The sequence below is a fragment of the Magnolia sinica genome, chromosome 2 (assembly GCF_029962835.1).
Source record: "Magnolia sinica isolate HGM2019 chromosome 2, MsV1, whole genome shotgun sequence".
Taxonomy (NCBI): domain Eukaryota; kingdom Viridiplantae; phylum Streptophyta; class Magnoliopsida; order Magnoliales; family Magnoliaceae; genus Magnolia; species Magnolia sinica.
In genome coordinates, this window is record NC_080574.1 from 22,249,180 (window position 1) to 22,316,830 (window position 67,651).

General features: G+C 39.9%; 3 protein-coding genes and 3 long non-coding RNA genes across 8 annotated transcripts; 2 read left to right on the forward strand and 4 right to left on the reverse strand.

The window, feature by feature from the left end:
• Positions 1-5,303: 5,303 nt before the first annotated feature.
• On the reverse strand, positions 5,304-14,067 carry LOC131236620 (probable L-ascorbate peroxidase 6, chloroplastic/mitochondrial). 2 transcript variants are annotated; one of them, XM_058233926.1, is made up of 12 exons: positions 13,786-14,067; positions 13,555-13,704; positions 11,643-11,763; positions 11,471-11,571; positions 11,293-11,380; positions 10,152-10,219; positions 9,974-10,060; positions 8,845-8,919; positions 6,736-6,813; positions 6,535-6,639; positions 5,990-6,058; positions 5,304-5,693 (listed from the first exon to the last, which is right to left on the reverse strand). In XM_058233926.1, exons 1-12 carry the CDS (start codon positions 14,050-14,052, stop codon positions 5,541-5,543), a joined length of 1,362 nt encoding a protein of 453 aa, XP_058089909.1. In that variant the 5' UTR covers positions 14,053-14,067; the 3' UTR covers positions 5,304-5,540. The 2 variants fall into 2 exon arrangements, with proteins under 2 accessions (XP_058089909.1, XP_058089910.1); XM_058233927.1 differs by having other exon boundaries at positions 5,466-5,854.
• A 1,631-nt stretch (positions 14,068-15,698) lies between these two features.
• On the forward strand, positions 15,699-37,194 carry LOC131236622 (F-box/WD-40 repeat-containing protein At3g52030). 2 transcript variants are annotated; one of them, XM_058233931.1, is made up of 9 exons: positions 15,699-16,000; positions 22,689-22,889; positions 23,167-23,221; positions 23,826-23,924; positions 30,744-30,847; positions 31,212-31,301; positions 32,837-33,003; positions 35,819-35,903; positions 36,598-37,194. In XM_058233931.1, the coding sequence occupies exons 1-9, from the start codon at positions 15,849-15,851 to the stop codon at positions 36,962-36,964; spliced, it is 1,320 nt and encodes a 439-aa protein (XP_058089914.1). In that variant the 5' UTR covers positions 15,699-15,848; the 3' UTR covers positions 36,965-37,194. The 2 variants fall into 2 exon arrangements, with proteins under 2 accessions (XP_058089914.1, XP_058089913.1); XM_058233930.1 differs by having other exon boundaries at positions 15,755-16,000; positions 32,837-32,976.
• LOC131236628 (uncharacterized) lies at positions 23,931-28,244 on the forward strand. Its single transcript, XR_009166812.1, has 2 exons — positions 23,931-26,452; positions 26,500-28,244. It is a non-coding gene; the product is annotated as an uncharacterized LOC131236628 (long non-coding RNA).
• A 1,514-nt stretch (positions 37,195-38,708) lies between the features above and the next one.
• On the reverse strand, positions 38,709-43,786 carry LOC131224303 (aldehyde dehydrogenase family 3 member H1-like). Its single transcript, XM_058219828.1, has 10 exons — positions 42,984-43,786; positions 42,744-42,840; positions 40,520-40,726; positions 40,176-40,295; positions 39,976-40,076; positions 39,724-39,896; positions 39,549-39,639; positions 39,208-39,455; positions 39,080-39,114; positions 38,709-38,985 (listed from the first exon to the last, which is right to left on the reverse strand). Exons 1-10 carry the CDS (start codon positions 43,068-43,070, stop codon positions 38,834-38,836), a joined length of 1,311 nt encoding a protein of 436 aa, XP_058075811.1. The 5' UTR covers positions 43,071-43,786; the 3' UTR covers positions 38,709-38,833.
• A 15,642-nt stretch (positions 43,787-59,428) lies between these two features.
• On the reverse strand, positions 59,429-60,403 carry LOC131236627 (uncharacterized). Its single transcript, XR_009166811.1, has 2 exons — positions 59,871-60,403; positions 59,429-59,756 (listed from the first exon to the last, which is right to left on the reverse strand). It is a non-coding gene; the product is annotated as an uncharacterized LOC131236627 (long non-coding RNA).
• Positions 60,404-60,877: 474 nt separating this feature from the next.
• Positions 60,878-63,841, reverse strand: LOC131236626 (uncharacterized). The gene is made up of 3 exons (XR_009166810.1): positions 63,491-63,841; positions 61,600-63,266; positions 60,878-61,026 (listed from the first exon to the last, which is right to left on the reverse strand). It is a non-coding gene; the product is annotated as an uncharacterized LOC131236626 (long non-coding RNA).
• Between the last annotated feature and the right edge of the window lie 3,810 nt (positions 63,842-67,651).

Sequence of the window (67,651 nt, forward strand, 5' to 3'; positions counted from 1 at the left end):
TGGTCTGTGAGCCCCACAATGATGTATGTGTTTCATCCATTCCGTTCATCCATTTTTAAAGTTCATTTTAATGCTTGTTCCAAAAATTGAGAGGGATATAAATCTCAAGTGGACCACACCACAAGAAGATAATATTGATTGGACATTGACAATTAAAATTCTCCTAAGGCCCAACGAACTGTTTATTTCACATCTAATCTGTTGATTAGGTCATACAGGCCTAGATGAAGGGAAAAACCAAAAATCAGCTTCATTCAAAACTTTTATGGCCCCCTAATGGTTTCTAATGGTTGACGCTCATTCAACACTGTTTCCTGTAATGTAGTACACTTGCTATTTGGATATACCTCATTTTTGGTCTCATACAATAAAGTGATTTGGAAAAATATATGGCCGGCATGGATGAAAAGCATACATCATGGTGGGGCCCACAGACTACCGACCATCCGCCGTTGGCTGGTGGCAGGGGGAGTGCCCAATTCGTTTCCGTGAAAAGGAGGGGTATTTTTGTCCTAGAGTTCGGTCTTCGTACGTGGAGGTCTAAGTACGTATTGTAAGTTTGTATTGCTTCAAAAAGCTGCTGGATAAAAGATGGGGTCTACAGTAGTAAATTTCTCGTTTCATGAGCGTGTGTTTTCGGAAATGATACGGTAGACCTGTCTATATCGTACTGTAATAGAGCGTCCATTGACCGTAGACATGGAAGGTTTGAAGGTGGATCAGGACCATAAACCTTGTGCGTCCTTTCATGGATAGCTCATTTTTCAAAGATCCATCTACAAAATACCAGTCATATTTCTATATAATTTTTCCACGTAAAAATCAACCGTTAAATATTTTTAACTTTGCAACTCTATTTAAAATTCTGTATCAATCAACGATTAGAAGCATCCGCATATGGTACATTGTTGAAAAATAGGCCATCCGTTATAGGCGCTAGTTGTTTTACCGTCCTGATCCACCACTCACACGAACCTACGACGTGGGAGCGTCTATCGTATTCTGATAGAGATGATTCTACCATATCAATTCACGTGTTTTGCTACCACGATTTTCTTTCCACGTGCGCCCGACGGAGGAAGAAGTTGCCAGCTGCACTCCTCGTCCATCACAACCGCTCATCAGACGGACCCCACCTTTTCGATACACATCCGAAAATTAGCCTGACTAGAAGCTTCTGTCGCACACTCGTGTTCCCCACTTTCCACGTGTGAGACCACTGGACTTTCACACGGCGTTTCTGGGAGCAACAGCCTTCCTTACCGATCAAAACGCGGGAGACGGTACCGATTAAGGATTGCACAGGGCTCCAAATGCTGCAACCTAACTATTACAATGACGTGGCAGAGGGAAGGTTGATGGGACCCTCCACCTACAGGATCCTAATCGTGTGAATCAGATCTCAAAAATCACTTATCTTAACCTTCTGATTGGAAGCCATGAAATGGGCGGTGTAGAAAAAACAAGGCCTAACAGTTGATATTCGATGGCTAGGACTGGTTGGCGTGGTCACTAATAGTACCGGCCCATCCATGATTGGCACAAGAGATGAAAGAACGGTCCAGATCTAACTTTCGCTCTGCCACAGGGATAGGTTGTACGGGAGTTGTATTCAATCGAGGTACTACTTTGGTTATAGAAGAGGAGGAAATGGCACCGTCCACACGGAAACGGATTGGCTTCTCCCCCTGACACCAGCCCCGTGGCTGGTGGTCGGTGTTCTTTGGACCCCATCATGATGTATGTGTTTCATCCATTCCGTTCATCCATTTTTACAGATCATTTTAGGGCTTTATACCAAAAATGAGAGGGATCTAAATCTCAAGTGGACCACACCACATAAAAACAATAGAGATTAGATATCCACCATTAAAATCCTCCTAAGGCCTACTGTATTGTTTATTTCACATCCAATCTGTTGATTAGGTCATACAGGCCCAGATGAAGGGAAAACCAAAAATCAGCTTGATCCAAAACTTTTATGGCCCCAAAATGTTTTTAATGGTCGACACTCATTCAACACTGTTTCCTGCAATGTGGTCCACTTGAGATTGGCATAGAGCTCATTTTTTGTCTCATACCGTAAAATGATCTGTAGAAATAAATGGACGGCATGGATGAAACATATACATCATGGTGGGCCCCACATAGACCGACCATCAGCCATAGGCTGGTGTCAGGGGGAGTAGCCAATCCGTTTCCCGTCCACACGGGCTCTTTACTCTCTTTATTCTCTTTCGCGAGTGGAAACTAGGTGGCGGTGAGGCCCACCGCCATCAACATCTGTTTCCGTTGAAATAATACAGTAGAGCATGTCGAACCATAATAGGGTCGAGTACAAATTACTTCACGATTTTTAGGTTGCGTCTACCAACCACGGGGCAACATGATTCATGGTCCAAACTGCCCATCTGGTGGGGCTCACCATGAACGGGTCTGGTGTTCTACAGCTCAAGCGTGCCTCTATCTGCACGTGTGGGATTCTACACTAGTGCCAGCTTGACTCGTGTGCCAGAGTTGTGCGTATGGTTAGAACACATGGACCCCAGACTCTGCATGCCTGCTGCCACGTGGGCCATGGTCCGCAGGTCCGGTAACTTTTCCCACTCAGATTATCGGGTATCAAAATCTTCCCAGACAAGAAGATCCCAGCCGACTCCACCTTTACCTTGGACTATTCGCGTGCTTTTTTCAACTGTCTACTTATAGGCCGCAATAGAGAGGTTGGTATTGCAATGCGGAGGATATTGTTATGGCGTCGCACCCACCAAGCAGTGAGCTGGATTACCAAACCATGGGTTTTGGTGCCGCCCTTACCGTGGGCCCAACCTTGATGTATGTATTTTGTACCCATGTTGTCCATTCATTTTTTTGGATTATTTTTGGACGTGAAACCAAAAATGAAGTAGATCCTGTTCTCAGGTGGACCATACCATAGGAAACAGTAGTGATTGTCCAATGGCGGCCACAAGTTTTGTATCAATCTAATTAATATATATATATATATATATATATATATATATATATATATATCAGTTCTTCTTTTTTCTTTTTTCTTTTTTAAAAATTCATCAAATAAACATTACGCTAGACCCTAGGAAGTTTTCAATGTAAGGTGTTCAATCACCACTGTTTTTTATAATATGGTTTACTTGAATTTTGGATTGCTTTATCTTTGAAATCATGCACTAAAATGATATAGCAAAACAGATGGACAGAGTGGATATAGAATACATATATCAAGGTAGGCCCTGCAGGAAGGGCCGCACCATCTTGGTGAGACCAATGGTCGCACCTAATCCGCTTACCGCACCAGCCTACTGCAAAAGGCCACGAGGCTCATTGCAGTTGACGCAGGGTCAAATTCAGAATATTTCGCTGTTTCACCAAAAATTCCATATACGGCCCTATCTTTGGTGCTAAGCAAGCATCTATCTATTATCAAAATATTCTCAAAGCTACTCTCTCTCTCTGCCGACTTCAGAATCGACTCAGAGAGTAACGAGTCAACTTGAGTGGCGGAGTATTTCAACCATGATGCTAGGGTACTCAACCACACTGTACGCTAATCACAGCCACACATGCCAGCATGGCACCAGGTGTACGATGTAGGCCATCCATCATAGGGCCCCAAGTTCCATGACCAAAAAAAACACAAAGACAAAGCACGTCTGCTCATGAGATCGGCCAGTCACCAATAAAATGACTGATAAAAGAACTAATTGGACGACCCACATTCCTCGTTAAAATATTGGATGCCGATTACTGACTGCAAGTAGCGACTCGCTACTGGACGGTGCTGTGGGTCCACCATGATGAATGTGTTATATCCACGCCGTCTATCCATTTTGCCAGCTCATTTTAAGAAATGAGGTAGATCCAAATTTCAGGAAACGGTGAACAAGCACCATTAGAAACTTCTTGGGGCCACAAAAGTTTTGGATCAAGCTGATATTTATGTTTTCTCTTCATCAAGTCCATACGACATAATGAACAGGTTTGACGGCAAGAAAACCTTACAGTGGGCCTACGAAGATTTTAATGGTGGGCGTTCAATCACCAATGCTTTCCTGTGGTTTGGTCTACTTGAGATTTGGGTCTGCCTAGTTTTTGGGCTTAGCCTAAAATAATGATCCAAAATGGATGGAATGCCTGTATAAAACACAAATCATGGTGGGGCCCACAAGCACCCTGCAATAGCAACGTAGCTACTGGCCGTCTTAGTATGCAATCAGCGGATTGTGTGGTGCACACCCGGGTGGGGTTGACGTGGCAAAGTTCCATGAGCTCCACCATGATGTGTGTGTTATATCCACATCATCCATCTATTTTATCATATCATGAGCCCAAAAATGAGCCAGATCCAAAACTCAAGCATACCACACTATAGAAAGCAGTGAGGATTGAACGCCTACCATTAAAAACTTCTCACGGGCCACAAATTTTGAATTTGATGTTTGTGTTTTCCCTTCAACCAAGTCTTTGTGACCTTATGAACAGGTTGGATGACAAATAAACAACAAGGTGCACCCTAGGAAGGCTTCAATGGTGGGCACCATTATCCCTACTGCTTTGTGTTGTAAACTTGAGCTTTGAATCTGCCTCATTTTTGGGCTCAAGCCCTAAAATGATCTCGCAAAATGGATGGGCACTGTGGACATGACACATACATCATGGAGAGGCCCACAAAACTTTGCCATGTCAACACACCACGAGGTAGGTGGTGCCAAAACGCAATCCGCATCCAAAAATATTGGGAGTTTTCTGTCTAGCCTGCATACCCCCAAAAAGACATGCATAGCAGTTGAAGATAAACCAAATTATTCACAGTTCTCATGAAAATAAATAAATAAATAGTAATAATAATAAAACACAGGTTAAGCTTCTTGGGGTGGCCCACCCTGGTACATACAAAACTGTAGGCATCAAGCTTGGCCACCCGACACCAATCATGGCGCATCTCTGAAGTTTCTTATGAATTCAGTGTTCCATCACATCAACATGAGAACCTTGTCCAGCTCTTTGGGGTGGCCTTGGCAGCTCACCCTATCATTCCCCCATCTGACTGTTTGGATATGAGGAATCTAAGGTATGGACATGGATAACTATAATGCTATAATGATTACAATTTTCCAGCATTGTTCCCCATTGATTCCCAAAAGAGTGGTGTTTGGTCTATTTGGATAGAAAGCAGGATTCCAGTTGTCTAATACGGACACTTCGTATCTTACATCAGCTGTAGATAAGTCTAGTAACTACAATGTACGATCCACAGTTTCCTTTACAATCCAAACAAACATCAATGTCAAATCAAGGGAAAACGTATTATTTTCATATGGATTCCTCATATCCAAACAGGCCTTAAAACCAAAGCTTACCGTTCTGCATCAGAACAGCAGATTCAAAATGTACCCCTTCTCATTGATTTAATTGAGAAGACCTGGCTTCGTACAACAAACAAACACTAAAATCAAGGACTCAGAAAGGTAATCGAGCCTCATAGATTAATCAAAGGGAACACAAACCACCACACAAAAGCATTAGTTCCCTAGTATAGATGTCAAAAGTGCCAAAACAGCAATCGCAATCATGATATTGAGGAAGTAATTGGACTTGAGAGGCTTATCTGGGCTGCCGCCGATCGCTTCGTACTCTGCCCGCATCTTCTGCTTCATGGCATCCGACAGCTCTCTCTGCATTCAAAGACAACACTCATTTTATTTTCCCTTTATTCCTTCTCCTTGGAGTATGACTTGCATGTTTTAGGTGTTCACAGTGTGTTGGAAAAGCTTCATCTTGTGTGTTATTAAAAGAACACAGCAGAACAAAACACGATTCTTGTTTCTTAAACAGCCTGCAAACCATGACAGTAAAAGAAAGGGGGACAAAAACAATCCATTAAACACAAATAGATCTTCTTCACAAGGGTGTCTTGCATGAAATATTTCACAAGCATAATAACAGTACTACAAGTGTCTAAGCTTACTACCTTGGTTTCTCCAGATGAGTACTTCGATGCCACAAACTTCTCTGGCATGGCATTGTCTATTGAGAGACCCTGATAAAAGGGGGGCAAAAGGTCCCAGCAGATGGATTTTATTTGAAGTTATCGATTGAAAGACTGCTGCATTAGTAATTCAGATTCAAACAAGAGAAATGTTATGGCCACTAGTGAGAGTAGGATTAGAATCGTGCTTGCCCCACACATACTTATGTGGCATGTCTGTACAAGATCTGGGTAGTTCATCAGGCAGGCCCCATCATGTAGATGCTGGGTCCCAAAAATCAGGCCATTCCTCTTATCAGGTCAGTCACGTGCATGAACAATGGATGGTTTAAAAATTGGCCAATTGTCCGTATTCAACATATGAATGTGTTCCACCTCATGATCATACTAGCATGATTTCATGCCAAGACACCGAGTGGGGCGCACCCAATAAACAGACAGATCGTACACACGTGTAACCTGGGAGAGCAGGATTTAAAATCCTACTTTTGCAAGTAGCAATAACGGAGCTCGTTCAGTAAACAAACCTCGGGAGGATCAAACTTGGCACCCAAGTTGCTTAATTTGGCATGAGCTTCAGCATAGTCTGCAAAAAATGCATCCTGATCTTCTGTGTATTTCTCAGCATAAACCTGCAACCATGTGATTGTATTGTGGAGGTAAAACAAAAGATGTAACCCTTTGCCTAGCCTTCCTGCCTGGAAAATATTGCCATCCTTTGTGTTTACCTTGAAAGATGGATCCTCAAATAGAACAGCATCAGACGGCAAAACCAGCAGATCCTCATCCCTCCTCTCTTTGATATCCTGATTGAAACAGAATTAGGTCTGTTGGATGTACTATCAAATCAAGGTTGGTGGGAATTTTGAGATATTGGGTAGGTCTGGTTTTCGTATCTGTGCAGACAATGGAATCTGCTTCAACTGGTTTCCATTTCCCTCTTTTCCCAGCCAAAATCACAAGTGAGACATGTATGGTGAGGTCTAAACATATCTAATTTGCGATTTGGCACCAACCATCGTATTGGCATTGTGACATAGGATGTGAATGAGAAAAGAAAAGATGAGGAGAATGGATGTTTGCACACACTACAATTCAAAGTTTTTTTTATTTTTAGCAAGGTTCTCTCTCTGTACAGAGAATGTTCTCCCTAAACTCGCACTTTTGCTATTATTCCTATGTCATTGCCATTAAAGGCATCTATAGAGATGCAAGCATTAATGAGAAAGAAGCACAGTGGCAATTTCTCAGCATTTTTACATTTTTTTTCTCGGATATAACCAGGAAAATCTCGCTGAAAATAATTTGATTTAAAATTATTTATTATTAATTAATTAATATGATTTAAATTATATATGTATATATGCATTGAATAATTTAAATTTTGAATAAATATCGTGATAAAATTGAAAACTGCCAAGACTGAAAATCTTTTGTTATTAACATGGTAATGTTGAAAATCTATTTTATTTATCATGAAAATATCATGCTATTTTCAAAATCTCAGAGATGTTTGTCACAATGAAAAGAAGAAAAGAGACGAAGAATGGATTTTTGCACACATCACAGAATTCAAAGGGTTTCTTTTTTTTAAATGTCTACAAAAGAACGTTTTCTCCCTAAATTTGCAATCTGTTTATTCCAATCTCATTCCAATTCAACATCTACGCACAAAAACACGAACCCCTAAATCTCTTCCTTCCTTTTGTTCTCTTATGCTTATCTCTTTCTAGTCCTCATATTAACTTATCTTACTAAAGATCCCCCAAGATATTAATATATGACAACTGACAACAGCTCCCAAGATATTAATATATCTTATTAAAGATACCCAGAGATGTCAATATATCCTATTAAAGATAGCCAAGGCACAAATCCCCAAAATACAAAACTACTAACTTCATGACACACAAGACCACATATATTTGGAACCTATTACCAAAGGTAACCAAAAAGACCTAATTGGATTCCTGGCAAAAAAGCCTCAAAACATTTAATAAAGACTCCAAAGAATCAAGCCAAAACTGTACAAAGCATCCTTATTTCTTCTAACCTCTAAGAAAATACAATATGTGGGGCCCACTGGGTGGCTGGTAGGACCCTTAAATCGGGCTTTTGGGGCCCACATCTAAGGCTGTACACGAACCGAGTTGGCTTGGTTAGCTCGCTCGACTCGACTCGAAGAAGCTCGATTCAACTCAGTTCAAAACTGAGTTCGAGCTGAGTCGAGCTGATTTTTTGAACTCGAAAAAATTTCGAATTGAGTTCGAGCTTGCCCGAGCTCAACTCGACTCGGATCGAACCCAACTCGAATCGAACTCGGATCGAACCAGTTCGATGACTCGGTTACTTTGATATTGATGTTGCTCACCAAGTGTTTGATGAAATGACTCAACGAAGTGTGGCTAGTGGCAAGGTATGTATATGAAACATACCCTTTTTTTTCTTGATTTTTATGTTGCTTAGAAGGTGTTTGATGAAATACCTCTAAAACCACTGCTGCTGTTTTACAGACAGTGAGATTTTGAAGGTGCAGTCCATGTGTTTGTGAAAAAGCTGCACAGGAGAACTTGGCTCGAACTAGCCCGAGCTGGCCAGTCAGGCTCAAGGACCAAGCCAAGCCGAGCCGAGTTCGAGTTGGGTTCAGCAAGTGGCCAAGCGGAGTCGAGTTGTGCCCAGCTCGACTCGGTTCGACTTGTGTACACCTCTACCCACATCTTCATCATACAATTCTTGCAATCATTACCACTTGCACTACATTGAGAACGGTGAACTTCCAAATGTAGCCATAAAATCATCATACAATTAAATTTAAAAAGACTAGTGAAGCTTCTTACTTTGAAATAAGAATTGTCGAACTTCAACCATTGCACGGTCCATGACTGTCCTCCTGGTGCCCCAGGTCCGTCTTTCTGTGAAGCAACAGACAGTGAGAGTTATGTAACATCCATAATAGATTGAAAGAATCACTGCATTGATTAGAGAGCCTACATCAAATAATCCAAGAATCACTGCATTGATTAGAGAGCCAATTGTACACACAGAGTCGGAGATTTCAACCTCTTATAGATTGGCCACTAAGCTTTCAACAAAAATCAAGTGTCTATACCAATGAAAAGGATGATCAAATATACACAGAGAGTTGAAGATCTTGCCGATTTCCACAGGAGTTCCGGCCACTTCATTTTATTCAATTGTCTGCTGCTTGAAAGGAGCCGATAGTAGAACTTTTTGGAGCACAGGCTCATGTTTCCACTTGGTCAAAGAGATGACTAAAAAATAGCCCATACATTTCAAGTGCTGGCTCAAATTTGTTTTAGAAGCTTTGGATGGGTGACTTTATGAGGGGTTGGAAATCAGGACTCTTGTAAGGAATGTCTCTGAGGTGACAGCGGAAAGATGGAAGCCTCACCGGTCAGATTTTCTAAGCCTAATTGAAAAATATTCTAGGCCTAGAAGGGAATTAGGGCTCTTTCCAGATAACAGAGGGAATGTGAAGTTGGAGTATGTGGAGCTGTTGGGTGTGAGAGATTACAATTCAGAGGTTTGAGCTCTCCTAGAGGAGTCGGCTGCCAGCCTGTTATTAGTTGAAGGTGATTCACTCAATACTGTTTGTACCAAATTTGTTTAGAACCCAATCCTATGGAGTTTTGCTGATACTTGAAAGGAAATTTGATGCACTACACAAGTGCTGCAATCAGCTGCAGTTGACTGCATCATTTGTGCAATGCATCAAAATACATGACAGGAAGGAGATTATAAATGTATTTGATTAGAAATATATTTTTCCTTTAATTTGAAGAATTTCCTATGGGTGTATATGTCAGTCCTGTGTACTGATCAAAGTGCCAAGGCCAATATAGTACAAATTTTCCTGATAACTCATAGATTATTTCTGTAGCGATTCCTTTCAAATAAGTAGCATTCCACATGTAGAAAAATCCCAAAATATTATTGACCACATACAGTATACTTTGTCTCTGGCTTGCCCCAACCACTACGTTCTGGTCTAGACCTTCCCAGTGTATGTGCACCAGATAATGCAACTATCTCCTGCAAATATAACCAATGCAGTTAATTACAAAAGGTTAACAAGAATGAAGTATGAAATCTACGATTCAAATACAGAGATGGTGAGAGTAACCTTGTCATTAAGGCCCATCCTGTAGAAGACATCACGAAGATGTGTAGCAGGTGAAGGGGGACCAGCATCTAACATGGACAAAGAACTAATATTTTATTTACTGAAATATCCAGAAGGAGAGAAGAAGAAAATGTTGGTGAGGGCCAAATAATGAAAATATCGTTTTGTGAAATGAGAAATCCAGGAATAGCAAGGTTCATACAAAGCACAATAAGTTGAAAAATCCAATAAGTAACTTGAGAATATTCAGCTTCAAGATATAAGAATCTATCCTACCGCATATCTTCATGACAGTCAACACCAGGTTGTTGAGAAACATATAATGCAGTATTAGAACCACTAACATGTATTGGTATCACAGTTATCAACACCAGTTTGATTGGTTTTGAAAATACATTGAAGCATATCAAATTATCAAAAAAAAGAAAAAGAAAAGGGATTCATGTAGCTGACCTCAATTAGTTGGGATAAGGCTTTGCAGACAATGATGATAAATCGGATAAAACACAAGCAATTCAGATTCAGGACTGATCAGTAGATAGGTTGAGTGGCAATCTTGCCAGGTATGAAAATGAATATAGCGACCATCAAAGAAAAGACTAAACTCATGAGTTAGGAGTGACATGTATGGTGACAGTAATGGACTACCAGATGCCTAACATTCTAGTCCCATGGATCACATGAATTCTGTTAATGAAAATAGATCCTCACTGTTCGTCAATTTGGAAAACAACATGGGGTCATCACGAAAACAGCTTGCAGTGCAAAGCTGCAAGCTGAAGGATCAAAGGGGGAAAAATGCTGTGTATTACAAGAAATGCATTATGAGTTCCAAGTTCTTTTTCAAAAAATAATAAGCAGAGGAGCAATACAAACGTATTAGAGACATAGGACCTCTTTAAGAGGTGAAATGGGACGTCAAGGTACTCAAACAAACCACCAAATGTTAGTATCAGGTGATAGCAAGAGATGCCAATTGCAAAACAGTTTGACACTGTATAGCAACGTTTCAGTTCAAGATATGAATACAAAACGACAAAGTCATCAAGCAACAGAAAATATGTTATCTTGTTCAAATATGCATGCTGCAATGCATGAATGACATATACATCCATCATCCAATCGGGAATGATTATCTAACCAGGAAGCTTTCCCTCAACAGGGCACTGTTCAGGTCCAGAGACATCCACTCTTCCGTATTTCATAGGAAGTTTGGGGCCTCCAGCATCCTGAAAAATTGTATAGTAGAAAGTCAGTCATCCTTTTCAATCATAAAATCTGTTCAGAGTAATAATCGCAAGTATCCAACAGAGAAAGACCTCCACAGCTGTAGCACTTGCCAACTGGAACAAGTCCGCGTACGTCACGTTCGAATATTTGTCCTTAATAGGTTGAAGAAGTTTTAACGCATTCACAAGACCTGAAACACAAAATTATTAGGCAAGCATAACACTGACCCAAGTAACATTGTGTAGACTGGACCTCCATTACCAGCATTGGCAGCATGCTTCAGCTCTATTTCAAATCTTAGACTGCCATTGGCTCCACCCCTTTGTGGCCATTCCTCAATGTTCTTGTCATAGGTACCAGCATCATGCCATCCTAGACGAACCTAGAGGCATACAAAAACCATTTTAAATGAATAATCTTTAAATTATGCTCACTATCTCCGTTTAGAATTCCCACTGTCTCATTTAAATTAAAAAGTTTAAACAAAAAAAATAAAATAAAATTCATTATCTTTTTTTCTAAAGAAGTAAAAACAAGTTTTTTTTTTTCCAAAGGATAAAAGATACATCAAGTAGTGGACTGGGGAACAAGTTCTCAATTACAAGAGCAGGGAGACCATCACTCCTCTGACTAAAAACATCTGATAACAACTTCACCTCTCTGCCAACGTGGGCAAACTAAATGTTTAGCCTCGAGGTAAGGGAGTGAGTTTTGTTGAATACAAATGAAAGCCTCCAAGGCTGGGATTCATCCTTGCTTGTCCCTCCACAACAATCAGACTTCAGTGTCAACAACCATAATTAGCCTCATCCTTGCTTGTCCCTCCACAACAACCAGACTTCAGTGTCAACAACCATAATTACTCTCTCTCTCTCTCTCTCTCTCTCTCTCTCTCTCTCTCTCTCTCTCTTTTCTTTTCCTTTTTTAAATGAGTCTAGATCATCGACTTACCTAAACAATATCATGTAAGTATGTTTAACTGTTACTTTGTTCACATCAAACCGAGCATTTTGTACACATGAATCCTTCCCTATAAGAAGGATGTTGGAAATAGGTTCAGTCATCTCTCTGAATCAACACCATCAGCAGCTGGGATGCCAGGCAAAGAGTACCCCAGCTTCACATTCTGGGCAACCAGCCAGAAAAAAGCTTAATTTCATAAAACATAACGCCTAACTTCCATGGCTCTATTTTATTTTTTTTGGATGCCGAATCCAATATCTCTTGAGAAGACCCCTCCATCTTGACAGGACCTTGACTAAAATTGGAAGTGGTACAAAGCCCTTCAGTAAGAGTCCCTGCACTTCAAGTATCTCAACAACTGTTTGTTCTTTTCTACATTAATAACACTCGGCTATAACTGTTTGATTCTGCTACTTTTTTTCCCCCCTCTTGGCATTGAGCTGCTTACATCTAATCCCCTTGTTTACGTAATAGTAATTGACCCGTATTCTGGTGAAATATTAGGCCCTGTTTTGTTGCCACTTCAAAATAATTTCATCTCATTTTAGCTCTCAGTAATTACATATTAGAGATCATAATCAAGATCATTTCTAACCCTAACCAAATCTCTAATACATAGTTACTGACTGTCAACTAAAATGAGGTGAACTCGTTATTAAGCAGCAACCAAACAGCACTTTATGTGTTGAATTCTTAGGAAATCGTGATTTCCAAAACATCTAGGCAATTGCATGCAATGTCAAATCCTTAGCCAATCCAATTCGATATTGCATGCAATCACTCAGATGTTGAAATTCTTCAGTGATTGTGATTTCCAACTCAGTCTAATAAAAATTTAAAATGACCAAATTACGATTTCCTTCCTTAGTATTCACATGGAAGGACCCGGCGGGACTGCATTTGCACGACTTTCAGTTTGGATTCGAAAGAAACGCAGCCACTCTTCCTTGAGGGCTACTTCCTCGTCATGAGTACTTGGACATCTTCCCAGTTCAATTGGATTGAACATCCAAACACTGCCTACTTGTTTTCTCATCAAACAGAACACTTAAGTAACATTATCTCCACGGCGTTATTCCCCACATTGCATCGATCTAGAGTTGACTGAACATCCATTTCCAGTAGAGAGAAATCGCCGGCAGGAATCTAGAAACAGAAAACTCAAAGCATCGAAAACGAGAAAGGAAATCAAAGGTGGGGGAGACATTACCAGAATGGGATGGCAGAAAGTCGTCTTGAGAAGCTCTTTGATATCTTCCCTCGCGCTTTTCAGCTGCTCCAAATCGGATGCAAAGCAAGTGGCGGAGGCGGCACCACTGGACGCGCGGGCCACCTCAATTGATGTCATTCTCCAGGCATTCTGCGAGACCACAGAAGTAGAAAGAGAGACGTTTCAGTGAAAAAGAAAGTGAAGGAAGAAATAGTATATGGTAGTACTTACCCGGTGGAGGAGCACGGGAGAAGGAAGCGACGATCGAAGGAAAGATGATGACGGCAGGCGAGCGACGGAGGCTCTCGCTGATGGAAGGCGAACGACGGAGGCTCGCGCTGATGGGAGGAGGCGGCAAGTGCTGAAGCAGGCCATCGGTGATGAGGCTGTTGATAGCAGCCGTTCGCTCATTTTCTTTTGCTGTTTTGTTCGTAGGTTATGACCCCTGGCAGAAAAAGGAAAGCGGATTGCGTCCGCAGGGCGCTGTATACAGTCCATCCGTCGCTAATGAAAATGTCCCATATGTACGGGGTGGGACCCACATTATCGATGCTTTTCGTGCCGCCCAATAGATGATTGACAGGTGTTATAGGTTTTGTAGTATTTTTTTACTCCGTTTTGCATTTCTCACGAGTCCGGATCGTGTGTCTCGCCCACGAGGTCCACGTGCTAACTGATCCGATGATCAGAGCCGTCCGTGAGAATTCCATTCCATACGGGCTACTGGAATAATTTTACACTTTGACCATCGCTATATGTAGATGTATTTGCAACAGTGAAAAGAATTTCAATGGCTTTCATTCAGCTCTAACAATCCTAGGTTAGGATTGTCGCTGTAGCAAGGTGACGGGATAGTAGATTATTTTTGTTAGTGAGTAGAATATGTACGGTTCAAACCGTCGGAACATTTCACCGTGTGGCCTCTAATGACGGTGACAGAAGCTGGATCCTGGGCAGTTATAGATGCAGACAAACGAGCCGCCCAAGCTGCCGACGGACTACCCCAGCCCGGACGGTAATATGTCCGGGAAGGGCTATGTGGAGCCCACCATGATGTAAGTATTTTGCCCACGTCATTCAACGATTTTCTCGTATCATTTTAAGATACTAAACAATAAAATGAGGCAATTCCAAGATTTAATTAGACCACAAAGTGGGTATTGAATGTCCACCATTAAAAACTTCTTAGGAGCTAGAGAAGTTTCGGATATTTGTGTCTTCACTTCATTCACATTTATATGAATAGGTTGGATGATATAAAAAAATTCACATTAGTCCTTAGAAAGGTTTCAACCATGGGTGTTATTATAAGTGCAGCTTCCTTTGGTGTGGTCCATTGGAGATGTAGAAACGTTAAACTGATCTGATAAAATCTTTAAACGGCGTAGGTCAAACATTTACATTACAGCGGGCCCGACGCAATCCGCGTCCACTGCCACCGGGCGGTGCTTGGGTGGTTAAGGGGATCCACCCAAGTGGTTGGAATCCCTGACCGTGGGGATCACCTTCACGTACACCGTTCATCCGTTTTGAAAGCTCATTTTAGGAAACCGTACCAAAAACGAAGTATATCCAAATCTCGAGTTAACCATAGTAAAGGAAACAGCAGTAATTGAATATTAAAAACCTCATGTAGGTTACGAAAGTTTTAGATCAAGGATATATTTGTGTGGTCCCTTTATCCACGTATTTGTGATTTTATCAACACATTGGTTGACAAATAAGCATTTCGGTTGCCCTCATAAAGTTTTTAACGGTGGGGATTTAATCGTGGATTCACAGTGCACTACCTTGATACACTTGGCTATATCTACTCCACTGGTTTCTCTCACCATCTACTACGAGATCCTCTCTGAAACCCCTATCACGCTATTAAATAGAAGCTTAAACCTAAGATTTGGTGATTGACGATTAAAAGTTTTCGAACACGCTGATATTTGGTTTTTTTTTTTTGGCCTGGATAGGTTGGATGGTGATAAAACATCACGGTGGGCGCTAGGAAAGTTTCAACGGTGAGCGTCATTATCACGGCTGCTTCATGTGGTGTGGTCCACTTTATCATTGGATCTTCATAAATTTTTATTACATTCCATAAAATTCCACGGAGAATGGATGGACGGTGTGGATAAAACCCATAGATCACGGTGGCCACTCTGAGCTCCTGCCCGTTCTCACATGAAGACATAATCCGCATTCGAACGGAACAAGCCTCGCCTGCAACGCCTTCTCCCCTCTCCCATCTTTTCCTCCTAGTCCCGGAAAGCCACCGTCGCTCGAGGCTCGAGGGCTCGAGCATGGAAGCGAGCTCGGTCCGCGCGAGCCCTCGGAAAGCGAATTCGAGACTCGCGGCGTCGATTCAGTCGCTCGACGCTGATCTTCTCTGCAAGATCTTCGCATCCCTCGATCATTTCGATCTAGTCCGTTGCTCTGCCGTCTGCAAATCATGGTCCGTCTATCTGCTCCTCCATTCTTCCTCCTTCATTTCATCACGCGCCTGTTGCACTGTATGCGAGCTTTTCGGCCTTTCATTTGATGTAGGTTCGGTTTGGTAGGACTACACAGTCTACTGGACATCGGATCCACACCGTTCATCGAATGGGATCTAAGCATATCTCACTCGGACCATAGTCAGATTCTTTTTGCACTGCTAAGCTATAAATGACGAAGTTGAAAGCGAGGTACTTAATTGGTTTCATATCCAATAAGTACCTCTTTTAGAACGGGACGTATTTGATACTCTGGCAGCCTGTGATGCTTGATACACAGTCATTCAGAAGTTGTAGATATGGCTTACATTAAATCAAATTAAACCGACTAAATTGTGGAACCCATTATCGCCAGGTTGAACAATACTAACCTCTGGTTCGTGACTTGTTTGTTGAAATAGGGCCATTGGATATTTTTCATTGTAACAGTCTAATAAATATCCACCAATTTGATAAGATAATCAGATAATCTTAATTTTGGTTCATGTTGCATCTAAACTCATACCCATTGTTTTGACAGTTCAATGTTAATTACTTGTGTGACAAATATGCAATTTTAAGAAGTTTTTAAGTGCCTGCAATCATCCATGACACTCTGCCTGATTATCAAAGTTTTTCTCTTTTTAAAATGAGTTTTGTCTTGCATCCTGTGTCCACTAGTCTCTTGATGCCGTACAAGTGGCAGGTGGGGGTGTTGGAAATGTCCATCTAGTGAGTCCATCCATGGATGGGCCACTGTTGAAATCACACCAATTGTATAATCCCGGTTGTGAAATTGTCCCCATTGAATATTGACGGTTACGTTGTTTTGAAAACCCATTAGCCATTTTCATATTTTCCGCACTTTAAGGCCACTGATTGGATCACTCTGTTTTTCTTATCTGTTTTGATTCTTGAACTGTGAGCCATCCTTGGACATTGTCCACCAAATGGACAATCTAGATCTGCTGCCCCACCTGCATGTGCAATTAATGGCCCTTGTTGACTTGATGCAAGATGAGCTTCTTTAGCATAGCGATCTTGGCCATTATTGACTGGATGGAAGATGAGCTTATTGGTTTGAATGGTGCATTAATGAAGATTCTTAGTTAAAACGTGCGGGCATTGGGATGCTGAGAGAAAAGGCTTCAAATAAGGGATGTGTGCTAATGCACCAAAGCTCAGATTGTCATGCTGCAGTAAGCGAAGTCGCAGTCTTTTGATAAGAAGAAGATGGTTGACTCGATTTTGGGAGTAAAGGACAAGGAATGGGTGGCGCTTGGTGCCTGGGGTGCATTTTGGAAATTGGAACTCAAATCTATGGAAGAGGGAGGTGGCAGAGCGGGTCTTTCTCCATCTCAGTGCTGTTTGGTGAGGTGACGACAGGTTTCAGTTGGGTTTTCATGTCTGTCCATTGATAACTTGTGCAAGTGGCATATGGTTATTTTGAATGTGTTTGATTTGTTATCAGAATGAGGAATCAATAGATCATCTCTTCCTTCATTGCCAGCTTGCCTCAAAGGTGTGGGAGAACTTTCTATTATTGTTTGGAGTTTCATGGGTTATTCCAAATTCTATCAACCAAAGGCAAAGTGGGGAAGCAAATCTGACACCTTTGCTTATTAGCAGGGCCATGGAATATTTGGATGGAAAGAAATAGTTGTTCTTCCAAGAATTGAAAGGAGCGAGTTTCGGAAATGCTCAATAGGATGTTATGGCCTGGGTGAGTGTAGCAAATTATATTGCTATCAATCAATTTCCTGTTTCGTGGCAAGATTTGTAATTAGTTTCCATTGTTTAATTTTTCCTTTGTAACTTCTACCCTTATTGATAAAGAGTTCATTATTTCAAAAAAAAAAAGGAGTTCTCACATCGTGTATATGGAAAACCTCCATGGATGACTCTTCGCATCGTGGATTGGAACTTGGATGTGATTGATTTCATTGACTTCTTCACTAAGGGTAGGCTTCTGTTTCAGATGGGTGCCCATTCATCACTATGGTTCCGAAGAAAGGGGGCGTTGAAAGCTTGAAAGATTTCAGGCCAATTAGCTTGATTGGTGTGCCCTACAAAATTCTAGCAAAAAGTATGGTCTTCAGGTTCCAATTAGTACTTGGGCATGTCCATGTCATATACAAGGTTTAAGGTGCATTTGTGGAACCATGCCAAATTATGGATAGTGCATTGATAGCCCATGAGTGCAACAACTCTCTACCTCAAAAGGAAGGAAAGAAAGCCATTGTATGTAGGCTCAATATTGAAAAAGCATATGATCATTTCAAGTGGGATTTTGTGGATTACATGCTAGGTTGGTTTGGCTATGGAGCGAAATGGAGGGAATGGATTCAAGTGTGCATAAGGTTTGTTGGGTTCTTGGTCCTAGTCAATGGATCGACTAAAGGGTTCTTCAAATCCTTAAGGGGTCTTAGGCAAGGGGACCCGTTGTTACCTTCTTGATTGTGGTCATTGCGGAAGCTTTAAGCAAGATGCTAGATAAAGGTTTAGAAGTGGGCTTAGTGAGTGGTTTCAGAGTGGACGAGGGAGATCTTCAAATTACCCATCTTTAGTTTGTTGATGACACTCTTTTGCATTGCCGAGGCTGTTGAGGTGGACAATCTTCAGAAGATTGTTCGATGATTTGAGGTGGATTTGGGCCTTGGGTTGAATTTACTCAAAAGCGAAATGTTGGGTGTAGGAACTACTAAGGAGGAGGTTCAAGGGCTCGCAGAGGTGTTTGGTTGCAAGGCGGGTCGTTCTCATCGTCTTACTCGGGGCTTCCCCTTTGCATCAGTAAGCTTGTGAAGTATTTCTGGGATAGGGTGATAGAGAAAATGGAAAGAAGTTATCCGCATGGAAGTGGCAACATTTGTTTGGAGGAAGTCTGACGCTCATTAAGGCGGTGCTTGTGAATCTCCCAGTATACTTCTTATCCCTTTTTAGGTGTACAAAGGAAGTCTAAACAAGCTGGAGAGGCTGAGACGTGACTTCTTTTGGCAAGGGGCTGAGGAAAAGAACAAGTCTCACTTGATGAAGTGGGAGGAGGTCTGCAAACCAGTGTTTTGAATAGTGCCCGTAGTGTAGTGTAGTTACAATGCTACAGTGTATGCAAATAGCGTAAATCCCTTGTAGCGTTCGCTACAACTATGTAACATGTATCGTAGACTACAATGTACTTTAAAAAAAAAAAGTTTTCTTTAAACCGTAAGTTTATTTTCATGTAAAATGGTGGTGGCCCATTGTTATTAAATGGTTTAGAACTCAATTTTAAATAAACTTAAAAGTCAACTTAAAAACAAAAGCTTTCAAAAGAGAGGGTTTTCGAAAACCTCTCTTTCGAAACCCTTAGTTACGATGCCATCACCACTCCACCCCAAATCCTTCTCTTCAATTCTCTCAATCTACAAAGCCGTTGAAGGGGAGGTTTTGGCCAATGAATTGACCCTAAAAGAAGGTCCATTTGCTGTGTTTTCAAGATCTTTAGAGCTCAAACGGATGAGAAAATCAAATTTCCCCCTTTTCACATCCGCGCGGCTACTAAGTTGATTTTTTTTTTTGTTGATTGAATCTCTTCTCAAGTTTGATAGCGTTCTTGCTCCTTAATATTTGTTAACGAGTTCTTTTTCATTTTGAATGAAGATTTATTGTTTCTGTTGGTTTTTTTTTTTGTTTTTTTGTTTGTCATTTTAGGATACCAATTACTATGCAAAGTTGTCGGATGAGGGTTACCATCCAATTTTTATTTTTTTTCACTTTTGTTTTACAAGTTTGTTGTCGTGTGTGCATGGCATGTTACTTTGCATGCTATAGGATAGGGGTTGCCATGTCATTTTTTAGGTGTTGCTTTATCCTATATTCCTATTTGATATTTATAATATTTATCCTAATTTTAAAATAAAAAGTAGAAGTGTCATGTAGCTTATGCTACACGCTATGTAACTTATGCTCCACGATATAGAGGGTTGAACGCTATGCGACACACTACTGCTATTTAAAACACTACTGCAAACCTTATGAAGAAGGGGGTGCAATAGGAAGGAAGATGGAGGTGATGTATAAAGCGCTCTTGGGTAGGTGTCACTGGAGGTTTGGCATGGAAGAGGGCAGGTTATGGAAGGAAGTGGTTGTAACGAAGTACGGAGCTTCGAAAAAGGGCTTGGTGGACTAAGGAGTCTTCCTTATATTTGGCATTGATGGTTTGGAAGGGGATCTCCACGCTTAGGAACATTTTTGTGGAAGGAATAGGGTTCTCTCTGGGACCCTGGGTAAGGAAGAAGAGTTAGATTCTAGGATGATGTGTGGCTGGGTGATAGAGCACTTCGTGAAGACCATCTGAGGCTAGCCAAGCTTTCCCCTATTGCAAACATTCCTATTGCCATGTGTTGCTTGATCGCGGGTAATGGAGTGGCTTGGACCCCTCCGCGTCGAAGGAATCTTCTAGTAGAGGAAGAAGAGGAAATCATTGACCCGTCGATGAGGCTATTGGCATCTTCCCTTCTCCTTCATCTACGGATGCCATGGTTTGGATCAACAAGAAGTTTGGGCAGTTCTCAGTTTTTTCCTGTTACGATTTGCTCTGTCGGCCTATGCATGCAGTGGTATCGCGCACACTTCTCTCCTTTGGTCCCATGGGGCCCCTCCAAAGGTCACAACTTTGGCTTGGCTGGTGGGAAGAAGGAAGGCCTTATAGTCGATACTTTGCGGAAAAAAGGGAGATGATAATTACTAATGTGTGCATCCTTTGCATGTAGAATGGGGGATCAAACGACCACATTCATTGCCCCTTTGTGTGTGAGTTTTGGGACAAGATGGTGGACTGCTTTGGTGTCTTGTGGGTGATGCCAAAGTTGATAGAAGGCCCTTTGCTTGCTTGGCACAGGGGTGGGGTGGGGAAAAGAGGGACGAAAGTCTGGAGATGGGCATTATTGGCTTGTCTATGGGCCTTATGGGGGGAAAGGAATAGTCAATGTTTTGTAACCGCAACAGGGTGGTTGCAGATGTTGTTAGGCAGGCTAAGCTAGATGTTGTGGATTGGGCCTCGGGGTCCCAAGTTGTGGGAGATTGTTCTTCTTATTCAGCTTCTCGGGCTGTTTGTAATTCTTTAGGCCTCCTCAGCCTTTAATCAATAAAATTGTAACCCTTTAAAAAAAGAAAAAAAAAAGCCCCCCCATGGAAAACTGTGGAAAAAACTCCACGGTCCACTGTTTTGCAACTAGGTTTCCATAAAAGTTGTTTTGCTTTTCATTTGCGTTTGTTTGGGTAGAAGTTTGTTTTAGAGTGGAAACCAAAAGGAAAACTCAGCGGTCCGTTGGTGCCCTTGAGAAAGAGAAGAAATGCACGTGGATTAGTGTGCATTACTAGAAACTTCTTCAATGACCAGTTCATAGTTCTGAATAATTTGTGTAAATCAGGAAAACCATTTCATTCTCATTTAACATTCTCCACACATTTTCTTGGTAACCATTTTTAACATGCTTGAAGTTTTAGATATACATAGTGAATCTTGCTCGGGAATCAGCAGTAAATTCTTATGACATCCAGATACATGTATATGCTCAAGGTATCATGTTGGATGCAACAAGGCACCAAATACCAATACAGGCACCAGACACCCTAGGATACTTGTGGGAAATGCTTTATCTAAATGCTATTGTATTAGGTTCCTTGTTTTTGAAACTGAGGCATTTTTCTTTCTTTCTTGCAATAACATGTGTGTGTTTGGCTGTTAAGTTATAAACTTTAACAATTTCATTAAATCTAGATGGCAGAATGATTAAATAACTTCTTCTTTTTTTTAATTATTATTGTTATAAATAAAACTAAATAAAGTGAATGAATTTCAAGTAAAAATCATAACAATAAGTACGAATAGCATGTTACAAATGGGATAGCCACATCCATATCATATCTGCACCCTGAACTTTCAAGAAATGGAGGATTGTAACCCCATTGTCATATCCATAGCTGTACCAGTATGCATATCTAGGTCGCGTAGGTAAATTTGTCGATCTGCTGACTCACTGCTTCATTGAGCCGATTCACATTAACTCGAATGATAGTTCTGAGTTGCCGTAACGTGGATGAAGTATGCTGTCCCTCAAAAGGACGAACACGAAGCATTTGCCCTGATTGATGCGAATGAAAAGCCAGCCTGATTTGCGTTAACACAAATGACCATGCCATGCCGATCTGCATTCAGGCGAATGGTCCTTGTCCAGCCACCAGTGTCTTTTTAGATATTTTTACAGATAGATTATGACCTCTTTGACTTCTATTTCCTGGATCAAAATCATATCTACTTTATTGGAATTGGATGTAATGCTAGCGGTAGAAGCTAGTCGCCAGAAGCGAAGCAATCTTCTGGGCTGGGAAGGAGGCCTTTTTTTCTAGCACGGAAGCTACCACTTATAAAATGTATGAATGAATAAGGCATTAGCATTAGAAAGACTACAGAAGCATTGCGGGCCAACTACAAGACTATGACTATACAATCCAAGTCATGAGTGATTTTTGTTGTTTCAGTTCTGTATGGTGGCCCTCATAGGGTGTCTTGTGTGTAATCTGTTTATGCTCCTGTACAGAACTGTTATGATGGATCCATATCCTTTTATGGAGCTTATATACTTCGTAACCCAAAGTATTTAACACGTGTTTCGCCTTTTCTTTTTTTAGGAATTATGCAGTCTGGACCTCTAGTTTATTGAAAGATCTATTCTGCAAGAAACACAGGGGTTCTACAGGTCTTTGTAGTGTTTCTGTTCCTTGGGAAACATCATTGAAGACGTGTTTAGAGGAGTTTGCGATGAATCAGCATAGATCGTCCTTACTGAATGGATCTGTTGAAGCACATCGATGGAACAGTCACACTGTTGGGTACTTTCTGTCACTTAAATCCATTTTCTTCTAGTATACATGCGTTTTTAATTAATTAAATTTTTTTATGGTAACGTCTTTGTACTGATACCGTTAAAAAAATGTCTTTGTACTAATTATAGTGAGGAGAATGGATGTACAGAGAGATGTGTGCACAGATATGCATCAACACAATCAAGTTGGACGTATAAATGCTTATGTCATGAATTGAAACTATATGTGCCTCATAAAGAGCTAAAGATCATTTTTTGTCTTCTCTAATTTGGTTTCTGTTTAGGGTCAACCAGTGTCGTATGAAGATGGGCTCGATTGTTACCGGTGTAGGAGATAAGGTAGGGGTTTTCTAAAACGAATATCATCTTCTTTGCTCTACTAGACTTGCATTTGATGTGATTCCTTTTACCGTCCAACGGGGCAAAGGTTTGTCGCTGGTCGTCTTTTGCATAGATGATGTTCTGTTGTTCAAATTTCATCCAAACTTCCAAAAAGAAGTGTAAGAGTTACTTTTATTGTTCTGTTTTCTTATACTTGCAATCTAAACCTAAGATAGCTCTATTCACCCTTAAAAAATATGATTTTTTTTTTTCTCACAACTAGAATTTGACAGGAAAGCAAAAGGAAACAAGTGATAAATAGAAACACAGACATCCCCATTACAACAGAAGGAGAGAGAATCCCCACTCACCAATTACAACAATGTGTTAGCCATTCTTTGGGATGTGCATGTTAAATTTGGATGTGTCCTATCCATTCCTCTTGATTCATGATTTTCAAACATTCCATATATTCAAAAAATAAAAAATCTGAATTATATATAATTATTGTGTTCAACTTTAGAAATGTTTTTCATTACCTGATGAGTGTTGTTGATTCTTGCTCTCTTTCTTTCTGTTGCATTGGATTTCATGTAGTTTCTTTGGATTGAAATGATGCTAGGTACTACGTATGTGGTCTTCAGAAAGCTACAAATGTCTGGGAGAGTATTCTATTCCAAACATGGCTTCTTTAGTTGATTTTGACTTCGAAGAGAGCAAGGTAAAGTTGTCATTAGAAATGAATGGGTTCATGTTTGATTACATGCTTGTGTATGCTCATAAATTTATGACTTCCTTTTTTTTTTTTTTTTGGATAAACGAGTGAAAATTTATACTCATTCTGACTTGCGTGTACAAATATTTCACAAGTATAATCCATTACATATACAGATTTACCTCCATTTTCAGAAGTACACGAACATTCGGATGCTGATATCCTTGCATGTTGTTAGTTCCTAGAAGAGTTGATTAGGTGAATGATTTTGATGACCCATTACAAAAATGATTGCCCATTCAGGCTTCTCTATATTTTAGGAGAATAATCTCATAATTCCTAAAATAGCCTCATCTAGATGGGTATATTACAAATAGCATAACATAAGAACGACATTCTATGGCACATAGTTAAAAGAGGGAGATAAAAACATGAAAATCTTCCACGACATCACAAACACTAGGGCAAGGAGCAATCGGATTTGTAGTGTTATGGAGAATGGCAAAAGGGTGGATGACAAAAGTCAGGTTTGTGATACCATCCTACAGTTCTACAAATAGCTTTTAGAAGATGAAGATGGAAGAGGCTTAGATCAGACGACTTGTCATTCAATCAGATCTCTTTGGCGGAAGCGGAAGATCTTGAAAAGCCTTTTTCCATGAAGGAAATTAAAGAGGATGTGGACTTCTTGGTGGCGGACAACGCATTGTGGTGGACTATTTTTTGATCGCTCTGTACCAAATCTTTTGGGAGGTTGTGAAAGTAGATGTGTTCAATTTTATTTTTGAGGTCAGTGACAGAGGCCGACTATCCTTGGAGTTGGGAGCTTCCTTTATCGCCATCTTCCTGGAGATTGAGGGTGCTGAGAGTCTTTGGGACCTTAGGCCTATCAGTTTGATCTAGCAATTTGATTGGCAACCCCTAGAAGATTTTAGCTAAAATTTTGGCTTCAAGGTTTATGGGTGGCGCTTGACCAGGTTGTCTTAGAGACGTAGGGTGCCTTTGTAGTTGGAAAGGCAAATCTTGGATAGCGACATAGCATGCTCATTGTCCATGAGACGTAGGGTGGTGCTTGACTAGGCTGTCTCAGAGACATAGGGTGCCTTTGTAGCTAGAAAGGCAAATCTTAGATAGCATGCTCATTGTCCATGAGTGTCTCGATGCTCGCAATAGAGAAAAAGAAGGGCATTGTGTGTAAGTTAGACATAGAGAAGGCTTATGACCACATTTGTTGGGAATTTCTTGACTACATGTTGGAAAGACTAGGTTGCGGGTCCAAGTGGCGGAGGTGGATGCAAGAGTGTGTTAGGTCAGTGAAATTCTTTGTGCTAGTCAATGGCTCTCCAAATGGTTGTTTTAAGGCATCTGGAGGTCTAAGGTAGAGGGATCCGCTTTCTCTTTTCCTATTTGTGGAGGCGGCAGAGGCATTGAGTAGGAAACTGAGTCGGGGTCAAGCAATTGGTTAAGTGGCTTTAGGGTGGGCAGAGGAGATCTTCAAATTTTGCATCTTCAATTTACCGATGATACCATTCTTTTGCGGCATAGAGGAAGAATATGTGGATAACTTAAGAAAATTAGTAAGATGTTTTGAAGTGGTCTCCGTTCTTAAAGTGAACATGGCCAAGAGTGAAATGTTAGGAGCGGGCACATCCAAGGAGGAGGTGGATCACTGGGCTACGGTTTTTGGGTGTCGGGCTGGTTCCTTCCCGACAACATATTTGGGGCTTTTGCTTTGCATTTGAAAGCCTGCGAAACACATGTGAGAGAGAGAGAGAGAGAGCCAACATCTTTCTTTGCGTGGGAGGCTCACATTGATTAAGCCTCTTTATCTAATAGTTCCCTCTATTATCTCTCTCTTCAAATGAATGGTGTCTATGTTGAGTAGGTTTGATAAGTGGAGGAGAGATTTTTTTTTTTTTGGTGGCAATGAGGGGAAGAGAAGTAGAAGTTTCATCTCTTAAATTGGGAGGAGGTGTGCAAGGCATACTGGGAAGGAGTAAAAAATCTAGCATTGGTGAATTGAACACTTCTTGGAAAATGGGTTTGGAGATTTGTCATGGAGGAAGGAAGATTGTGGAGGGAGGTTATAGCTAGTAAATATGGAGTTTAGGATGGGGTTTGGTGGGTAAAGGAGTTGTCGATATACATGGCATTGGGCTTTTGGAGAGGGGTTGCTAGAATGACCGACACTATCAAGTAAGGTGTGCGCTTTGCTTGTGGGGATGGCAGAAGGATATATTTTTGGGAGGAATATGTGTTTGGGGAAAGACCTCCTAGGGAAGTATTCTTGAGGCTTTCCATTTTGGCCTTGGATGTGGGAGTAACTGTCAATAGTTGTTTCACCTGTTTGGGCAATGGCATGGTTTGTGCTCTTCCATGCTGAAGGAATTTGATAGATGACAAAACATATGAGTATGCACAGTTGTTGGCATGCCTTCATGGCTTTGAGCCTTCTTCGGGCGAGAGAGGGTCGACGGCATGGTCATTGGACAAGTGAGGCAGATTCTTTGTTTGATCCTTCTATTGCACACTTGGTAGCCCTGCGATGGAAGCAAGTGGGGGCTACTCACTGTTCATGTAGTTCTATTGGGCCCCTCCCAAGGTCACGGCATTTGCGGGGTTGGTGGGGAGGAATACGATCTTAACAATAAATAATTTACAAAAAAGATTGATGGTGTTGCCCAATTGTTGTCTGATGTGCTTGAGGGATGCGGAGATGGTGGACCATTTGCTTATTGCTTGCTTTTTTTCCTTGAAAGTGTGGGAAAAAGCCTTAGCTTCCTTTGGAATGATGTGGGTGATGCTAAGGACAGTTGCAAACCTTCTTCTTGCTTGGCATGGGGGAGGCTTCGGGAAGAAGAAGAGAGTGGTGTGGAGAATGGTCTTGCTAGCAATATTTTAGGCCATTTGGGGGGACAGGAACAACTGGAGTTTCAGGAACAAAATATGGTCGAAAGCAGAATGTATATAATAGAGCAAGGATGGATGTAATCAGTTGGGTTTCCTGTCTTAATTTTAGTCAAAATGATTGGCCTCTACTCCTTGGGCTTTAGACTTTAGTTCATTGTAATTCTTTGAGCTTTGGCTTCTTTTCTGATAAATTCCAGTCTCTCTCTCTCTCTCTCTCTCTCTCTCTCTCTCTCTTTAAAAGAAAAAAAAAAAGAACAAAAGAATGACATTCTGTAAATGGTGTATAACATTGTTGCAGAGATATGTAGGTCTCCCTTCAAGCTGAACCATAAATATCAAGGGTTCAGAGCTTACCCAATATCAATTGCTGCCAATCGCTTCCAAGAGCATTAGCTAGCTGCCTGCCAATTGATGAATTGACTTTACTAAGGGCCTGTTTGATAGCATATCTCCAAAGAAATTCGGATCGTTTTAAATGACTACAAGCTTTGACAACATGGGGCCCAAGATGCCATGACATTTTTCTGTCCTTTGATGCCAAAGCTCGCTCATACATGATACATTACTGTTCGACCTGACAGCTATAGGAAACAGATTCCCATGTTAAGGCCTCTCTCCACTATAGACGTAAGGAAATGAAATCGAGCCTTGGGCATTTGTCAAAGTGTGTTGGAACCTAAAAGGATCCAAATCTCTTTAGATCTTTGCAACTTGCAAACATAAATAGGCCCTAAAGTACGACTTACAATCACCTTTCTTCCCCTCCAAGTTATTTGGATGTTTGGATGAAGGATCTTGAATATAGAGGCTTAAAAATTAACCGAACCAAGATGGAGTATTTTAATGTTACTCTAGTAGCAATGGCCATGGAGGCAAAACTACTGTTAAAATCTATATCTTGGTTCTATTAGGGCTGTCAACAATCCAGGCCAGGGTTTTCTTAGGCCTGTTTTGTGAACTGTTTGGGCTGGGCCGGGGTGGCTGGGCCTATTCAAAATTTTGTGTTTGCTTGGCCTAAGCCTGGGCCATTGACAACCCTAGCTTTGTTATTCAAAAGGATGGAGAAATCGGTGAGGATGCTTCTTATAAAATAAGAACTAGGTGGAAGAAGTGGAGATGTTCCTTTGCTGTGTTGTGTGATTGCTTGTGCTAGTGAAATTTAAAGGATGTTTTTATAAGAGTACTATTGGACCGGCTATGCCATAAGGGGTAGTGTTGGGCAATTAGAAGGCAGCATGAGCAATGATTGAATGCTTGAAGAGATGGGGATGTTGAGATGAATGTGTGGGAATCAAGGTTTTCAATAATGGTAATGGTGGCCGTAATGGCTAGACTTTATGGCCGTTACAATATGGTCTGTAACGGCCCTATAACGGTAAATAAAAAAAATAGAAAAATACAAAATAAAAAAGTAAAGGAAGAAAATTTATTGGCCCCATATCGGAATGTTACAGGCCGTTATGGCTCCATATCGGCCTGTTACAGGCCCATAACAGCTGTTTCAGGCCCTTTACGGGCCATTTTTCCAAAATGGCACTATGGCCTTGTATCATGTAATGGCTCTCTCCGCTACCATTACATAATGGCTGTTGTGTAACCTTTTGGAATAACATGGTAGGATGACTAGGAAGAATAGACTTAACAATGTGATGTGCAAGATGATAGTCAACAAAAATCTAAATTATACATGCCACTTGGAAGCTAAAAGACTTACAACAGATCCTAAATGTGGAGAAACATCAAGATAGGGGACATGGAACCCAAGGGCCTTTTTGGTTGTACGTGTGATATTGCTAGATATACGGCCTTGTATACATTCATGCAAATAGCTTTGTACATGTGATATTGCATCTCTTGTAGACAGTCATGTATGGGTGGTTGGGGCTGTCATGTACACGAATGTACTGTTCCAGAAGTGATTGCTATATCTATGAATTTCTTGACAAGATAATACCTGCCTAATAATAATTTTTGAGGTCTTCTATTGACATTGGAACTTATCAGGCTCAATCTTCATCATATGTTTGTAAGAACCCAAAGGAAAATTAAAATCTGTTGTCCTCATGCAGCAATTGAGATTGTTCTCCTTCTCACATTCATATGGGTTCTAATGCGTCCATTTTTCAACATATGATCCATATGTCAACTCTTTTTCGTCTTTTGTATCATGAACGTGGATGGTTAGTCAAGAAACAATTATATGTAAATAACTAATTGTTTTGTATGCTTATTTTATATGGTACTTTGTAGGGTTGGTAATGGGCTGGTCCTAATTGGGCTGACAAGGCCCTGGCCAGTATATGGATGGGCTGGGCGAGGGCTGGTCTTATAAAGAAAAGATTTAATGGTTAAAGGTTTGAAATAATTCGATCTAAGAATTTTCTTTGGGGAATCCTCCATATCATGGTTTTGAATATTGGTATCGGTTGGCGTATTGTCCTAGCGTAAAAATGATACGATACAGTGTCGTGTATCGATGTCAGGCCCGTATCGATCAGATTTTTTTAAAAAGCAAAAATAATATGAAAAAATATTAGAAAAATAAGAAAAAATGAGATATTCAAGAATTTATCATTTTTGTATTTTGACCATGTATTCAATGGTGTATCGGACCATTCTTTGATGACAATGTTGTCTGTCGATTTAACTTGTTGAAGGTCAACTAAATGGGCCCTAATCAAATACAAATCAAGCATGATTTGGTGAACAATGACCCATTAAATTGAAATACAACAAAAAGAAGATGAAAATATAAAAAAAGAAAGTGAAGGTTTACTCTTCTTTCCGATTTTTTTCATAATGGTCCACTTCGCTTTGATTTGTCAAATCCCATTCAAATTATATGTTTTGATCTCAAAATAGGTCTAGATCTAGCCTAAAATAAGTTTTTAAGCTTCTTCCATGGTTTAAACGAAAAAAAGAAGAAGAAGAAGATAAGACGTGCAAAATTTTGATTTTGATTTTTTTCAAAATTGGGCTTTTATAGGCGTAACTTCCTATATTGGCTGATATGGGTCGGTTTTTTCATATCGGACCGATATGACCCCATATCGTGTATCGGCTCGTGCTGATATGGATACGATACGGCTATATCGGCCGATGCGATACCGATATTCATATCCGTGCTCCAGCCTCCATCTACAATGAGTCTATCATATAACCGGTTTGGATAATTGAAACATGACCCCATACCAGATGAGTGTCTTTAAACTACACATGGACATTGAATTGGAAACACATACAATTTTCTTTAAACTGTTGATTCTTTTTGTATAATGGTGGTTCACTTGATTGGATTGGGGCAATAGGCAGGGCCTGACCATTCATCATTGGCCAGGTCCTGGCCCAAACACCAGGTCCTAGATTGCAAGCCTGGGCCCGGCCTAGGCACCCGGTCTAGATTGCAAGACTGGGCCTGGCTGTCAGGCCAAGTTTAGGGACACAGGCCCTGACCCTACAGCGTCTGGCAGTCTGGATCATTGCCACCCTTAGTCCTTTGCTTCGCTTCATTAACAAAAGTGAGTTTTCATTGGTGCTGAGAAAAGAAGAACCGATAATGTTGTATGTTGCTCTAGTGCTAGGGTATTCTTAAAAATTGGTGAAAAAATGCATGTTCTGTATGAGGTCTGAATTGCCGTTCAGTCTTAAGCTTTGGCAATCCTATATTTTCAAAAGATTGGCATGAAGGTAGCTGTAAAGAAATTAGAACTTCATATTTTCACTTGTTCTAAATACATTATATCATCATCAACAAATTTCTTCCTCGGGTTTTAAATTTACATGGTTTTAATATGAATTGATTTGTTAAACATTCTAAAAAAAAGAAGGAAAAGAAAAGAAAAAAAAAAAAAAGTTGATTTGTATGTTTTAAGCTAGATAATTTTCTATTTTCTCAAACCTTCTTCTGCTATACAGATTGTTGGTCTGGTAGGAACCCGTATATGCATCTGGAGGTGTCACGGCAAAAGAAGTATGTTTCCTTCGAAAGAAGGTACATTTTCACGAGGCTTATGCATGCGGTGGGTGATTGGACGCTCAAACTGTTCTTGATGAAACTGCAATGTTTTAATAGCATATCATACTATAATGTTTTAGCTGCTGATAAAGGAAAACACTTGGTGAGATATATGTGCTATACATAAACTCTTCTATTTTATTAGTGTTCATAGCACAAACACATAAGTGATATGATAAACTCGCAGGTATGAATGGATGAACTGGATGATAGTATATATTTAAAATATGATTGACAGTCATAATCAACCAACTTCACCCTTAAACCATTGGACATGATTCTTTTTTTTTTACTTTTTTTTTCCCTGCAAAATTGATACCATAGGATCCCCTTCCCTGTCCTTCTTATGGGCTTGTTTCATGCTGCAGCTATATAGATCCTGAGGCTGTTATTGGATGCGAAGATGGGACAGCTCGTGTATTTGATATGTATAGTCAGCGTTGTTCTCGTATTATCAGGTATATGCAATAAAAAGTATATGCTGCTGTTTATATTTTGTAACTCTTGCTCCCTTGAAACCAGAGGTTGGCATTTGTTATCAAGATTGGTAGTGAAGATGCCAACTGGGGGAAGATACACAATCTTCATTCTTAAGTTGAGTCATAATTCGTCTGGTAAGCTTTTGAGTTCCTTGACTGACTTCTGTTAGTGTATACAGCGGCAAGCCAGTTCTTCAAGAAACTGCTAGTGACCTACTTTCATTAACTACAAACTTTTTTGAGATTGGTACAATTTGAAAATCAATTCCTAGTGTAAAAAAGTACTTGAGCTTGACTTTGATGAGTATTTAGTATATCCAACGTAATTTTTTAATATATTAATGATCATCTGATAGTATGACTGGTTACAATGTCAAAAGTGTTGGTCAAATGCTTATGGTGAAAATGGTATAATTTAAGATGGCAGTATTGAGTGTGTGATACTAGATCATTGCCTCTCATCCATGCTTGCCCATTTGAGGCAAGTGCAATCAGTGAAGAAACTAAAATTTGGCTATTTCCTACTTGGTTATTAAAGTATGCTTCTTGTGACTTGCATAAACTACCATTTGCCCCTATTTGTCATGGCTTGCTTTAATAAGCAGGTAAGGGTGAAGTTTCCCAACTGTTTTTGATTGACAGTCACTTTGTATGAATAGCCTCATCTTAGAGCAGGAGTACAGTTCATTCCCTATAAATCTTGAGCAATTATCATTGTGAAAGTACTAGAATCTTATGCAGATTTGACCAAATTGTGCCACATCCGTTAAGACTTGCCAAGATCTAGTGGAATTGCATCAATTTGGCAAGGCTAACGTAGAGCCATTCCTAACAATACCCAAATATCGTGCTGGTGTACGATTAATTAGATTTTCCTGTTTTCATGGAGTCAGTTTTAAAAGGAAAATTTATGATATTCACAGATTTCGGCACCCTGTTTATGAGCAACTGAACAAATTATGGTGAGTTCAACTGAACTAATTTTACAAATTCACTGACTGAACAACACTAATTATTTATTGTGGCGAGTTCAAGTGAGAAACGAAACAAATTATGCTTACCTGTAATGCTTGTTCAACTTGATGAGTAGCTGGTCTTAACATACAAAAAATTATACACATGTACACATGAATCCATGTATCAGTTTTCATATGAAGGTTGTATCTTTCTATTTTGGTGCATCATATTTTACATCGCCTGCATTATTTAACAAGAAAATCTTTGGTTGGGTCTATCATTATCATCATCTAAGCCTTATCCCAATTCCCAACTAATTGGGGACACGAATCATGTTCCGCCATTTCGCTCTATTAAGGGTCACATAACTTATGTTATACCACTGGTTATCATGTCTTTTTTTTTTTTACTACCTCCACTCACGTCTATGGCTTCTTCTTTTTTTCTTCCCACTTTGATATGTGATGCAGATGAAGCTTATTTATATGCTGCTTAATGTTATTTGCACTTTCTATCAAATCTCTCATGTAATAATTCTTGCATTTGCTACTTTACAGGATGCATTCTGGGCCAATAACATGCTTGGCTTTGACTGATGAGCTGATTCTCAGTGGCTCTTCCCTTGGCAGTATAACTGTCGCAGGTCTTTCATCCGATCAAAGGGTAGCTTGCCTGAAGTCGTCCACTGCTCCAACAGGTGTTCTTTATGTGCTTGTACTAAAGGGTTAATAAGTGATGAAACTCATTGAACTTGCATCCTGCTGACAGCCTTTAACTGCAGTGGAACCCTCAAAATTTTATTTACGATTTTTTGTAAAAGAAAAGAAAATCTCTATCTATATGGACAGCTATAGAGAGTGCAGATGTAAACTATGATTCATCGGTCATCACAACTTGAAGCCTTTGTGTGTCCATAATTTGGAGATGAAGATTAAAAATAAATAAAAAAAATTAACAATGTCTTAATACTTGATAACCAAAACTTATTTTTCTGCTTAAGCAAAAGTCCCACACCCATATTTGCAGGTGTCCAAGTTACCTTGTTGGTGATTCTTCTTTGATAATTGCACTTGGAGCTTGACATATTGTAAGTAGTGTGGCTTTGAGGTGTGGAGACTCTCTCCTAGCTGTGCTTTGGGGGCTATGGAAAGAGCGAAATAACAGATGCTTTCGTAATTTGTACGGCAGTCAAAGAGGTGTCTTTTTCGGAGAAAATCTTGTGTTGGAATGGGCAAGGGCTTCTCATTCAATTGAAGCCTCTTGTTTGAGTGCATTATCGTGTGGGTTGTTTGCTTTGGGTTTTCTTTTCCTTTCGTTTCGTTTCTGTTTTCTTTGTATTCTTTTGGCTTTGCTGCCCAATTGATAAATTGTGATCTTTCAAAAAAAGACATATAGTAGATAGTTGCATTTTATTGTAGAGAAATAATCCAGTGCTCTTAGAACACAAACTGATGGTGCTCCTAGTTGCATTGGGACATTTGGACAGTCCAGTTGATTGATCTGAGCTATGCATTATGTCTATCACGATTTCATGGGCTACCATGCAAAGCTCACATTGATTGAACCATTCTAAACATCCCGATCAATTGACAATAAAATGAATGGTCGAGATCATTTATATAAAAGCTGGTCCATTCAACAAATTGAGCCATCTGTTTATCAGGGCACACCATGGATTGCTTATGATTCTAATAATTTTATTGGGAACCCTAACTATCCCATCTGTGGCTTGGAAAATGGATTGCTATAAAAGCAAGACCATCTTATGGAGATCATCTGATTGGCTAGACTTTTGCATAGTAGCCCAGGAAATGTATTTTCAACCTAATGGACTGCCCAGATAGGTTTGATTAGACTATCCAAGTGCCCTGAAGGAACTAGGAACAGTAAAACTTATAGTGCCATGAGAGCACTGGTTCATTTCTCGTATTGTAATGTTAATTGAAAAACTAATACATTGAAGGGTTTGATTAACCAATTTTTATATGCTTAAAATTTGTAGTTATTTTGTACAAATATATTTGCATATTTCAGTATTTAAATAATATTCTTGCCTTTATAAAAATAAAATAAAATAAAATAAAAAACACAGAAGAAGAAGAAGAAGAAGAAGAAAGAAAGAAAGAAGATTTCTAAATCAAGAGATTCTTTGAGTGGCTTCTTCTCCCTTCTATCAATTGCTTCCTAGTTGGATTTCACTCCTTGATGTCAACCTTGATGGGTTTGAGCCGATCTTACACTCGTGACCACTATCTTTTAATTTTTGTTTTGTTTTTTTGTTTTTTTATCAGAACCTAAACAGGATTTGGTGCATATAAGAACTGTGTCTACTTTGTGGTGTGCTTTCAATGCACATAAGTTGGATATTGTCCCAAAACTTGGACATGAGTCAATCTGTATTAGAGATGATATTCTAAAAGTCTACCAACAGCCATCTTCAAGAATAAAAGTGGAACATTGTGTGCAGCATATAGCTGGAACTTCATCATGTCTTTTTCCATAGTTAAAAGATTTATTTGCCTTATCTGTCACCTACAACCTGCTGTAGATTAACTTGGCCAACAAACCATTCTTGAATTTTGTCCTTAAAAAATATATGACATTTCAAGAGCAAGCTTGGAAACCAAAATTCTGCATGCCAATGAAAAATATTGTATCATACAACTGGTTGTAGGTGATTCATCCTCATTTGCTTTTATTTAAAATTTTAGTTTATGATTTTGACTTTGGCGAGTGTTACATAGGTTTTTAGCTTGATATCATTATCATTGTTCTATATTTTATTAGATGAGGTTTTCTAAGCCCAGATGTGTGCATAAGGTTGTTCATGTAAACACCAACATGTGTGCCCACACGGTGCACATGCATGAGATCTAGCTGTCCATCACGTGGGTCCCATCATATACGTCCCCCGGAGCCTGGACCCAAAATCAGTCTGGTCTAGTCACATCTGGCATGCACAATGATAATAGTCGTATGGTTTAGAAAAACTTGCACAAAGTTCTGTCAGCCGTCCGTTTCTCTTGTAAATTGTGGGCCACCTGTTGGTCTAACTAGCCTGATTTTTGTTCCAGAGAATTAAAAAAAGATGTGAATCACCTGATGGACAGCTTGGATCTCATGCCGATGTGCCACGCTGGCACATGGTTGCATGTACATGAGATGCCTAGGACATGCATGTGGGCTTAAGAGATCTCTTGTTAGGAAATTTTGTGATTGACTTAGTTTGATGGATTCATTTTTCTTTTTTCATTCTTGATGGTTTAATATTTAACATAATGGAAAGAATGAACGACCCATAAATGATTTCCTGTTTGCCATTCATCACTTTTAATTGTCATTAAATTTCCTTTTGTAGACTTATCCCATGAGGCTCTTGTTTTCTTGGCTCAAATATTCTATGAAGTATGAAGACATTGTGTAGTCTTTGTATGTTGAAAAGCCTTCTTTATGAGGAGTTTATGCTATAACTTGATTTCCTGTTTGCTATATGTGTGTTGAAAAACTGCTAAAACTTGATTTGAACTTGACTTAATCAGGCATAAGGAGTTTATGCTTTAACCCACGTTCTCATTTAGTTTTTGCTGGATCAACTGCCGGATATTCTCATTGTTGGGACCTTCGGTAATCTTTTATATCACTCATGCTTGTTGTGAAAGTTCTATTCGGTCTATTTCTTTGAGAGCACTAAAAGTTATGATGCTCCTAGTTGCAAAAGACATGTAAATTCCAATCAATCAATCTGGTCTGTGTTCAGTCTATCCCACCCTTCATGGCCGCCATGACAAATCACGTATAATCGGTCCAATCAACAATTTGAGTCACCCATTTTGTGGGACTTGTCATGAATCGCCCTTCTGCATAGTTGGCAGGTTGATTCCGGTGGCTCCTTTGGAAAGAAAAAGTGGAGAATTGCCTTGATGGCGACTTTCTGGGCAATTTGGATGTAAAGGAATAACTGCCGTTTTTGTAACACGAGGGGTTCTAGTGAATAGCGATGTTGTTTCAGGCAGGGTTGCCATTCATATCAGGAGTGGGCTACCTGAGCTTCCTTTCTTTCTTGGTTTCTTTTGTTTGCTGTTTTGCCCTTCGTTTCTGTTTCTCTTTTTGGCCCCTGGCATTGATAATATTTCATCTTTCTAAAAAAATGAAAAAAGAAGCCTAGAGACGTTCACGAGGGCACCCTTTAGCAGTGAAATCTGTAAATCATGAGCAAAAGATATGGGGCAATGCAATTTTTTCATGTTTGGCATTGCTTGTCGACTGTGGATCTATGAAAGGAAATGAATTGGTTTTTTTTCCCCCATCTTTCTGGCAGGACAATGAGACCTCTATGGGAGAGGCGAATAAGTCCAAATGTCATTTACTCCATGCAATATATGCAGAACGACACTTCGACACTAGTTGTCGGGGGTATTGATGGTGTGCTGCGTATTTTGGATCAGAACACAGGCAAATTTCTTGCAGGTTATGTGATGGATAAAAGTACCACAGCAGTGACCCCCTCTTGTAGTAGACTGGGCACTGTTGAGAAGAAAAAGGTGAAGGCTCTGCCAGAAGACGCCTGCATTGATGGTACACCAAGACACCTACGGCCACCCATCACGTGTGTGGGTGTTGGAATGAAGAAGGTTGTCACCACACACAATGGCAAATACATCATGATGTGGAAATTCAAAAATTAGCTGGTAATATGCAGTTTTGCCCCATTTATTTCTCCTTTAAATTATAATCTTCAACGCATCCTCAATTAAATTGTCGTCCACTTGATTATTAGTTTTGGGTTGTTTCAAGTGATACCAGAGGCAAACTAGTGCATTTGAATCCATGTTGTGAACAAGATGGTATTATTTAAGTTTTAACATCACCTCTTTCTGATATTAAGACATTGGTGTGGCCCACCTGGTAATGTAAACCATTGATCTGATTCGAATTGTAGGCTCAGGATCGATTTGGATGGGCCAACATATATTGTTTATTGGATTGAGTAAAAGTTCAATTGAGCATTACCTATTTTTGTATGAAGAAGCTATGAATGGATGTGCTTGTCTCTTGGGCATCAAGAATGGTGTGAAATGACCGTTCCAAGATTATCCCAATTGAACTAATCTCTGCTATGTATAATATCTGCTATATATACCAAGAGTAGCCAGGGGAAAAATTAGTAGTTAAAGAGTGGTGTGAACCTTGCATTATCGATAGGCACGGCAACTGGTGGGCCTTGGTTTGGTTCAGGCACAGATTTTTAACTGGTCAGACCAGGCCTACTCAATATTATATTATTGATTTTGGCAGGCCCAGGCCTGGCATTACAATCCCCAGTCTTAAACCAGAAGAGAGTCTAAGTAATTTACAAGAAAAAAACCAGTCTCCGACCATCCACTAGACGCTCCAGCCTGAAAAATCTGATACTGTGGTAGAGTATGGCAGTTGATATGCAGACGCTAAGAAATTGTAATGTAATAGCATGGAATGAACTCGAACCAAAACCATAAGAAATTGTAATGTAATGGCATGGAATGAACTCAAACCAAAACCATACAAGTAAAGGATAGACGAGTGAATTGGCTGACCGAGTCACTCCGACAACCCACCTGAGTCACAACTTGACTCGGGACCAAATGAATGGGCCGTGAGTTGCCAATTAAAAAAACCATAGCCTAGAAGGCTTGAGAAGGAAAAAAATAAAAAGGATAGATAATATCCCACAAGTACCAAAAGAAACGGAGCCACAATTAGGAAGATTTGTGGCTTCATCGGAACAATGGCCTAGATCACCAAATGAAGGGCCCCACATGTACCAAGATCATGCTTTGAGGTGTTGGCAGAGGAGAAGACAATGATAGGTTGTTTGGCTCCCTGGAAAGTTACCTTCCAGAAACGCCTCTTTTGAGCAAAACTACAGTTCATGTTGTGTATTTGGATGTCACTCATCAGAATCTTCGCCATAGGATGCATACAAATACAGTTTCTGAGTTCCACAGAATTACATTACTCGTGCCCAAACATGACATAAAGAATCTCTTTCTCGGAGTGACCCGATCTGGCCCAGCCCCAAAATGGATAAAAACCCAATTTCGTACTTGAATTTTCATAACCTATCAGTTGACAAGCTACACATGCGCAAAGAAATAGACATTTTAGAGGAACGAAATCAACGGAGATAGATGGTTGCCTAAGATATAACACGTCCATACAAAGTTGGGTCAGGAGGGTCAGTGGGCTGCACTAAACTGACTTGAACCCAACTACCAACCCCAAAGCTGATCTGGCCATGCATGCAGGGCCCAAGTGAAGCCCATGGTCCAAGCCCAACCCAGAACCTGGTCACAACTCACAAGCGATACCTGGCACATTGTCACCCTCATCCTAATGAGCTCTAGAGCAACAAGTTTGAAATAAAAATTGCGGAACCAAAAATAATAATAATAATAATAATAATCTAATCTGCACACCATTGGTTTTATTTTCATCTTGGATAAATTCAAAGACACGTTTAAATAGTAAATCTGAAAGTAAAAGGGCAAGCACCTCAAATACAACAGGCATACTATTTAGACTCTAGGCCATCCAATCAAAGCCAGAATTAGGCCTATGATATCACCATTGAGCAGGGCCCTCAGCAACCTTTGTTTCTTGGGTGTGTAAGGCGGATACCTGGCAGAAGCTTCTCCTCCAAAGCCGAGTGACTCAGTTTGAGTCATGCCTAGTCACTTCAAGTCAACCGAGTCGGCGAACTGACTTGACAAGCCTGGCCAAGTCTCGACCGAGTCGAGCAAGCCATCAAGTTACATGGTGACTCAGCCTAGTTTCATAGAGTAACCGAGCTTTAGAACTATGGATTGAAAGGGTACTAATGTGCGAAAATCCTGTTCTCATGGATGTAAATATTACATGTTTCACCAGGCATTGTTCTCCCACAGACTACCTAGGCAGAAAATCATCTATTCTGGGCATTTTGACCATCATGTATGAATGTATGCATGTTGTGCTTATGTATGCATGGGAAAATGAAAAGAGGATCACATGTATGCAGGTGTCGTTGATGAGCATCCCCCCTGCAGAGACTGCATTCACAAAATCCTTCTCGAGCTGCTTGTTCTTGGTGAAGAGATATGCAGCAGGAGGCTTCGATTTCGAGTTTATAGCATTGAAACTATCTTCCACCTTGTCAACCTATCCAAGCCCAACAAAAGAGAAATCTCAGAACATGATGAGTAAAACCATTTCTCGTTTCTATGTTTCAGGGTATCAATGAGGAATTCTCACCGTAATGATAGGAAGTAAAGGGCCAAATATTTCTTCATTCATTATTAAGGAGTCTTGTGGAACATCCAGTAAGATCGTCGGGGCAATAGTTCTGTAACAACATGAAAATGCTCTTAGAGTCGGTGGACAGTTGTTTTATGAAGATCCAACAAATAAAGTGCAGATTGACACTTACGGTTGCTTTTCATCCCGTTGGCCTCCATGGACAATCTTACCAGCAACCTTTTCGTCATCCAAGAGCTTTGCTAAGCGCGAGAAATGGTTGGAATTTACAATGCGAGACAAGTCTTTTGATTCCATTGGATCCTTCCCATAGAATTTCTCCAATGTATGTTTGAAAGCATCTATCTGTTGGATAGAAATATCAAGGAAAGAACACAAAACAGAAACCTCAAAGATAACAACAAAACCTTGATAGAATTTTTACCAGTTTTGGAGCAAATGATTTCCGTGTTATGACGTAATCGGGGGCAATGCAAGCTTGTCCATTATTGCATGCCAACTTACCTGCAATAATTCGTTTACTGCAACCTTGTGACACAAAGACGCACCAACATTAGCTTCCCAGTTAAACTACTACTACTGCAACAATAATGGCAATGTCTTCTACTATGAGGAGAAAGATGATTACATCCAAATTGATGTTCGAATCAACAACAACAGGAGATTTTCCTCCGAGCTCCAAGACAACTGGTGTAAGGTGCTTTGCAGCTGCAGCCATCACAATGCATCCCACTTTTCCATTACCTGCACAATTTAACACTCAGCCATCAGATTACAAAACCTCGAAAGTGGGGGAAGAACGATTAATGCATTTAAGATTTTCAAAAGGAGTTTAAGATGAACTGGAATACAGGCTTGGTTATGTGTCTATCAAAATAAGCCTCATGCATGGAATCTCCAGAGTGGATAAATCCAAGTTGAAAAAGAAAGCTAAGAATCCTTAAGAACATCATATAACGGGTGAAAACCTGTATAGAATATTTTGTCCCAGCGCTGCTCCAGCAGCGCAGTTGTTTCAGCAACAGCCCCCTCTACGATTCGTGCGACAGATCTGTCTAGATATTCTGGTAATAATCTTGCCATTAACGAGGATGTAGCTGGTGAAATTTCAGATGGTTTTAAGACCACAGCATTGCCAACTGCAATAGCTCCGATGACTGGATCAAGAGATAACACTGGAAAGAAACAAAAAACAAAAAACAAAAAACAAATTGTGAATAATTAGATTTGTAATATGAGCATGCATCTGATCTGTGCACGGTCAACGCTTTACAGTACTATTTTAAAGGTAACAAAAGCAGAAGTGTAATAGTATGCAATATCTCAGCAGGTGACAAGAAGAACAAAAGCAAGGCTCATTGCGGACAGAAAACAAATTTAGTGAGACAATGGCTCCTACCTCTCTGATGTAAATTTCTAATGAGCTCTATGCTGTGTTAATAAGGGTTCATTTGGATGCACTCTCAGACTGAATTGCAACCATTAATCTAATGTTGGACACACTAGGAGTATGTTTGGTGCCAAATTGTAATACCTTGGGATCAAAAATAAGGGGATGGAGCTCAAAACTGCAAAGATGATACAAGTTGGGACTTGAAGGAACACAACTGCAATTTTGAGAGCTCTTCCCCATGATGACTGGGAAACGTTATTACCATTCGGTCATCTCCTCATGTTTAAGATGACTGTTCGCAATCCAAATCACTTTTGCATCCAAGAGCAGCATATAAGAACTGAACTGCCATTTGAAATGCATGATATGATACACTGATTAATATTTAAGATGCAGAGCCATATCCCAGTCTAATTTCAATCCAATTGAAAATATTGGATGAATACAAGTAACAGCGAATCAATCAGCCAATGATTTGCCATGACTAAGGTGGACACATGCAACAGAAAACAATATATGGCCGAACAAATATTCAGCCAGTAACAAGGCTAGGAGCCCTTTTTGAACACAATGCAGAGTTAGTGTACTAACATGCATATGCACAACGGTACATTTTGTGTTTGCACATGATCATTGGCATGCTGCACCGTGCTGCCCCCCCACAAATTTAACAGTCTCGATCAGTCTCCAATATCAACACTATATCAGCAGAGATGTTTTTGGTTGTGAAGATTTGGGAGAAGTTGGTCACATGATTATTTGTGGAAAGCATATGCAGTTATGCATATGGTTGGTGAAAATTACCACATTGCCTCCGTTTTATGCCAGTTATGATATTACAAATCTGTACAACTGTGACATCACATATCTAGCAATTAAGAAGTTCGTGCACTTCCAAACACATCGACCAATATATTTGGCGTAGACAACGGTAATGAATTTGTATCAATAACTAAAAGATCCAGAACATATCAGCTTTAGTGAAGGTAATCAACCCTTTCTATCACAAATAACATGAGGCTGCTGAAATAAGCATTTTGTCATTTCATACAATTGCATCATTCATGGACCACTCAACAAAGACAATTTGGACATGAACCCTAAGATTGAGAGTAAAAAAGATAGGGAATATAACATTTCAAAAAGGCAAATCCAGGGAAATGCTTCTCTCATTAATCACATATGGATTTGAAGGTTTCCTTGACTTTATCAAAATTCTACCTAAAAGTGCATAACTGAAAATGAGGCATTACCTTGCAAAATCTTAGGCCTTACAAAAGTTATGAATCTAGTCCAAAATTGCCTAGATTAGGAAATCAAGGCATGGCCACTCTAAGCCTATTGTGGGCCCACATGGGTGTCTTGGGACATGTTTGAATTGACCTTAAGAAGAGCAGAGTCAATGTGCTTAGTTTCATCGGATGAAACCAATGAGGTATTCCTACGGAATGATGAGAAGTAACAAGCATTCCACTGGAGAAATGATGTGTACATTTTTCACATCATTTATATTAATGAAGTAACAGTAGTAAAGGGTGCGTCAGCAGCAGTATTTTAAGCAGGATATTTGTGGCAACATGCCAACGCCTCAACGCACCACTGCACACGCGCGCACAAGTATGCATATTTATATTTTAACAAATGAATTAGTGATATCTGGCATAGACATGTCCAATATGAGTATATGTCCCTGGTTGTGTGTGCGCGTGTGCGAAAATCAGAAGGTGCTTTAGTTCATGGCATAACCAAGCTTAACAATAAGAAAATTGAGTCATTTGAGGAATCGGATTCGGTCATACAGAAGGGATAGTTCCAGGCTGAAATGACCAAGACAACGCCTAGTGGTTCTGATACAATTTCTGCTGATGAAGGGAAACTTGTCAATGTAGTTTTAGCCTACACAAATGTAAAGAGTTTGCATTATTGATTCTCACCTCTTGCTAATATCACCCACTTAAACAAATGAGTCATAAAAAAATGTAAATATGAATAGCAAGCAATGGCTGTAACTCTTTCCTTACTTAGAGAATAGCACATACCCGTTCCGGTTTCATCCAATGTTTGAATTCCTTGAGTGACACCTTACATGAGTTCTTTGTCATGGATATCTGCACTATGAATGGCATGAGTCAAATATGAAGTATAGACCAGTAGATGATGTTGTTAATATGCAGATTGGAATGACATCTTATTGTAGCATCTCTCTCTCACAAATTCATTCACACAAAAAGAGCTATGATATGAAAGCCTTCAATAAGCTAAATAAATATTTAACTTCCAGACATTGATGGTGTTTTTTAAACCATTTCAGTATTGATAAATAGGGGTATGGCATGTGTGACACATGTGCAGCAAGGAGGGGATGGAGAAAAAAAAAGGATAGAGATTCAGAGGGGGGAGATGGAGAGTAAAAAAGGAGAGAGCAGGTGTGTGCTACACAGATAGAGAGAGAGAAGGGAATGGTAGACCCATCCTCTCTGTTTTCCTTGTTGTGGCTCACTCAAGTACCCAATCTGCCTAATTTTTGGATTGACGTCCTAACATTGGTTGACGAGTCATCATGGTAGGCCCCATAGAGACTTTATTGCACATTCTCCATTATAAGATGCTTTGTGCAAGCCACATGTAGAGAAGAGGAGAGACTGGTGCAGGCTATATGCATGAAAAGAAATAAAAGGAGGTGGGCTTGATCTAGGCCTTTCATGCCGCATTGTGCAGTAAAATTTCAACCATCCCTTACAAAGTACATATATTTTTAACGATATCTTGCCATCTAATAACTAAAATTCCTAAGACTAATTTTGAGGGGAAAATGTCCAAAATTACTGGCGTTATATACATTGATAATAAATCTTTGCTTCGCGAAACTGCCTTTCATGATAAATAGAAAATATGTTTTACATTAATTGGTATGTTCATCAGCGTGGCAGACCGTGCTTTTCACTACATTTGGAGATAAAGCACCTTAAATGTTGTAGCACCTTAAATGTAGTATAAACTTCCTTTTTCTTTTTGCAAGCCAATTAATTGATGAATGGAACATTGTAAATTTTGGTAGGTGCTTTAGGTGAAGTTCAACCAAATAATTCTCCATAGAGAAGCATGAGAGGAACAACTTTAGTGTCACTAGGTACCTTTATCTCATGCACTATGCCATCCATACAGGAAAGCATGAATCAGCCATCTGTGGTTGAAATCACTTCAGTGTTCATTTTAGCCAGTCTTTTTATTAGTGGTATCTAATGCTTTGAAGTGAAACTTCTCAACAATGAGGGCAGTCAGGGACTGGACTGGATGGCTCTTGGTTCACCGAGCAAGCTCCTTTGCTGCTTGGTAAGGTATGGTACTGTTCGATGAAGGAAACAAAGACAAAATGACCCACAAAAGGCCCTCCCCAATTTGAATTACCAAGCATTTGGAAGTATCCTCAGATTTGGGTTTTGGTCAAATCTGGGGTGCATTTGAACGTGCCGAGTATCTGGGGTGGGCACTAAAAAACACAATCCATATGGGCATGTTATCACATTCATCCTTCCACCCCCAAAACAACACTCTTTTCGAAATGCTACTTTGGCAATTCCTAAGATTCCCACCTCCATTACCGATTCCTAAGATACTCCCCAACCCACCCTTAATCACGACAATTACCAACCAAACAGAATTCAAACTCCTTGGACGAATCATTCCCCATTCGACATGTTCAAGAACGCCGCAACCGATTCACCAGAGCACCCGGCAAATCCAAAACACCCTAAAAAAAACCCTCCAGTGCTCAATTCACCGCAGCAGCACAAGACATCCTGAAATTAGTTACTGCCACCAACAACCGACAACTCTATTTGACTATGCTGTAACTACGTATAATAAATTTCCATGTCCTTCCCAAAACTCAATCGGAGAACCATTAATGAACTAAAGAAACAAGATGATCAAGAGCGAATTCTTCAACGAGACTATCAATCAGAATCCAAGTAAAGAAATTAGAACTTCATATTCTCACTTGTTCTAAATACATTATATCATCATCAACAAATTTCTTCCTTGGGTTTTAAATTTACATGGTCTTAATATGAATTGATTTGTTAACATTCTACAAAAAAGAAGGAAAAGAAAAGAAAAGAAAAAAAAAAGGGGTTGATTTGTATGCTTTAAGCTAGATAATTTTCTATTTTCTCAAACCTTCTTCTGCTATACAGATTGTTGGTCTAGTAGGAACCCATATATGCATCTCGAGGTGTCATGGCAAAAGAAGTTTGTTTCCTTCGAAAGAAGGTACATTTTCACGAGGCTTATGCATGCGGTGGGTGATTGGACGCTCAAAGTGTTCTTGATGAAACTGCAATGTTTTAATAGCATATCATACTATAATGTTTTGGCTGCTGATAAAGGAAAGCACTTAGTGAGATATATTTGACATACAGGAACTCTTCTATTTTATTAGTGTTCATAGGACAAACACAAGTGATATGATAAACTCGCAGGTATGAATGGATGGACTGGATGATAGTATATATTTAAAATATGATCGACAGTCATAATCAACCAACTTCACCCTTAAACCATAGGACATGATTCATTTTTTTTTTGACTTTTTTTTTTCCTGCAAAATTGATACCATAGGATCCCCTTCCCTGTCATTCTTATGTGTCCTTATGGGCTTGTTTCATGCTGCAGCTATATAGATCCTGAGGCTGTTATTGGATACAAAGATGGGACAGCTCGTGTATTTGATATGTATAGTCAGCGTTGTTCTTGAATTATCAGGTATTGTTGGGAAGCGCGGAAGGTGAGCCCTCAAGATCTGACGGTCTACATGATGTTTGGAACCTTTACAAAGCAGAAGAACGGTACTCCAACGGCCCGCCTATCTACTACTGGAGCAGATGGAACTATTCACACCTCTGATCCTACGGTATATAGTGGTCCCGGATTGCGATCTATGGATCAGATCGTCCCAAGGACAAGCTAAGATGGACAGACTCTCGTGCACAATGTTTCTCTCTCCGTATACTCTCAGTATTTTTGTATATCTCATTATGCGAGAGAGAGCGCATGCCTTTTTATGGGAAAGGAAGGGAGTTTGGATGAGACCATATCATCCGGTCTTATCCCTATCTCCTATCATAAATCAAATTCAATTTTGAATTTGAAATATAACAGAAAAGGAGAAAGGCCGGAAGATGCCTAAATATGTGGGACCCACCCACTAGTGATTGCTCACCAGTGGGCCCCACCGGCCTACGTCCAACATCTCCCACTCAATCACATTGTGGGATAGGCACATAAATTTGTCCATTTAACTCGCCTAATAACAATCAAAGATCAAACATCGCGATCAAAAGAATCAGAGGCGTGGGACCAGCTGGATCACCATAATCTTCTCACAGGTGCTTAAGTACTAAGTGACCACCTGACTAGTACTCAATAACCCAAGCTTTGCAATGCTTGTCCTAGTCCGCATGGCCACACCGGATGGAGTTAACTCCCGACCTGGAGTACTCGGCCAACATACGCACTTATCCAACTTATCGAGTTATTATGAAAACTTGATTTTTCACAAACTTCGAATAAAACCAATTTAAAGCAATACTTATATATGTATATGCTTTTTAAGAAAAATACTGTTTGTAAAAGTCTAATAAAAACAACTCGATACTGCCGGCGGATAAGTCTTCAAGTGCGTATTTATAGTTCTAGAAACTTGGTATAGCTGTCACGGGATCTTCCCCACGTAGATGTGTAATTTGAAATTAATCAAGCCGCTTTCCTAGCATAACTGAGTCTGGCCAATCAAGGACTTTTCGTCATAGTACACTAAAGTAGTGACACTCAATCTTATCCTCATATATACAAGATGAGGGTAGCTAAGGACACAAAGAGTGATCTGCGGGATTGGCTACTCGCACGTTGCAATGATTAGATCGTATCAAAGCAATCTGTAGGTAAAAGGTCCAAGCACGTGGCTACAATCGACGTCGTAAAGTAGATAATACTAGGTGAATGTTAGGTCTACAATACGCAGGTCATTCTACATGAGGTACGACTCATCTCATAGCCTCATAACGTGGCTTTAATTTCAAGCCATAACATTGATCGCATGTAACAGAATGGTGCGATTATGTTATTCAACTTTATCAGTCTCATCTTCAATTCCGGCAACCTTCGACCCTTAACCGGTAATTGCGCGCGACCTGGATTCTCGTGCCGTCAACCCGAGTCGACTCAACCCAGGGCTTGTACCCTAGCGACCGCGTCGTCGCTGCGGTTCCGATGCCGCGACTCGCACGCTGATGCGATGCTCTGGTTGGGAGATGTGGGCCAGCGTTCGGTGCGAGGAAACGCCGCGCGTGCGAATTCTGAGGGAATCTCTATAAGGTGTCACATCAATCAATCGCATCAATCCCATCATGTCAAGTACACATCAACTTTCACCATTTCCCAAGCAACCCCCAAAGTCAAAAAGTTCTTACACCACCCATACCCTTTCTTACAACTTTTACCAAAAAAGTCAAAAAGTTCTTACACTCCCATCCCTCTCTCCCATCCATCACTCCATCACCCATCACTCCCTCTCTCTCTCTCCCTTACAAGTCTCTCTCTCATTCCATACTCTCCCATAAGCAAGTCCCATACGTATGAGTCCCCCATGGTGAGAAAATTGCATTTGTGAGGCCCACCTTTCCTACCCCTTCATCTCTCATCTCAACCATCCATTTTTCATCTTCCTCCATCAAAGAGGAGCACTAGGAGCTAAGGAAGCCAAGGAAGCAAGAAGATCAAGCGGTGGGTGTTTTTATAGGGTAGATTTTGATGTTTTTAAGATGGGCCAAGTGAGGCCAACCGATCAATGGTTTGGATCTCACTTTGGACCCTAAGATGTGGCCGATGGCCCACTTGGATCATCATGATCGTTCCATGATGGGGCCATTCTCCATGGACCCCATCATGATGTTTATTTCCTTGCATGCTTAGGGTCATCTAGACCGTCTATTTTAGTGGAGAAGGGATCTCCACCGTTGGATTTCAATTCCATGGACCCACATGTAATGGGACCCACTTGATGTATGATTTAGTGCAAGGGAGGGCCCATAGTACCGGGGTCCCTCCATCACGCGGGTCTCACTCTCTATCTCTCTCCCTTTCATTTTATTTTTTTTTTATTTTTTTATTTCATTTTTTTGTTGTTGTGATGATAATGAGGTTATGTGGCCCACTTGAATGGACCCACCAAGAAGTAGGTATTCTATCCGGCCCATTTATAAGTGGGGCCCACCTTATATATGTAGTACCATGCCCTCATCACTTGGTGGCCCACCTAAGCAAGGCCCACCTCCAACCAACATAGAAAGTCCAGCGTCCAGGGACGCTGGACGTTGCTGGAAAGACACAAATATCAGACTTTTTCCAAAGGTTTTGGGGTGGTCCACTTATGTAGGCCCCACCTTGATGTATGTATTAAATCCACACCATCCATTCCTTTCCCAAGCCATTTTTAGGCGTTGAGTCCAAAGATGGGACCGATCAGATTTTCAGGCGGGCCATAACATGGCAAACAGTGAGTTTACCATTGAAATGTCCCATATTGCTTCTATACACCGAAACAGGCCCAATATTGGGCTTGTTTTGCTTGTCTAGAGCCATGGAGGGCCATTGGACGGAGTGGATTATTGGACGTGGGCCCCACCTGTGAAAAACCACAGGAAATCTATTTTTTTAAAAAAAAGGCTTGGGCAGCAGCAACGCTGCTGCCGTTGTCAGAGAGCAGGCAGCGCCTGCCGCTACCTGCGTCAGCGTCCAGCTGACGGACGGTTGGGCAGCCTCTCACGGCTGTAGCCGTGGGCCCCACCTTGATGTTTATATACTATCTAAACCGTTCATAGGGTGGGCCACCCCCTGACGTGGTCCCACGCCAAAAATCAGCTTGATCCAAGACTCAGGTGGCCCACACCGTAGGAAACAGTGGGATTAAACCTCCATCTTTGAAACTCTTTTTGGGCCCACAGAAGTTTTGGATCAGGGTGGAAATTTGTGTCCACCCTTCATCTAGGCCTACGTGGCCCTATCAACGGGTGGGATGGAATATAAACTTTAGGGTGGGCCCCACATGGAGCCCACAAGGATGCATGTGTTTCATTACCACCGTCCGCCTGGACGGTGGAACCCTCTGTGATGTTTATTTGTTACCCCACCGTCCTGGACGGTGGGTGTGTGCGTGCCTGTGATGGTGTGGTGCGTGCGTATGTGGTGCGTGCGTGTGTGTATTTATATAAATATATATATATATATATATATATATACATATATATATATATATATATAATATTATATTATATGTAATGTGTATATATTATATAGTATATCATATATAATATAAAGGTGGGGGAAGGCCCATTTCAGTTCACTTATGGGCTAGGATTGAGGCCCACTTTAATGTATATGCAAGGCCCATGGGTCCGGGCCCATTTAATGCATTAGGGGCCAATGGGTCGAGGCCCATTAAGATGTAATGGGGCCAATGGGTTGAGGCCCACTTGATGTACATATAGGGCCCAATTGGTGTGATCCATTTGATACTCATGAGGCCCATGAGATTAGGCCCATTTAATGCATTCTAAGGCCCATGGGTTATGGCCCATTGCAATGCACATAAGGGGCCTATGGGTTAGGCCCATTTGATGTACATATGGGGGCCCGATTGGCGAGGCCCATTTGATATATATAAGGCCCATGTGAGTAGGCCCATTTGATGCATTCTAAGGCCCACGGGTTATGGCCCATTGCAATGCACATAAGGCCCATTGGTGTGGCCCATTGATGTGGCTCACTTGATGAACATGAGGCCCATATGGTACGGCCCATTTGATGTATTGAAGGCCCAATGGGATATACCTAAGGTTCATTGCAATGTGCAGTCCCAACATGATTTATGTAATGATGTTCACGTCGGGCTATGCCTTGGGAGCAATGGTGGTTTGACGTCCACATTGCAAGTATAGTGTGGTTAAATGTCCGCATTATGACTTTCCCTAAGGCCCATTGTTAGGCTCGTACGTCTAATGTGTAGGCCGCCTAAGCCCATCTTTGTTATAATTATCATCTATCCTATATAACATGTTTAGTTCCATGATTCATGACCATATGCATCATACGTATGCTTGATATGAGAAATGACTGATCATCGCATATGCCTTCGGGCAGATTGTTTAGGGGCTCCCGTACAGGGGGTGTTGCCCTACATGAGCGCACGATACGCGCAGGATTGCTGCATGACTGAATAGTGTGATTCATGCATTCGCATTGTGTGATATGGTTACTGTACGCCCTAGCGACATCAGGGCCGTAGCCTCCACAGACGTATCGTGGTTGGCAGGATTGGATACCGGAAATACTGTTCTACATGAGGTGCGATAGATATCCCTGGGTGAAAGTCCCTAAACCCTTATGGTACCAGGAGGTTGCTCCAACGTCTAGACCGAGTGGATGCATGAGCGCTGAGTGCCGATTACCAGACGGTTGCGCTTTCCACTGTGTCGTGGTCGGTTGGAAGGGGGTGCGGCCTTACCCGCCCGAGAGTAGGGGGCAATGCTAGGCTGAGTCTGACCAGCTCGAGGAATGGGTCCGCTATTGACGAGCCGAGCCCGATATTGGCAGGCGGATAGTGAGGTCTTTTCCACTCACTTTATTGCGCGCGATGGGGCGGCAATCTTGCTTGGAGTGTACTAGACCCCGGTGATATCCCAGATTTTTGAGCTGTATTGACATGTGGACTTAGATGAGGATTTGTATGCTTGAGTTGCATTTCGCATTGCATGGCCTTGGTATAGCCGACATCATTCCTTGCACCGCATGGCCTTGGTACGGCTAATGGTATTCTTGGCATTCATCAGCATGTTCCGCATTACTCTGATACTGCATAACTGCATTACCACCTTGAGCATACACTTTCACCACCCTCTAAGCTTTCTATAAGCTTATGCACGACCGTTGCGTGCAGGTGACGTTGGATCGCAGCAGCGCTGAGGCTTGGACGCGTGGCAGATCATTTTGGAGTTTTGTTCATCTTCATTGTATTTCCCTTATGCTCATTGTACTTGTAAAGTTTTTGATTATAGTGGAAATGTGATGGAGTTTTTAGTTGTTGTTTGTGGGTTATGCCTTTGGTTATGCATATTACGAATTAAACGGATGTTAAAAAAAAATCCTCCTTGTAGCATCCCAGGATCGGACTAGGTAAATATCGGGTCTACAATACGCAGGTCATTGTACATAAGATACGACTCATCTCATAACCTGGCTTTAATTTCAGGCCATAACATTGATCGCATGAAAAAAGAATGGTGCGATTATGTTATTCGACTTTATCAGTCTCATCTTCAATCTTAAAAGATTGTAGGTGGATACGACTCACTCATATCCTCATCTAAGTTCATACCTCAATGTATAAACATTGCCTCAATGTACCTCTCTTTTGCATTCAAGGTTGGTCAACTCATGCGAGTGGGTGACCGGCCTACCGACAAAAATAGAAATCCTACATGATTTCAAGATAAATGCTGATGATCTACTTACCTAGTTTATATTAGTATTCAATACTGAATAAATGGAATGTGTTATTCATTAATGAAAGATCAAAAGTACTACAAAACAAGTACATCAGTCAAGCTTTCCTCATTCCCATCTGCCTGATGTGAACCTGAAATAGATCTCTAGCTATAAGTTTCGTCATGGGATTAGCCATCATCTCCTTAGTAGGAATGTAGCTGAGGGTGACCTTCTTATCTCTCACTTGATCACGGATGTCATGATACTTGATCTCAATGTGCTTAGATTTCTGATGTGTTTATGGTCTTTTGCTAAGTCAATGGCAGAAGTATTGTCTATCTTCAGCGATATAGTCTAATGAACACTTGGTACAACACCCAGACTCAATAGAAATATATGAACCCATACACACTCTTGAACTGCAGCACAACATGTAATGTACTCGGCCTCCATAGATAAAAGAGTTGTGGATGTCTGTTTCTTACTCGACCATGAGATAGCTCCACCTCCGAGTAAAAATACATATCCTGAAGTAGACTTTCCCTCGTCGGCATCATTACCCCAAGCAGTATCAGAATATCCTTTGAGCTTGAGGCTTGTATCTTCATAATACAACATTAGGTCTTTTGTTCTTCTGAGATAACGAAATATACATTTGACAGCTTGCCAATAAGACTATTCCGAGTTACTCTGAAAACTGCTGACTATGCCAACTGCATAGCTAATATCCAGTCTGGTGCAAAGCATGGCATACATTGAGCTCCCTACTGCGCTTGCATAAGGTACTGAGGACATAGCCAATTTCTCGGCTTCAGTCTAGGGACGCGATTTTCTGTTTAGCTTGGTAGCTTTATCCATAGGGGTTTCAACAACTTTTGAATTTTTTATCCTGAACCGCTGTAAGATCTTTTGCATATAGGTGGCTTGAGATAAGTCTAAAATTTTCTTAGGGCGGTCCCTAATGATTTTTTACTTCAAGAATAAAGTTGGTTTCACCGAGGTCTTTCATCTCAAAGTTCGAGAATAGTCAATCTTTAGTCAATATTAATAATTGTATGTCATTACAGCTATCAGAATATCATATACATATAAAGATAGTATTAAAAAAGATCTCACAGACCGTTTCATGTATACATAATGATCTTCTTCACTCATTGTGAATCCAAAAGTAGAGATGGCTAAGTAGAACCTTATGTACCACTGTCTTTTAGATTGCTTCAGCCCATATATAGATTTAAACAACATGCAGACTTTCTTTGGATATTTTTTGTCCACATAACCCATGAGCTGCATGTATATCTCTTCATCCAAGTCACCATTTAAGAATGCGGTCTTTACATCCATCTTATATAACTCTAAGTTTAAACTTGCGACAATGGACAAGATCATGTGGATTGAGGAGAACTTTGCAATAGGTGAAAAGGTCTTCTCGTAATCAATGCCTTCTTGTTATGTAAAACTTTTAGCAACTAATCGTGCTTTATACTTGTTCACTGTACCATCTGCCTTTCTTTTGATCTTAAATACCTATTTATTACCTATCGCTTTGCGATTGGAAGGCAGATCAACAAGTTCCTAGACTTTATTCTTCTCCATGGAAGTGATCTCTTCGTCCATAGCATTTACCCAATCGGCCGAGTTAGAAGATAATAATGCATGTTGATACGAATCAGGTTCATCATCATCAACTGCAACGCAAGAGAATATTTGCCCCTTCATATCGAAGTATCTTCGGGGAATCAATTCTCTTTCGTTTTGACGTAACTCAGGATCCTTCTGATATGTCCTCCCACTGTCCCGGTGAACTATAGGAGTATCTTCATCTTGAGGAGCAGAACTCCCACTCTCCTGAGATACATCGGGTATTTCAAAAAGTTCTATTGGAACCTTTTGCTTCATTCGGCTTGGGTATCTATCTTCAACGAAGGTCACGTCTCGGGATTCTATCTCAATCCATCGTCCATGGTCCTCATAAACTAGAACGTATCCCTTTGAATGCATAGGGTACCTAATGAACACGCATTCAATGGTTTTACTATCAAGTTTACCTCTATGTTGAGTAGGTAGCAAAACATATGCCAATGATCCCCAAGGGCGTAGGTGGGTTAAAGAAGGAGGCCTCCTAGACCACATCTCATATGGAGTCTTAGGAATGGATTTGGATGGGACTCTATTAAGGACGTAGACGGCTGTTAACAGTGCGTCTCCCCAGAATATGGTAGAGAGATTGGCTTGTGCCATCATCGATCTAACCATGTCCAATAGTGTCTTATTCCTTCTCTCTGCAACACCGTTTTGTTGTGGAGTGTAAGCCATTGTGTACTGCCGAACAATTCCAACGTTTTCACAATATGATTTAAACGTTTCAGATGTATACTCGCCACCTCTATCAGATCGAAGGGTTTTAATCTTTTTCTCAAGCTGATTTTCCACTTCAGCTTTATATTTAAGAAAACAATCAAAAACCTCAGATTTGTGTGAGATGAGATACACATATCCATAGCGCGAGTAATCGTCAATGAAAGTGACAAAGTATTGACATCCGTTTCTGGCATGTACATTAAAGGGTCCACAGATATCTGAATGGATTATCTCTAGTGTGCCCTTAGACTTAGCCGCTTTGGGAAATGGTTTCTTCGATGTCTTTCCGGACACACTGTTCACAAAATGGCAAATCAACTTTGGATAAGGAGTCTAACAGACCAGAACGTACTAGTCTTGTCATACGATCCTTTCCGATGTGACCTAACCTCGCGTGCCATTTTTGAGATTCAGATACTACATTTTTATTCGACATAGTAGATAAAGCAAGATGGGCATTATCACAATCTACGTCTAGAATAAATAAATCTGAAATTAAAATTCCCCATGCAAAGATGAGGTTATTCTGTCTCAAAGAAACTCTAGTCCCAGAAAATCGAATATCAAAACCATCAAGTAATAACATAGAAACAGAAATTAAATTCCGACGCATCCCCGGTGCAAAAAGAATATCACGAAGGATTATTGCTTGCCCTATGCGTGTACGGAGATGGAGAACGCCAATCCCTAGTACGTCTTCAACAGCGTTATTGCCCATGTACAGCTTGTAACTTCCTTTGGCTACAGGCTGAAATTCCTCGAGTCCTCGACGACTCTGTGTCACGTGCTTTGTTGCGCCTGAATCCAAAATCCACTCGTTAGATATAGAATCAACAGAAAGGATTTCAGAACAAACGCCTACATACAAAGTATCTTGTGACTGAAAAATTACCGTCTTTTTGTGAGCACACTGCCGAGCATAATGGCCGAAATTTCCACAGACAAAGCAGATTATATTTGTCTTTTTCTGCTTTTTCTTTTCATTCCCCTTCTTGAGATTTGGAGGAGGTGTTGTGGTCTTCTATTCTTGATTATTCTTCTTTGCCTTCTTGCGAGCTTTGAACCCTTTGTTGTTAGCTTTTCGCTTATGGGTCTCTGCTACAAAGGCCTTGGCCGAACATGGCTGAATTGCATTCATTTCAACCTCACGTACCAAGTGGCCACAAAAGTCTCTGAACGTAGTGATTGAATTAGTATGGTTCAGAATTCTTTTGATTTGGGCCCAAGATTCAGGCAAGGAACGGTGCATGGCTATAATCTTCTGATTTTCAGTCAATTTGCACCCAACATTCCTAAGGGCACCTATCATTTGCTCCATCTTACGAATATGATCTTTGATGGGACAGCTGACAGGCATCCTATACTCCTGGAATTCCAATTCCATTGCCCTAACTCTCACATCTGACTTCTGTGCATAGGCATCGGTCAGTGCTTCCCAGATTCCCTTAGCGGTTTCATACACTTCATACGTAAGTATGAGTTCTTTGTGCATAGTGCTAAGAAGGACATTACAGGTTGAACGATTTTGTTTTCGCCACTTATTATAGCGAGTCATCGCAACCCTATGTTCTTGTAAATTCCCTTTTTCAGCCAGGATGGGTTCATCTTGACTACATCGAGTGTGTGAAATATGTCGTCCTCGTTCAGAAGGCATCGCACTGCTCGGGACCAGTCTTCGTAGTTGTTGCCGTCGAAATGTTGTCCTTTTAGTTGTTCAGCGATTAACGCTTTGATGGACATCTCTACATTGCATGAGTATCACTACTTAGCTATGATCTAAGGTATTGACACTAATCATCAGCATTTCTACGTGTTATATAAAATTTCAAAGTATAAAAGCAGTTAACACATCTTAATGAGATCTGAAAGTCCACATACCCGAATGGGCGGTGTAGAACAATCAAGTTCTCTAATTAAGATGAGATTTAATGCTTTTATAAGAATAAATTTATATAACGTGCAACCTTCCATTACATGGTTGCATGCATCATTTGGTGTAGGAGAATAAACTCCCACTCAGGTTATGCACAACCTTTATTTGTGTATAGGGAGTACCTAAGTACTAAGTTTTTCTATATTTTCCAATGAAAAATAAGGGGGCTTAGATCTAAACACATCAAGCCAAATATTTTCATGCATATTAACATCATCATCAGAAAGGAAAAATTAAGTGCTTAGATATAAAGAGAGTACAATCTTCACCTGTGATCATGACTATTAGTGATGGCTCTGATCATTACCGGTAATGATCATTGTTGATGATGGATCCTTTCATCAACATTGATCATCATAGTTGATGATCGTTTCGATTACTAATAAGCTTTAGATCAACAGTGAAGATAGATATAATAAAAGAAACAACATTCTTGATATGTGTCCTTCATCCTTCAACAAATCTACACATGTGAAATTAGTAAAACTAAAAACATAGTAGTTGCATCTGTACTTTAGCGCACATCCGCCAACATGTATACACTAGCACATTGACCAAGTGCTTATTGTATTTCTCCAGTATAAATCCAAGCTCATCAAATGGATGGACGGTTTGGATACAACACATATCTCTCCATCAGACGCACATGAATTGCTGACGTCAATTTAAAAGCTATATAGTAATGCATTGAGAAGACTTCTTTTAGCACATGGATACAACACATGAATTGCTGACGCACATGGATACATCACATGAATTGCTGACGCACATGGATACATCACATGAATTTTTTATACGATGTTTATACACATATGATGTACATCAGCCAATCGACTTCCCAATACAGTATTACATCAGCAATATATTTGTGGTGTACTTCAAGACGATATCTATATGGCTAGTAGTTTATATCTTGCACATCATCCAACACATGTATACACGTGCACACGTTCATATTAGCCAACACGTGGACAGATAGCCAACACGTGTACAGCAGCTATACAGATAGCCAACATGTGTACAGCAGCTATACAGATAGCCAACACTTGTGAAGCAGCTATACAGATAGCCAACAAGTGGACAGATAGCCAACACGTGTACACACGTATGTACATATGTAATCTACATTAGCTTACAACACGTGTACAACATGTATGTAATCTAACACATACAACGTGTACAACATGAATGTAATCTAGCCAACACGTGTACACATGTATGTATGTATGTAATCTACATTAGCTTACAACACGTGTACAACATGTATGGCAGCTTATGCACGTACAGCAGCTTACACATGTATGGTACCAACACGTGTACACATGTACAGCATGTATAACACGTGTACAACATGTACAGCACGTGTGAACTTGTATGTGTACAACACGTGTTAACTTGTACAGCACATGTTAACTTGTATGTGTACAACACGTGTACAACATGTACAACAGCTAATGCACGTACAGAAGCTTACACATGTATGGTAGCCAACACGTGTACAACATGTGTACAGCAGCTAATGTACAGTGGCTAATGGCCCGTTTGGCCGGGTGGATTGGAAGGGATTGAATGGTATTAGGGTGGATGGCATGGATTTCTAGGTAACAATGGTGTTGTTAGTGGATTGTCTTGACATCCATGGGATTGCTATATCCCTGGATTGCTATATCCAGTCTGTTTGGCACGCCGGCTAATCAGAGGATTAAACCTTCCCATCCCTTCCAATCCAACGAACCAAACACGTCTCAGGCAAATTTGAATGGATGAGGGTGGATTGGATGGGATTTAAAGGTAATAATGGTGTTGTCAGTGGATTGTCTTAAGATCCATGGGATTGGGATCAGATCACCAACTCTGTTTGGCACGCCTAGCCTATCCCGGGATTTAACTTTCAATCCCTTCCAATACCATCCAATCCCTTCCAATCTGACCGGCCAAACGGGCCCTAAATAACACGTGTACAACATTAGCTGATCTGGGAAGATACGTGTACAACATTAGCTAATCTGGGAAAATACGTGTACAACATTAGCTAATCTGGCATCTCATGAGTCTTATAAATAACACGTGTACAACATGTGTACAATATTAGCTAATGCAGATAAGCTATTGCAGATTAGCCTTTTGATGAGTCTTATAAATTTGAACGGTCCACATGAAGCAGAACCTCATGAAATCCCCTGGTACCAATTTTTACTTTGAACTAAAACTTTGGTGGGCCATTACAAATTCAAACATTTTCTTCCCTCGATTTGAATTTCTCTTTGTTATGGCCCACTAGAATCTTAGATCAGTGTGAAAATTCACCTCCTGAGGTTTCATGGGATTCCGCATCTTATTGACCATTCGGATTCGACACCAATGACACGTGAGTAAAGGTGTGTAGGTGAGCATGCCTTTAAGTGGTGTAGTTCAATACAACAACTATTAGTGGATGTATTTCTATTAAATAACTATTGGTGGATATGATGTACACGCATGGGGTACAATATGTGGACCATTCCATAAACCAATTACATGTTGTACATTAAGATGTATGGAATCATAAAGATCTACATGATCATCTTGGTCCATCATAATCGGGCTTACATGCACATGGCATATGTGTATACAAAAAACTAATCCACCATACATATGCTGATTTGATACCATTCGCAAAACATGGATTCCAATCCAAAAAAAAGGATGGGTTACTTACCTTTTTAGATGAATATAATCAGATATCCGCCGTTAATTATGCTTTGATACCACTGTTGGGAAGCGCGGAAGGTGAGCCCTCAAGATCTGACGGTCTACACGATGTTTGGAACCTTTACAAAGCAGAAGAACGGTACTCCAACGGCCCGCCTATCTACTACTGGAGCAGATGGAACTATTCACACCTCTGATCCTACGGTATATAGTGGTCCCGGATTGCGATCTATGGATCAGATCGTCCCAAGGACAAGCTAAGATGGACAGACTCTCGTGCACAATGTTTCTCTCTCCGTATACTCTCAGTATTTTGTATATCTCATTATGCGAGAGAGAGCGCATGCCTTTTTATAGGAAAGGAGGGGAGTTTGGATGAGACCATATCATCCGGTCTTATCCCTATCTCCTATCATAAATCAAATTCAATTTTGAATTTGAAATATAACATAAAAGAAGAAAGGCCGGAAGATGCCTAAATATGTAGGACCCACCCACTAGTGATTGCTCACCAGTGGGCCCCACCGGCCTACATCCAACAGGTATATGCAATAAAAAGTATATGCTGCTGTTTATATTTTGCAACTCTTGCTCCCTTCAAACCAGAGGTTGGCATTTGTTATCAAGATTGGCAGTGAAGATGCCAACTGGGGGAAGATACAAAATCTTCATTCTTGAGTCACAATTCATTTGGTAAGCTTTTGAGTTCCTTGATTGACTTCTGTTAGTGGAAACCAAAAATGTCGTGTAGAAACGGTTTTAAGCCGTTCCTAAAAAAAACTGGAACGGTTAAAAACCGTATCAAGTACCGTTTCAAATTTTTAGAACGGACTCACTGTTCGTGAGGTCGCAAACGGTTATGGGGCATGAAATTTTAGGAACGGTTTTAAACCGTTCTTAATGTTGACAAAGGTCAAATTAAAAATTTTTGGAATGGTGTTTTTCATTATTTATGAATGACCAATAAAAGTTGTACATTTGTTTTTATATTTAAAAACCAAAGAATATTATATACAATTAAAAATTAATATTGAACAAATATCGTACAACTTTATAATAAAAATTATATATATTTACAACAATAAGTTTACAATTGCATGAATACATTAAAAATAAATAAATAAATCCTCCATGATGTGCTCCACTACTAGAGAAAACACAAGGTCCCACCATTTCTGGGGTTGTCCTTTATGGTTGCACCATGACTTGTAATGACACTATGAAAGAGGAACTTGTCTTTGCATTGCATATCCAGGCAGAGCTTCTTTTTGGGCTTGCATTGCAACTATTAAAATCAAAACAAAGACCATAAGCATTGATTAGCCAAAAATCAACATAAAGATTCAAAAACTAAACATGGAAAAGAGTGACTATTCAACAACTAAAACTAAAGGATCACCTATAATGTTGCATGTTGCCAATAATCACTTGAGGAAAAGGATGTGTTCTACAAGGATGGTGGAGATGATGATGTGTCAACGTTGAAGGCATGGTGCTTGTGTCAAAGCACAAAAAGGAAAAGTACATACAATTAAAGGATTGGGGTCCAGAATCCTTTTGGTTAGCTTTTTTGCACTGGTAGAGAACCATGAGGGATAACTGAAATCTGCCTATGTTCAATAATCCAGACCAATGGACATCCCAATTCGTAGAGATAAGAAGCATTTGCCTACAACTGGAAGCATCTGAATTTAAGAATATTTTCCAACATGCAAACTGTTATAAAAGAATTCAAAGAAGGTACAACAGTGAAAATCACCAAAAAAAAAAAAAAAAAAACCAGGGAACAGAAAAATGAGAAATCTTGATATGGAAGCAATCCAAATATGCCAAGCAACAAGAAGATGCAGGTTACAAAGATTGCTGCAGCGTTGTTGCATTCAGCCTGCATCAGCAGTAATTTCAAAACCCTTTGCTATTGCTCATGCCAATTTTTGAGTAAAGATTAGTTGGGCAGATGTTTATAATTTTCATTTCTTGAATTCTATTATGCTTGTAGAACAGGGATCTGTTTTTACATTTGGTGAAAGAAAAATAGGTAGGCTGGTAAGTGCAATAAGCTTATGGTTTAACAAGCATAATTCACGTTGCTAGTTCAGTTTAATCACTTCAAAGCTTTTGTGGTTCAGCTGACTAATGTATGAAAATTTTTAGGGCTTTGGAGAAGCAAACAATGCAACCATCACCATCCATTATCAGCGAAATTCCCTTGTCGAAAGGAGTTTCTTTCGGTGGTTATCACACATGCGTTATAACTGGTACTTTAAATTCATCATCTCTACTTAAAGAAAACTTCTCCACATAAATTCAATAGCACCCAATGTGAAAGTTTCAAGTTACTTGCAATAAAACAAGACATTGCAGAAAGCATTGCATATTTACCTCAAGATCATCTGCTTTGCTCTCTTTTTCTTCTTCTTTTTCAACATCATCATCATCACTATCATCACTATCATCACTGTCCATTTCTTCTCCACTACTCGAAGAGGAGGAATCTTCACTCTTAAGTTAGAGAGAGAGAGAGCCCCAGAATACCGAGAATTTTCAACTCTTTCCTAAGATTCCAGTCAAATAAATCAATATGGCCTAGTTACGAGGAAGAAATCCTGATTTCCTATAACATCATTTGTAAATTGCATGATAAATAAATACAACTAGCAATAAGATCAATCCTATAACATGCTTAAAGCTGTGTTGGACTCCTGGCCATTTGAGCAATAATTTGTGATTTTGGATCTTCTACTCTTTAGTAGAATTTCCAAAATTTGTGAGATGGAGCTCTTTTTTTGTCATATTGGAAACAAAGAGATCTTATTTGTACACACAAAAATCATTTCATGTTTTCCCAGAAATTCTTACAAGTCTAGTAATCCCAAAAACTAAAAATGATTTTTCCCATGGCCTGATCCAAATGCAGCCAAAATGTCAAGGGAATTAATTTTTATATATATCATGGAATAGGCCAATTACAGCATGAACAAAAAAAAAAAAAACATCTCAGTATTATAAATGGGAAGAAGGTTTAATGGAGCTGAGCAATTCAGGCAATGATGTTGATTTTTCTAGTTTCTCCCATAGTTAAAAAGAAAAGTTGGAAAAGGATACCATAAAAGTAACGTAATGCTTACCTTCTTCAGCTCCACTTTGGGAGGTGCCGGTTCCTGATAGAAACTTGGCATAGGTGTTGCTTTACAAGTTAGGGTCTTCCTGAGCAGCTTAATCTCAGCCTCTTGAGTTTCTTGTGAAAGGATGAAGCTTTTGTTATTCGGACCGCCTTCCTAAAATCACTCGGATGAGAAACTCCTTAGATTTGAACGTCATCACTTGCTGGCCTTCTAACGCCTGCATTCTCAATTCTGACAGAATAGATGCCGAAAAGGGACTGAAAATATCCCGATAACAATGGTGAAGGTTTTCTAAATGTACCAAAGCAGGAACACAAAACAAGAAACAACATGGTACATTTCATAGATGGACCATTGCAACAAGTGTTAAAACCAAGCAGCATTAGATTTAAATTATATGAGAATAAAGAGCATTGCTTAGCCCACATGCATGGACAAGTCATCTAATTCACACACCATCACATATCCCAGCATGGCAGACAGGTGAAATATCCAAGCCACAGATTAGGTGGACCTCATCGGGCAGATGTTACTACTCGAAGATAGAGTTTGTTGATTCAGTAGGTGAGCAATGCTATTAGAATTAACTTAACAGGTTAGAAAGCTTTGACTGATTTTGTCCACAACTCTACATCTATTCAGTTTTGTAGCCCATCTCACTGGTGGACCGACCTGATGTTTGAGATAGGGAATCTACATAGTGGTATCCTTCTGATGGATGGCTTAGATATTGCACCTGTCTGCCACACCAGTGCATATTTGGTGGGGTGTGCATTAGCTGACTTGTACAGGTGTGTGAGCTTAGCAAAGCTTGAGAATAAAAAACTGAGTACATAACAAACAATACAGTCACAGAAGCATCAGACAAGCACAACTGTATCTGCAAAATATTCTTCATTTAGGAGTAAAGAACCTTGAATCCAATAGAAAACCTCTTTTGGTGGACTAATCTTCTAGAGAAGGCAGGATGTGACAGTATCTCACCTTCCACCGATAAATTTTGTTTGGTGCAGATAATAAAATATATTTTGATAGTTAAAAATGGCATAAATAAGCCATTCAAAAAATGGCGTAAATAATAAATCACTGACATTGGGATACATATGCAGTAAATGTATTTAGAACATATCTGATTGCATTTTAACTAATCTGATCAAATTGTAACTGTTCTGATTAGCTTGCATCTGATTTGATTGGATTTTGGCAGAGCATTGAATTGTTGTTGATCCAATAACATATCAGGTGTTTTAACCGAAATGAAGCTTCCACTAACATGATTGTGAACAAAATAATGACCGAAGATATACGATGCAAGATAAATAGCTTGGTCTAATTAAAATATCATAACTTCTAGAGATCTGCATTAAATCTATGCATGATCAGACATCTAGTGATGTGCATTTGGAAATCTTCCTAGTGAATGAAGAGAAAAAAGAAGAAAGAAAGAATGAATAGGAAAGGAAAAAGAAAAAAAAGAAGAAGAAGAAGAAGAAGAAGAAAGAATACATTCTCAAAGACATAATTCAATTGGTACAAAACTAGAATAATGTGAGATGTGCAGAAAAAGTGTGGCTTCAATTTGAAGAGTCTGAACTTTCCGCTCAAGTTCTGATATATAATGGGCCTTCCGCTCTTTCGAGAGAGCAACAAACTGACGATTTGCAAGAATCCTGCATTGAGTAACATCCAAAACTACTCAAAGGCGAATTTCAAAATCATCAAACAATCTAAACTAAATTCAAGATAGGACGATTGAAACTTCAGCCCAAATCAACATTGTAATTCTAACTTTGAAGTGTTGGGATGTAGAACATATATAAATGATAAATGCCATATTTTGTAGCAGAAAAAAAGATGGTTGACAAATAAAACTTGAATTTAAGGCCCATCATACATTTCGTGTTTCAGTTCATCAACCCAGTGCTTAAATGCAACTAACTCTGTCACCCTCACTTCATGGATCTATTATAAAAAAGAACTCACATCAGATCACACTAAACCACAACATCTAAATTACAGAAAAGAAAAGAATTATTTAAATAAAATTACGATGAGCATCTCCCATCAGATCACATAACAAACACATAAATGAACCCAAATTGCCAAGCATCCTCGGGTATTTCACGTCATAATATCTTACCATTTAACAAGTAATGGTAAACACCACAACAATCAATCATCAAAAGCAAGTCAGTGAAGTGTGAAAGCCATACACACCAAACAAAAGATAAAAAGAAAACAGATTTTTTAAAAAAAATAATAATTAAAAAAATCCATAAACCTTGCAGCAAGAAGCAATGAAACGCACTCATATGAACTATTCACATTAGGAAATCCTGCTCCGGGTTTTCATAAAACCGTCACGAGTACCTGATATCATATCTAGTGAGTTGATAACTGTACCATCACAAAATAAAACAAATTACTCATTGTTAAGCTTAAAAATAAGATACCTTGGACACACTTAAAAGTACAATACAAACCTAAGAACAGATCACTGCAAGTTTTCAAATTAGAAAGTATATGATTTTAAGCTCTAGAAACTGCATAAAAAATCTATGAATAGATCCAGCAACTAATCAAGCTAAAAATAAATAAATAAAATACATTAGCTTAAAACTGTAAATTCACACAAAAGAATACAATTCAAATCAAACAACAGATCTCTGCAAGTTGCCAATCGAAAAATCTACCACATTTAGTTAAAAGAAGAAGAAGAAAACACTAATTTAAACAAACCCAATAACTAATAAAACGATATTAAGAGAAGCTTTTTTAGCTTAAAAACTCAAAATCTAAATATACAAGGCATAGACTCCTACAGTCACCACCATTTTGAAAATAGTGACGACTCTTCAACTATACACATGGCACAGTTGTACAACAATCCAAACTGAACAAATCGCCGAACCAACAGTGAATGGATCATAACACAAGAATTACAATGGGAAGATGATGGTAACCATCGTCAAGGCCAGGTCCTTCAAGAAACATGGTTCGTGGAAGCTGACTGCATTTCAGAAGCTGAGCTTCACAGTCTCTGATGTGCTCGATTGGATGAAGGACAGCAATGTGATTGGAAGGGGAGGGGCATGGATTGTCTACATGGGAAAATTGCGGAATGGGGAGGAGATTGCTGTAAAGAAGCTGCTCAGATTCGGGAACAACAGCCACGACCATGGATTTAGAGCTGAAATTCAAACACTGGGGAATATCAGGCACAGGAATATAGTGCGGCTGATAGCATTCTGCTCGAATTCTCAGACAAATCTGCTAGTGTATGAATACATGAGAAACAGGAGTTTGGGAGAAGCATTGCATGGGAAGAAGGGTGGATTTTTGGGGTGGGATTTGAGATACAAGATTGCAATAGGAGCTGCCCAAGGGTGGGATTTGAAAAAACCAGGCATGCTTAAAAGATTAAATTCCCAAAAATTACAAAAAGAAGCACTGAAAAAATCATAAAAAAGACAAGAAAGAAAAACATAAACAGAGAAGATACAAAATGACAACCTTAGAGAAAGGCTTCATCTTCAACGCCATGAGCACGATCACTTGAATGACAATGAACTGCTCTCTATTCCCTGCGCTCGTTTTGGTTGTTAAGCAAAGAGTAGAAAATCAGAATGAGCAAAGGAACAATACTGAGACCTATGGTTCTTTTCATGTGAGACCTATGGCGGTGCTAGAATATTCTCACCATCTCCACTGCAGGACACCAGTAGCAAATCTTTATTTATTATTATTATTTTTGACGAATTATAATTTTATCAATGCAACATTAAAAGCAAAGAGCTACTAAATGTTCAAAAAAAAAAGAAGCAAAGAGCTATTTCAATACAGCAAACTCCAGCTAAATTAACTAAAAGAGTAAATGCCCAAATCTACAGCAATCAGCATTTGTCTGCAAATCTTTAGCTATTGATGCAAATTTTCACCAAGCATTTGAGCCCACCATGTACTAAGATTGAACGGAACATGAAACAAAACTACTGTGTTTTGCAATGGATCATTTCCCACAGCACTATTTGTATCAGAGAAATAACCTCTTAATAGTACCCAGCTACTTAGTGCAGCTGGTTATACTCCTTATACACATTGGGATAGAATGCGTCCATCCACCACAAAGCCAAAACATACGAACATACCAATTCATTATATTTTTCTCAAAATTATACAGATTAATCGGTAAATATCAAGAAGTTTCTTGATGATAAAGATTTTGAAAGGAAAAAGACTTACCAAAAAATGAAGAAATTCTGATTCTTCTTTCCTACACCCTCCAACTAATAACAGCTGAAAAAAAGAGGGAGTCATTTTTTTAGGGTTTCCAATTCATCTGATTAAGCACTGAGGAATACCACTAGTTGTCTAAAAGACCATAGACACATTAGTATTAATTAGTCTTACTAAATAGTATGTACAATTAAATGAAAAGAAAAAAGAAGAAGAAGAAGAAGAAGGATGCATCCCTTTGCTCCCAACTCAACTTTAGATATCACCCACACTTTAAATGAGTTCCTGCAAAGGAAAATGCTGCAGTCGTCAATGAAAGAGAACTGATCACCTACAAGCCGTTTTTATAAGAATTTTGTTGGAAACAAGATCAAACAAACCAATAGCATGGACAAGAGAATCATGGTTCCCACCTTTACAAACTGAAGAGGTGAGTATAACATGCATATCGTCCAGTTGAATATCAATAATATAATATAATATTCCAGTTCAACATTTCAAAATGGGGAATTTTTGCCCCCTGTTCATGGACAATCGGAGCCCAAAAGATCCAAAAGATCTAGTCAATAAAGAAATAGAATGAACAGCTCAATCAAGGGCCAAAGAACATATTAGAACAGACAAACTAAACTAACAAGAACTATACACCCAGATCCATAGCTCAACTGGCAGACTGAGTGGAGATACCTCATTTCAACACTTGAGGTCTTGGTATCAATCCCTAGTGGGGGTGGCTAACATGGAGTGTGTGTACTGACATGGGTGTGTACTAACAAGCTAACCCAAAAAAAAAAAAAAAAAACTAACAAGAACTATAGGGTTGGCTACATGAATCCCATTCCACCATTCAACTCAATCAACGGTCATCCATAGTCTCAGACAAACATGATATTGAATTGATAAACAGGTCATCCACAGGACTATTACAATGAAATGATTTTACATGAAGAGCCTTGAAATAACTTTTTATAGTGTTTTCAACAGCAATATGGCAGTTTTCTTGTAACTGTCAGAGACATGTCTGTTGTAGGGAACAATTTAACTAAGCTTTGGTTTCACCACTATCTGCATCTACCACACATGGCATGCACATACAAACATCCAAATCATACTAATTGGGGTTCCAATGATGTAGAATACCTTAATGCTTAATACTGATGGGGCTCCTACCCTTACAAATGGTGGCCCATCAAATGAATGGCTAAGATAATCAGCCAGTGTCCCAATGGAAGAGTCGGCACCATTTTGAAAAATGGTATCGACTCTCCTCCATGCGGTATTCATGTATGGCTATTCAGACCATACAAATTGTAGTGCACATTTTTGATAAAGCGCATAACTAGAAATGGTAAGGGGCTCAAATCATAGAGAAAATTCAGGGTAATTTTTTGGTGTATGCTCCATCCACAAATGAGCCAGCAATTTGGAAGGTCTAGATTAACATAAATTAAGCATGTGTATGGTGGTACACCACCATTTTCAAAATGGTGGTGAAAGCTTGCTAGAAAGACAGGTGAAATTTTGCTAGATCACACACCCTCTCCCTGCAATTTATACATAGCACACGAAAAAAGTATGCTCAAACATGAAGGTGACTGGACTATCAGAGAGTCCACTCATCAGGGAGACCACCCTCCAACGAAAACAGATAAACCATTCAGTATAGAAAATTGATTAAAAAATCGGGCCAGTCCACTCGTCAGACAGGCCATCCCTTGTGCCAATAGATTTATATGGATGTTCTGTTCCCTACATCCACTTTCCTCATAGCCAGGCACATGCAGGACAAAATGCATTTTGTGCAAGACATCCAAACAGT

Bases quoted from the DNA above. Each gene is read 5' to 3' on its own strand.
- LOC131236622 (XM_058233931.1), top strand. From the start codon at position 15,849: ATGGAAGCGAGCTCGGTCCGCGCGAGCCCTCGGAAAGCGAATTCGAGA. The intron at 23,925-30,743 runs GTAAAGTTGTCA...TCTGCTATACAG, and splicing joins TTGACTTCGAAGAGAGCAAG to ATTGTTGGTCTGGTAGGAAC. The intron at 31,302-32,836 runs GTATATGCAATA...GCTACTTTACAG, and splicing joins CGTTGTTCTCGTATTATCAG to GATGCATTCTGGGCCAATAA.
- LOC131236620 (XM_058233926.1), bottom strand. From the start codon at position 14,052: ATGGACTGTATACAGCGCCCTGCGGACGCAATCCGCTTTCCTTTTTCT. The intron at 11,764-13,554 runs GTAATGTCTCCC...GTATGCCTCTAG, and splicing joins CTTTCTGCCATCCCATTCTG to GTTCGTCTAGGATGGCATGA. The intron at 6,640-6,735 runs GTAAACACAAAG...ACATGGTTGCAG, and splicing joins TTGAGGATCCATCTTTCAAG to GTTTATGCTGAGAAATACAC.
- LOC131224303 (XM_058219828.1), bottom strand. From the start codon at position 43,070: ATGCCATTCATAGTGCAGATATCCATGACAAAGAACTCATGTAAGGTG. The intron at 40,727-42,743 runs GTATGACCGAAT...GTTTCTTTCCAG, and splicing joins AGCCTGGAACTATCCCTTCT to TGTTATCTCTTGATCCAGTC. The intron at 38,986-39,079 runs GTCACCATGTAA...TGAAGTGACTAG, and splicing joins ACTCTATGAAACTAGGCTGA to GCATGACTCAAACTGAGTCA.